At 33.8% G+C, this 63,780-nt stretch overlaps 2 protein-coding genes, 2 long non-coding RNA genes, 2 other non-coding genes and 1 pseudogene across 12 annotated transcripts; 1 reads left to right on the top strand and 6 right to left on the bottom strand.

The window, feature by feature from the left end:
- Positions 1 to 7,407: 7,407 nt before the first annotated feature.
- Positions 7,408 to 8,698, bottom strand: LOC145129632 (uncharacterized). The gene is made up of 3 exons (XR_013717572.1): positions 8,687 to 8,698; positions 8,359 to 8,427; positions 7,408 to 7,501 (listed from the first exon to the last, which is right to left on the bottom strand). It is a non-coding gene; the product is annotated as an uncharacterized LOC145129632 (long non-coding RNA).
- Positions 8,699 to 8,943: 245 nt separating this feature from the next.
- Positions 8,944 to 9,537, bottom strand: LOC145131387 (uncharacterized). Its single transcript, XM_079066077.1, has one exon. It carries the CDS (start codon positions 9,535 to 9,537, stop codon positions 8,944 to 8,946), a length of 594 nt encoding a protein of 197 aa, XP_078922203.1.
- An 8,354-nt stretch (positions 9,538 to 17,891) lies between these two features.
- Positions 17,892 to 20,136, bottom strand: LOC145134527 (uncharacterized). 6 transcript variants are annotated; one of them, XR_013719199.1, is made up of 6 exons: positions 19,635 to 20,136; positions 19,464 to 19,503; positions 19,006 to 19,379; positions 18,664 to 18,796; positions 18,341 to 18,490; positions 17,892 to 18,191 (listed from the first exon to the last, which is right to left on the bottom strand). It is a non-coding gene; the product is annotated as an uncharacterized LOC145134527 (long non-coding RNA). The 6 variants fall into 6 exon arrangements; XR_013719200.1 differs by having other exon boundaries at positions 18,713 to 18,796; XR_013719198.1 differs by having other exon boundaries at positions 18,341 to 18,796; positions 19,006 to 19,079; positions 19,176 to 19,379.
- Positions 20,137 to 21,317: 1,181 nt separating this feature from the next.
- Positions 21,318 to 21,418, bottom strand: LOC145135186 (U6 spliceosomal RNA). Its single transcript, XR_013719652.1, has one exon. It is a non-coding gene; the product is annotated as a U6 spliceosomal RNA (small nuclear RNA).
- Positions 21,419 to 28,254: 6,836 nt separating this feature from the next.
- On the bottom strand, positions 28,255 to 28,357 carry LOC145135184 (U6 spliceosomal RNA). Its single transcript, XR_013719650.1, has one exon. It is a non-coding gene; the product is annotated as a U6 spliceosomal RNA (small nuclear RNA).
- Positions 28,358 to 30,650: 2,293 nt separating this feature from the next.
- On the bottom strand, positions 30,651 to 34,464 carry LOC145129722 (putative 26S proteasome non-ATPase regulatory subunit 3; annotated as a pseudogene). The gene is made up of 9 exons (XR_013717631.1): positions 34,327 to 34,464; positions 33,172 to 33,264; positions 32,769 to 32,962; positions 32,361 to 32,495; positions 32,152 to 32,288; positions 31,987 to 32,041; positions 31,739 to 31,849; positions 31,348 to 31,590; positions 30,651 to 31,105 (listed from the first exon to the last, which is right to left on the bottom strand). The product of XR_013717631.1 is annotated as a putative 26S proteasome non-ATPase regulatory subunit 3 (transcript).
- LOC145129723 (uncharacterized) lies at positions 34,443 to 36,242 on the top strand. Its single transcript, XM_079064500.1, has 2 exons — positions 34,443 to 35,682; positions 35,928 to 36,242. The coding sequence occupies exons 1-2, from the start codon at positions 34,443 to 34,445 to the stop codon at positions 35,960 to 35,962; spliced, it is 1,275 nt and encodes a 424-aa protein (XP_078920626.1). The 3' UTR covers positions 35,963 to 36,242.
- Positions 36,243 to 63,780: the final 27,538 nt, after the last annotated feature.

The following is a 63,780-nucleotide window of genomic DNA, read 5'->3' as shown; positions in this document are numbered from 1 at the left end:
GTTTATACAATGCATGAAAGGAAATAACATTTCTTGCCATTTCTGGCGAATAATAACATTTATTCAAATCTAATGTAAACCAACTATTTAGCACTAAGGAATAAACTCCTATCTTGGTGACAGGTGAAGCTTTCCTGTTTCCCATGATCAAGTTTATCTTTCCCTGCTCCACATTCTCACTTATTTTTAGTCCCTGCAAATCACAACATATGTGAATACCACAACCTGTATCAAGGACCCAAGACTTAGAATGAGGTGAGTTATTAGACAATATAGTGTATATACCTGCATGGTTGGGTTTTATTTTCCCATCCTTCAAATCTTGCTGGTACTTTGGGCAGTTTCACTTCCAGTGCGACTTTTCATGGTAATAGAAGCATTCAGCCTCATTAGGGTTAGCAGAAGGAGTGACAAAACCTTTCTTGGTTTTGCTTGAAGAGGAGCCTTCAAGGGTCTTACCCTTGGTACCCTTAGAAGGGTTCTTTCTCTTCTTCCCTTTGCCATGCCCGATTGCCAAGACATTGGCCGCAGTTGGAGTAGGAGTAGGAGTAGTAACAACCGACTTACCCTTTAGACCACTTTCGGCGGTCTTCAAGAGTCCTTGAAGTTTGCTGAGGGTGACTTCTTCCTTGTTCATGTGATATGTCATGCGGAATTGATCATAACACGATGGCAAGGAGTGCAAAATGATGTCTATTGCTAACTCCTCAGGGAAGTTCACATTCAGCTTCAGTAAACGGTCCACATACCTTTGCATTTTCTGCATGTGGCCCGTGATGGGTTCACCATCCTTCATTCGGGTTGTTATCATGGAGGAGATTATTTCATATCGCTCTTGACGAGCACTTTGATGGTAGCGGTCCATCAAGTCCTGGTGCATCTCAAAAGGATAATAGTCCTCATAGGACTTTTGGAGTTCGGCTGTCATGGTGGCCATCATGATGCATGCCACTTTTGTAGCATCTCTTTCATGTACCTCATATTCAGCAAGCTCTTCAGGAGTAGCAGTTGGCTCTGGTACCTTCAGCTCCTTGTCGAGAACATATTCTTTGTTCTCATACCGAGTGACCATCCTGATGTTTCTGATCCAATCTGTAAGGTTGGACCCATCAAAGATGACTCTCCCACAAAGATTCATGAGAGAGAAGGAGCTAGTAGGGTTTGAGCCAGAAGCATTGTTATTGGAAGACATCTGAAAAGAAGAGGGAATAGATTAGATTAGATATAGAGATAGTCCTTAACAAAACACCCAAATGTAATATTAAGGCTAGGACCCAACACAATATTTTATAACTTAGAAGAGGGATGCCGTAATCTAAGCTATAAGATATTTGAAGGTAGGTGAATGACGATTCACCAATTTCCACCATGAAAAATGAAATATTTAATTAGGTTTTAATTGGTTTAGAAACTCCTAGATTCTTTGAGATTCATTGAACTTTCTTCAATGGCATGTTTCAATCTCGAGTGTGCCCTTCAAGTTTTGTGACTGGGATGCCGAGGATCACAAAACAAGGTGTGAAGTAACCATGCAAATTATTTGGTACCCTTAATGTATTACCCCTCAATCGATGTGCCGGCTAACCACACACGCTCCATTGATACTATGATAAACATTAAGTCACCCTTTACCTACCTTGTTAAGTTCAAGTTAGTGTGCCGGTTAACCACACACGCTCCACTAACGACTTAAACAAAGTGTAAAGTGTAATTTCATGGATTAGCACCTTATTCACATTTTCCTAAAATAACTAAGATTGGGAATTCAATAAAGTTTAGTTACTTTAGTATTATCATTATACTTTTAATGAGAATTTATAAGTCCTTGTCCTACCCGTTTGGCTAATGACCCTCCACCGATCAAGGAAGCGGTGGGTGAGAGTGGACACCCATTAAGTTGCCATTTTATAGGCAAAAACCTTATACCCCCCTTATAGACCGGCTTCGTGAATGAGGCGTACTAGCGGTAAGACGACTTGATCTTATACATATATAAATATTATTAAACTTATAATATTATAAAGTATAAGGGTTGAATTTTAACTTTTAAAATTCTAGGGGTTGGAACTAAAGTTTTTAATATGACTTTACATGTTCAAAAACTTGAGGGCAAGTTTTGTAAACTTTCAAAACTTTTCATTTCTAATAACTTATGAGTTAATGGTTATTAAAAATGAAGACTCTTCATTTTTTGTAACCTATGTGTTCTTTTAATGGTTATTTATAAATGTGACTTTTGGTTATCCATAACTTAAGAACTAGTTATGGACTCCATTAAAACACATAAAGATCAAGATATAATCTAATCAATTATTAGCACATAATTTCTATGATCTTCTAAACTCATATGTTTATGAACGTTCATATCAAAAATTTCAAGAATCGTAAGTACATATACAAAACTTGAAATTTTGATACGAGCTTTTGAACAAAACTTCGATTTTCAAGTTTTTTTTTTTTTTTTTTTTTTGCATCAAGTATCAAATAAACAAACCAGGCTCTGATACCACTGATGGGTTTTTGAGCATTCTAACACTCCTATGGTGTACATGCAACCCTAGAAACCTTGGATCTATGTTTGACTAAGATACATGCAAATAATTATTTTTCCAATGTTCTTATCCTAACTAGCATGGCATGGAGTACTTGAATCAAATAAAACTAGTAGAATTACTTACCTTGTAGTAGTAGTTGATTGCTTGGAGTTTGAGAGCCTAGCACCAATAATGTGGATGCCTCAAATGGAAGTCACAAATCACCACAAACTTGGAAACTTGAGAGAATAGTCACAAACTTCTTGAAATCGGCCCTCTTAGTTTACACACATCAACTAGTGCAATTTCAAGAACCAAAGCCTCCTTTATATAGTGTGGTGGATTAGGGTTACATCCATGTAAACCCTAATACCCATGTCTTTTCATTTCCATGAGATCCATGGGTTAAAGCTCCATGGAGTATCCATGGACTTTCCATGCAAGCCTAGCCCATTCCAAATAAGCATTAGCCCACACTATATAAATACAAGAGCCCATATTTAATTAGTCATACTTTTGATCTCTAAATTAATTCTAAATTAATTATAGATCAATACTAATTAAATAATATGATTTTATATTAATATATTAGGACTTATAATATATTAATAAATCATAACTTATACTATTCTCAAACGATTATCCATAAATTGTTCGGGTGAAGTGCAACCCAAATGGACTATGCCGGGTCGGGTCAAGTACATACCAAATATAGTTATGGACTTAGACACTATATCCAACAAATACAAGAGTGGAAGTTGTGATAATTCGCAACTGGGTACCCATTGCCTTCTAAAAAATTCACTCAAAATTGAGGCGTAAATCGTATGTCTTTATTAGAGACCATAGAAATGAGCATCTTGTGCCTTGCTACGACTCTCAAGCGTAGATGTCTTCTTGCTACCCCCAGTGTATAAACACGGACCTAACCAACATGTCAAATAACCCCAACTATCCGGATTAATAATAGGAATATTACCTTAAACTCTCTTTCATTTGGCATTCTCATCCAAAAACTTCACTTCATGTATCTTTTCATCACCTCCGAAAGAGTAGTAAACACTATCATTCGTAGACAGCACTCCCGGAGTGGCTCGTTAGCCGAATTTTGAGTAAGAGCATCAACAACTACATTTACTTTACCGGGATAGTAAGGTATCTCGCCATCAAAATCCCAACCCCTGCCAAGCAATATTGTCCAGCTCCTTGCAAAGCTCCCATAAGTTTAAAACTTAAGATCTAAAATTCCTGATACCAACCCTCCAAGGCTGGCGATGATTCCTACTTCTTCAGATATGAAACCGAGTAATATATTAACAAGGAACTCTAACACTCCTAAATGAAGCAATATTTTGATCAACACCTCCTCAACATCCCGTCAGAGTAATGGTTTTGACACACATCCATACAATTCTAGCACTCTAGCTGTCTTCCGGACAAATCAATACTTTCAACTACATGAACGCGTCATATCATATACACTTCCTAGCGATCTTCCATCGGTGCACCCAACTCACACTCTTACATTGTTTCTTTTCGTACCCAAGGTCTCGTACCTTGCATCGAACGGTATACAATGTTACACTCATCAATCAGTTACCAAACAACTAGGGTAACTAGTCTAACATGCATACAATACCAACCAATTATATGCCGATAACTAACCATTACGGTTTATAGACATGTAACCATCATTCCACAAGCTTGTAGGTTTCCAATTACCATTCCTTCAGTTCACAACAACTCACCGACCTTAATGTCATCTCCATTGGCCTATAGGTATAATACCATCATCCCACAACCCATAATAGTAGTAGCTAAGAACAAAATAAAGTATCGAACCCTAGGAAACTACACAATACTATCCTATTTTAGGACCATGCCTCCAACCTCCAAGACTTTATCAAACAAGAACAGGGAAGGGGACTCTCACCCGTAATCCTAAAATAGGGCCTAACCAAACACCTAAAATGTGAGTGGATGTATATGACTCAAAACACATGATGAATACTTACACGAAACAAGTTGCACCTGCTATAACGATCGAACTCGCGATATTCTTGAATACATAATAGGCTGCTACGATACCCCATTCCTGAACCGAATCATTTATCTTGGATGATTGTCTACTTTTTTTTCCGCCTGCGTGTCAACTATAAGGGATAGAGATTTCAAAATTTACAGCAGACGACTCAAGTCTTCCCTACCATATTGAGGTTTATGCAGTCCTCGAACTCTTATCACGCTAAGTAATACTCCCCCACTTGGAATCCAATGAACCTCTGCTGATGTCCTTGGATGGATCCAGTCCCAACCTATCCTAAATGAGTCATACGATTCAGATTCTAAGTGATCAATCATTTTACGAAACTAAGTAGACCTTCCTCCACACGAAACTACACTATGCGACACCCCAAAAACAAACTAATACACAAACCCATCTGATGCACGGATGGTACCCCCCAACAAATATTCAAAGGAAACACCCACGAAACTCTCAAACGGTTTGCTCCTTTCTTAACCACCCTTTATTCTTTGTCACCATATGTATTCTTCCTAACAGCAAAATACTCTACAATGTAACACAACGGGTAACTAGCCCTATGGTCACACATATTGTCATACTCTGACTAAGGTATCACTTTTAATCGATGGTTCTCCCGTACTTGGGTCCGAACCCGTACTTGTTTGTGAAGATAAACAATCCCAGCACCAACCTGCCCATCCAACTATTTACGTTATTACGCGTAACTCCTGCATCACTAATAAAACAACCGGTAACCTCCTTCCAAGGACCTCTAAAGTACACACTCAGTAACCATAGGTAACCGTCACCGTCCTATCATCGACAATCTCAACAACAAGGGAATGGATTAGATTTCAAAAAATCACGAACCAACTAATCGTCAAAGCACAAGATATAAACGAGTTGAATAACTACTATTCGTAATCAGTAAGGCGGTCGAGTAACGAATCTCCGAGGCTACGTAGACCTCCTCATGAAACTTCCCGAACATAGTCACTCTATAACTAGTACATAGCATGTCATATATACCCAAACTTATGTAACAACGATATGATGACGACAACATAAAGCACGGAGAATACATACATACTATGTCTTGAGGCCTTGCCTTGACTTCTTGCAAACCACAGATACCAGGACCTATGTTACCCCTATCTCTAAACATGTGCATTTGTACCTAGTGTAACCAAGTAATAAATCCACCTCCACTGAGCAGTCCTGGCGAGCATGTCCCTTCCGTTCATACCTACCGCATTTGAACTTGCACCACACGAACACGAGGGTTCTTCCACACTTACCCCAGATGTTGTGGTTCTTCTAACATCCCCTTCTTGGCAGAACATCGACAAACTTCTTGATACTTGTCAGCAGAGTCGGGCCCCACGCCCGTTTTCTCTTTCCCAGCTGTATCTCTAATCCAAGGTCTCTCTTTCATAATCGCCTGAACACTCTTATTACTAGTATGCATACCTGCAATCTACTTTTCAAACCTGCCAACCAACCTATCAGATTAACTTGTCGGCTTATCAGTAATTTGCTTAATGATACCATGCAACTCTTCTAGTAAGATCTGCAAGATCTCAGTATAAATTCAGTCATTCAGTGATATGGTGTCTAAGCAAATCCTTAAACTCTCCGCTCCAAGACACGTAGTCGACATTCTGTTTAATATAAACATAACTCATCACCATGTATTCAAAGTGTTATCATTACAATACTCTCTACGTACTCGCTCACTGTTATCCTCTTCTGTCATTTCCAATTTCATACAACATCACTATCACAATTATCTCAAGTATCTCATCGACACTTTGTTCAGTAACATATCCCATCGTATGGATCTCATAGTCACCATCCTCTATCGAATAGGAAGACTTAAGATTGCTACAATTTATTAATACACCAATAATCATAACAATATTACCACTCTCAGCTCCTTGGACCTTCCGTGACTTCTCCCGACCCGAACATGGATCTTGTGCTTCAGATAGTAGGAGCTCTACTACTATCTTTCACACCTATGCATGTTCGTTTCGAGATCCATTCTAGATTGTCCAATTCGCTCCTTGCCGTCAATTTCTATCAAATATAATCTTTACACTAGCAATTTATATCCTTTCCTAGTGTAATGACTTCATTTTCATTCATCAACTCTAATCCACAAGAAGCTCCTCCGGCACTGACATGTCGCCAAATGAATGCACAATCGTACACAACGTGAATCCAGATAGTCATTTGAATATCGAATTCCGCGCCAGAACGGCTGGACTCAAACAAGAGCTGGGCACTAGGCTAAATCAGGCATTCTAAGTCTATTTGGCTCCTATTTCATACAACCTAAAGCATTCACTAAACAAGCTATCAGTGCTAGAATAAATTCCAAGTGACATATAGTAGGCGTTCAACATGGCATGAAAGTAATAAGCTATTTAGTACACATACATCTTATGTTCTAGAAAGCAATAATTTACATCAAACAATTAAATCCTTTTCCTTTGGCTTCAGCTGACTATACACGGTGCGTCCCCGATCCTTGTCACCAAAATTTTCCTTTTTCTTTTACAAATTTTTTAAAGAAAATATTTCCAAGCCGCAAACTTGATTTCAAACACAGTGAGATGTGTTTGATTCACTCAAGTTGTGCTCTGATACCAACTTGTAACGTCCCGAAAATTACAATAAATTTAAACTTTTGAAAACATTTATAACTATAATAAAAACCATTAAATCCATTAATTAACCAAAACCGTTATGTTTCAAGTATTCAAGTAACATGTCAAAATCAAAACATTCTTTCAACAATAGTAATCCTTTTATATTTCACAACAACAGCGGAAAATTAATGGTGTTAAAATCCCAATTCAAGAGTCTGTGACAAGGACCCAATCTTCAACCGCACCGGTGTACAATCAAGCTAAACCCTCTTTCATACATGATGTACCTGTAATAATCATTTTATAAAGGAAAGGGTAAGCACGAAGCTTAGTGAATACCAACACAACATAACAATAGATGTATTACACCATACTCCTACATTCCATGCCATTATTAAACATACAAGCATTCATATAGCATAAACATCAAGATCATACGACTCGTGTATATTTGGGAACACATCCCAAACAACACCCATATAAGGACTTGGTATTCAGCCTTCAAGTCCACGGACTCAGCGTTTCCGCCTTCAGTCCCCCTGACTCAGCACTATGGCCTTCAGTCAGTCTGACTCAGCACAAGGCCTTCAGTCATCGACTCGGTATTCAGCCGTCGAGCCCAAACATATCGACTCGGTATTCAGCCGTCAAGCCCAAACATATCATGCATATACATTCCACATAACAAATAAGTACATTGAATATAACTAATGCAACAAGTATTACTTTCCTATCAACCATATAGTTCTTAGTCTCACCCGACCTAATAGTAGGCATATAATACTCTAAGGCCTCGTTCCCGAGTTTACCAAAAGAAAAGAAAAGAAGAGAAAAGAAAGTCACGAGATAAAAGAAGAGAAAGAAAAGGAAAACAAAATTTTCTTTCGTGTTCCCGAGTTGAAGAGAAGTGGAAAGAAAATGAATCATTTTGTTCTTTCTTTCCAAATCCTCCCAAATCGGAAGGAAAGTTAGGATGGAAAGTGATCCTCCCATTTCCCTCTACTTCCTTCCACTTCCATCCTTTAATGAAACTCGGGAACACCAATCTCTTTTATTTTCTTCTCATTTCCACTCATTTCCTTTCCTTTCTATCGTTAAGTTGAACTCGGGAACGGGGTGTAAGGTTATGAAGTGAAGAACTCACCTCCAATAGCAAAACACTCTCCAAAGTAGCCCGAGACACCCATTTACACCAGGTCAACCTTCAAGCTTCCTAATAATAGAAAATAGAGTTAAGTTATGGTCCTTTGATATCTCAAAAGTATAATGACTCATTGGTTACTTTTTTTTCCCAGATTTATACATAAACTAGATTATAACCCGCATTAAACGCTGGGGAACGTATTAAAAAAATTACCAAAACATTTATATATATTGCATAAGAATATAAAAGAAAGTTTATGGCTATTGTTATTATTGAAAGGTGAAGAAGAAACACTGAAATCGATAAATAACTATAAACGTTGCAGGACCTCTTTGTAGACAACGTTTTTTGTTTTATTAGTTGAACGACCTTCCTCGTCATATATGAGTACCTTCAAACCTTTTTTGCTTGTTACACGAGAAACAGCTACATATAACTGGCCATGTGTGAAGATAGGTCTACGCAATCCAACATTTGATAATGACTGTCCTTGACTTTTGTTAATGGTCATAGCGAAACAAACGGCTATTGGGAATTACCTACGTTAAAAACATAATGGAATTTTTTTATCGGATGGGGTCAACTTCATGCGAGGTATATAAGTAGTCTCGTTGAAAAATCTACCAGATATGATTCGTGGACGTGTCTTCCAAGCCTTACGATTTTTAATCTAGTACCATTGCATAGTCCTCTGGTTTGGTCGATATTACGAAGCAACATGACCGGAACACCTTTTTTTAGTGTAAGTTTATGGTTGGGAATTCCAGAGGCCTTAAAAGCGTTCAACACATCGGGAGAGTATACTGATTCCTCAAAAGAATCTTCTATCTCGGTCTTACATAAGGAATCTGAACTCAGATGTGTTTTCTCTTCATCTTTCATCAATTCTAACATGTAGTCGTTGATAGCATCAACTTCTTCATTAGTACGGACCAAAATAGCTTTATCTTGAAAATATGATGGATCATCAAGATTGTTCTGAAAAGATGAATAAATGCAGGATACAATTGAATGAATATGGTCACCCGTAGAGGGAACGATCACATCTTTTGGAAATTCAACTTCAACTTCACCATCATTAGGACCACTGATAGTACCTTCACAAATTTTAAGAATACAATCAACAAGTGATTTTGTCTCTTCGAAATCATTGTTTGGACAACTGAACTGAAGCCTCATGTTTACAGTCAAACATAAAACTGTACATTCATGCCATAATCTTGATGAATGCAATCATGCCTGCACAATATCTGAACGATTTCCTCTTTGTATTACTGGAAGAATTTGTCAAAAGTCACCTCCAAATACAATGGTCTTGCCTCCAAATGGTTTATCATTGCTCTTAGGAAGGATAATATCTCTAAGTGTCCTATCAACTGCTTCGAAACAATGACGATGCATCATTGGAGCTTCGTCCCAAATTATAAGGCTCGCTTTGTTCAACAGGGCAGCTACATCGTTACCTGGCGTAATAGAACAAAACGGTTTCTCATTCAAGTTAATTGGTATATGAAATCTTGAATGCGCTATCCTACCACCAGAAAGAAAAATCGTCAATGATAAATGTCAAATAATCATAACTGCTAAATTTATTCTAGTTTTTCCATTTTTGGAATCTTAAGGGTATGAGGAGCAACACCATCTTTTGAGGAAGACCATTCAAACGATTCAGTGGTGGTAATAATCTCAATAGGGCGTTTCAGTGAAGTAGTTGTCGGTGTCACCGCATCAAGATCAACAACATTAATATTGTCACCTTCAACAGAAACACTCTTTTCCTGTATCAAATTAATAAAACAATGTTAATTAACAACATTAATGTTGTCACCGCATCAAGAATAAATGTTTATTAACAATGTTAAAATTCTAAATTATATGAATTTAATTTTACCTTAATAGACTTGTTGATAGGAGTACCATCAGAATGAATATTGTTTTCTTCGTATGCAGGTGAATGTTGAAAACTGCACCAACTACAAGTTCATCATCAGCCATCTTATGAACGGTGTAGGCGTGATAATTGTTCTCGAGATTAAACTTTGAAATCTGAACTTTAAAAACAAACTTCCTATTAAGCATCGTATTAAACTCATCGGGGATCTTTTGGCGTCCTTGATCCTAAAGAATATTATTATAAAACATGTGAGTAGTTAATAAATCCCGATTAAAATAAAATGCAATAACAATATACAGTTAACTTGTCGTGTGTACAAATTAATAGAATACTATAATATAACGCGACCTTTGATATATTTTCCATCAACCAATGATTACCGCGGTGAATAAGATCTTTAACATGACGGTCAAACAATACAAAAGAAGCAGACCCAGTTTCATCTTGAACATGTATTACAACCCTTACCCTAAATATTATTGTATGATACCTTAATGGACAATGAAATAAAAATTGAAACATTGTAATAAAGATTCATGAGACAAGAAGTTTACAAATGTAAAATTATGAACTTACTTGCCGAATACATCAAAAACTCCTCCGCAACCATTATAATTAAATGGTTCACCATCACTATCATCACCATTTGTAGTTACCCTTTTTGAACAGTCACGGCAATAAAAAGAATATCATCCTTCCTCCAAATCGAAACCGATTATTGTAGCAATGATAGACAAACCAATTTCCTGATTGGTAAAAATACACACACATATATATATATATATATATATATATATATATATATATACACACACACACAAACACACATTAAAAAAATTGTTATATATAATGGAAAAATATGAATAATATTAAGTATACCTCATTGTAATCTAGAATATCATCAATGTTTTTGATTTGAAAACGGAGGTAGTAGTCTTCTGGCTTGGCCACAACAGTTTCTGTGTTAAGTTGTGTAGTATTAATGGAAGACTCAACATTCAAATCGATATCAGCAATGCTACATATAAGAAGGAAAAATGAAGAAGATCAACAATAATAATAATTATTGATTAAGAATAAGGAAAAATAAAACAATAAATAATTATATCATAGTCATCAAATACATACGCCTTTTTAAATTCTGAAAATATGATGCATATCATCATTAATATGCAATCTCGACCCAAATAAACAGTTACCGACTTGTGGCTGACTTATAAATAGCAATTGAAGTAATAGATTATTTCATATTATAAATAAAATATTAATGTAATGAGCATAGAAATCTAAAAATAATTATTCTTACCACCCCAAGTCTTGAGCTTTACCATACGTAGGAGGATGATCACAAGAGAATTTTCATTTTGATGTTCAGATATGTAGTTGTTCAACTTCAATGCAAAACCATCCCACAAAGCAACTTGCATTTTCCTACGACTATAATTGATTGTTTGGGTTATATGAATAAAATATTAAACATGATAAATTAATGAAAAATAAAGAAAAGTACCTCAGATCTTGTGCAACAATACTCATTAGCCTTGTTTCCCTTGCATTCTCCTTAATCACTCTCATGGGTTCAGTAGATACAACTTGACCAATAAAATCTACAAAAAGTAAATTTGAATCAATTATTATAATATAAATTGGTTAAAAAAATATATAATATAATAAATGCAAAACAGTTAAGGGAAAAAAGCTCACCAAATGCAACACGAGTGTCAAAATTTCTAGCTGTCAGATCATGAAATTGTGGTTGTTTTGTAGAAATTTATCTTATGCTTGTGAGCAACCAACATGTAATCTCCTTCGTTTCTGGCCATGCCAAAGTTAGTGATTTGCCTTATAGCTCCTTCCAGGAGGGCTTGAAATGCATTTATGAGATTTTTTTTGGTTGTTGCATGTATTCTAGTGACCTGTAGGTGATAAAGAATATTATTATATGAAACAAAAATAAAACATAAGTTTTTTTCATATTATTTTGATCTTACCTCCTGGTCCATCAAAATGATGTCAAACCTGCTGACCATGTTTGGGTTGTTTTTGTATGTGTGTTTCCAAATCATGACAACTTGAACACGAATATTACATGATTCTTTAGAGGCATCTATGTCAGCCAGCTTATCAATGACGATTTCACTGTCACTGTTATGTGCAATTTCGCTTGTGCTCTGAGAAATAGAAAAGTATTAGAGATAATTATGAGATATAGTGAAAAAAGTAATTCAAAGATTCATAAGGTTTTTGTTTAATGTAAATATGATGTTGTTCAATTAACATAGACATTTTTGCTTGGCATACTTAACCATGAAAAAAACAAAAATAAACATTAATTGTATTTTGCAAAATAATAGTTGGTTGCAATTATAAATTAACAGAAATATGATGGTATCAAATCAAAACATACATAGTATGTTTACATATTTCACAGAAAACAACAAAGCAAAAAAAATGAGTATGAACACTTATCATATAGAAGGCTGTAGAAAGGAAGACGTATTGATAAACAATGAAATGCGTACCTTTTTGCCTTTGATTAACCAAGCTAACAATTGTTTACTGCTATAGAAGGATGTAGAAAGGAAGAAGTATTGATTTAGTATCGTGAATATCAATATAAACGAAGATGTAAAAACATAGATAAAACACAATAAAAACCCACCTTTTGCAGGAGCGTGGAAGGAAAAATAAAAATGGGTTTTGGCAGAATACGCCATATATATGTATTGAATCCAAGTTGGTTTTGGAGGGATAAGATAAAAGTCATTTTTATCTTATCCCTTAAATGTTGAATTTCAAAATGTAGTTAGGATAGATAATGTAGAACATTTTAGGATTACTTTTTAAAATTTAAAATTTGGATAATGTTGATGGTTAGTTAAGTTCCCGTCTTTGGTGGCTGATTTTTCGATTTGAATATGGGAAGTAGTTATGCTAGATGGGAATAAATAGTGAATTGTTTTGTTAGGATGACATCACCTGAAATATTAAGAACGATCTAAGGGTTGAAATCAATCAAAGAAATCCAAGAGCTTGAAATGCATTTATGAGATTTTTTTGATTGTTGCATGTATTCTAGTGCCCTGTAGGTGATAAAAAATATTATTATATGAAACAAAAATAAAACATAAGTTTTTTTCATATTATTTTAATCTTACCTCCTGGTCTATTAAAATCATGTCCAAGTTGCTGACCATGTTTGGGTTGTTTTTGTATGTCTGTTTCCAAATCATGACAACTTGAACACGAATATTCCATGATTCTTTGGAGGCATCTATGTCAGCCAGCTTATTAATGACGATTTCACTGTCACTGTTATGTGTCATTTTGCTTGTGCTCTGAGAAATAGAAAAGTATTAGAGATAATTATGAGATATAGTGAAAAAGGTAATTCAAAGATTCACAAGGTTTTTGTTTAATGTAAATATGATGTTGTTCAATTAACACAGACATTCGTGGTTGGCATACTTAACCATGAAAAAAACAAAAAGAAACATTAATTGTATTTTGCAAAATAATAGTTGGCTGCAATTATGGATTAATGGAAGTAGGATGGTATCAAATCAAAACATGCATAGTATGTTGATATATTTCACAGAAAACAACAAAGCAAAAAATAATGAGTATGAACACTTATCATATAGAAGGCTGTAGAAAGGAAGACGTATTGATAAACGATGAAATGCGTACCTTTTTGCCTTTGATTAACCAAGCTAACAATTGTTTACTGTTATAGAAGGGTGTAGAAAGGAAGAAATATTTATTTAGTATCGTGAATATCAATATAAACGAAGATGTAAAAACATAGATAAAACACAATAAAAACCTACCTTTGCACGAGCGTGGAAGGAAAAATTAAAATGGGTTTTGGCGGAATATGTCATATATGTATTGAATCCAAGTTGGTTTTGGAGGGATAAGATAAAAGTCATTTTTATCTTATCCCTTAAATGTTGAATTTCAAAATGTAGTTAGGATAGATAATGTAGAACATTTTAGGATTATTTTCTAAAATTTAAAATTTGGATAATGTTGATGGTTAGTTAAGTTCCCGTCTTTGGTGGTTGATTTTTCGATTTGAATATGGGAAGTAGTTATGATAGACGGAAATAAATAGTGAATTGTTTTGTTAGGATGACATCACCAGAAATATTAAGAACGATCTAAGGGTTGAAATCAATCAAAGAAAGCCAAGGGCTTGAAATGTATTTATGAGATTTTTTTATTGTTGCATGTATTCTAGTGCCATGTAGGTGATAAAGAATATTATTATATGAAACAAAAATAAAACATAAGTTTTTTCATATTATTTTAATCTTATCTTCTGGTCTATTAAAATCATGTCCAAGCTGCTGACCATGTACGGTTTGTTTTTGTATGTCTGTTTCCAAATCATGACAACTTGAACACGAATATTCCATGATTCTTCAGAGGCATCTATGTCAGCCAGCTTATCAATGACGATTTTACTGTCACTGTTATGTGTCATTTCGCTTGTGCTATGAGAAATAGAAAAGTATTAGAGATAATTATGAGATATAGTGAAAAAAGTAATTCAAAGATTCACAAGGTTTTTGTTTAATGTAAATATAATGTTGTTCAATTAACATAGACATTCTTGGTTGGCATACTTAACCATGAAAAAAAAAACAAAAAAAAACATTAATTGTATTTTGCAAAATAATAGTTGGCTGCAATTATGGATTAATGGAAGTAGGATGGTATCAAATCAAAACATACATAGTATATTGATATATTTCACAGAAAACAACAAAGCAAAAAAAAATAAGTATGAACACTTATCATATAGAAGGCTGTAGAAAGGAAGAAGTATTGATAAACAATGAAATGCGTACCTTTTTGCCTTTGATTAACCAATCTAACAATTCTTTACTGCTATAGAAGGCTATAGAAAGGAAGAAGTATTGATTTATTATCGTGAATATCAATATAAATGAAGATGTAAAAACGTAGATAAAACACAATAAAATCCCACCTTTTGCAGGAGCGTGGAAGGAAAAACAAAAATGAGTTTTGGCGGAATATGTCATATATATGTATTGAATCCAAGTTGGTTTTGGAGGGATAAGATAAAAGTCATTTTTATCTTATCCCTTAAATGTTGAATTTCAAAATGTAGTTAGGTTAGATAATGTAGAACATTTTAGGATTATTTTTTAAAATTTAAAATTTGGATAATGTTGATGGTTAGGTTAGTTCCCGTCTTTTGGTGGCTGATTTTTCGATTTGAACATGGGAAATAGTTATGATAGATGAAAATAAATAGTGAATTGTTTTGTTAGGATGACATCACCAGAAATATTAAGAACGATCTAAGGGTTGAAATCAATCAAAGAAATCAAATGGCTTGAAATGCATTTATGAGATTTTTTTTGATTGTTGCATGTATTTTAGTGCCCTGTAGGTGATAAAGAATATTATTTTATGAAACAAAAATAAAAGATAAGTTTTTTCATATTATTTTAATCTTACCTCCTAGTCTATTAAAATCATGTCTAAGCTGCTGACCATGTTTGGGTTGTTTTTTTATGTCTGTTTCCAAATCATGACAACTTGAACACGAATATTCCATGATTCTTTGGAGGCATCTATGTCAGCCAATGCCACCCCCAAGGTGGTGGTGGTGGTTTCGAATGAAGAGAAGGAAAAGAAAGGTTTTTTTTAATCCAACACTTACTTGAGTAGAAATCGACACCACCAAGCGCCCTTCTCTTCCTCGTCGATCTCAACTTCCTTCCTCCTTTTTCCCTTCCTTTCCGATCAAACTCCTTTCTCCCTCGCGTTTTCTCTATGTTTGGCCGCCAAAAACCCCAAACACGTACACACAAAACTAATATTTAGTTTTTGGACTTTTAGAGTTGAATTAATACAAGGGCACATGTATTCAAGGAGTGGACATAAAAATTTCACAGCCCAAAACAGATTTCGTGGGTCTCATGGCTGTGATTTTCGAGTTTTCATATTTTACCCTTAAGTTTGCCATAATGGCGCTATTAGTCCCTCAATGTAATTTTTCTTGCAATAGAAGGTTTTAACTTTGACCCCCTTTTAGTCCCTTATTTGAAATATGATTCTAATTCTCTCAAATAATCATTTCTTATTTATTTATTTATTTATTTTCATTATTATTAATTATCATTAAACTTATTTAATTATTTGTGTTTATAATTATATCTTTATATTAAATAATTAAACGGAAAACGGGGCGTTACAACTCTCCCTCATTTAAATCAGACTTCGTCCTCGAAGTCACCGCTAGTAAACAACCCTGAAGTCACCGCCCGCAAACAACCCTGGATAATGTATTCACGTATCCATATTCTGCTCCCAGGTTCATTCGGAACCTTACAAGGTTATCACTAAACTTCTATTAACCTACCTTCTTTGTTATGCAAAATCTTTTCCTTCCTCTCCAGAATAACCACCGCCCTTCCAACGTAATTAAGCCGCACGAAATTCTGAAATCCTTCAAATGAAACCACTGCTTTTTTACTCACCATACATTTTCGAAACTGAGACACATAACAAAGTGTTGTGAATCCACCTCAATTCATCTGACAGTTCTAATAGATATGATACCTTTTTCACTCGAACAAAACCTTGGAGGTTTTTCATCTTCTTAAACTTAATGATTTAATCATTTCTTTAATATCTTCTAATTTATCATCTTTATTTTCGGTAGATGTTGTAGGTTGATTTTCCGAGATAGAGGATTTACCTATTATGGTTGAAATTGGAGGTTCTATTATTGAATTTCTTTTTATTAAAGGCGTAATTATTATTGGTTGAAAATTAGCTTCATTAAATATTCTATTATTAGTCATATTTGGTGATTCAAGGGATAATAAAGGGGTAAATAATTTATCAATACAAATTCTATCTTCTGTTTTAAATGTAATACTATGATGAGAATTTGTTAACGCATAATTTATTTGATATGTAATAGTAAACGGATGATTACCTTTTAACATTAAATTTTGTGTTAATAATTTATATCGTACGGTAATACTATTACTTAAATTTTCATCTTTAAGCCTAGTTGAATATTGATATTAAATTTTATTTTTCCTTCAATTAGATTACATTTTCCTTTTGGAATAATACTTTCTTGATCATTAATTATACGATTATCTCTAATTTCTAATTCTAATGGAGTATCTAAATCATTAAAAGTACTTTTTAAAATTACTTGAATTGTTGATATATGAATATAAGCAATTTTTATTCTATATACTTCTTTAATATTAGATAATCGATTTCTTATTTGTTGTTTATTTATAATGGGTATAATAATATTTCTTTGAGTTGATTCTATACGAATATGTTCTTCTCTTATAATTTTTCCATAATATATTATATTTTTTCTAGAAAATAAATTTTATAACGTGTGATACTTAAAATTATGTTTTTCTGATAATGTAAAATTTGTTTTTCGTATAGCATCTTTATTAATATTGTTTTTATTTATTAGAGCATCAAATGTGTATCCAAATTCATTTTCTTCGTTATTAATAATTATTGGTGAATTTTCTATTTCTTGAGACATAATTAACAAACTAGAAGGAATTTGGTTGTGCCGTTGGCGCTGGTTTGAATAATGTTTGGAAACAAAAAGCTAGAAATAATTTATTGGAAATGGCATTAAAAGTTATATAAATAGAATTTGTTTACGTTGTAATTATCCATTACGTTCCATGATAGAATGAAAAAGAAAAAGAAAAAAAAAACATTTACTTAGTAAACAACGAAAAATTAACAAAACACGGAGAACGGAATGGTCTATTCCATTCCATTTGGCAACGAAATGAACAATTCCATTCCTACCTTCATTCCGTCATAACAAAAAAGATGTACTTATGCATATATCATGGTCTCTTATATGTAAAAGGCCACCACTGCACGTGCCCTCATACCTTCCCTGCAAGGGGAAAAGCATAGAAATAGAGGCCAAGATCATTATTTCACTTTAAAGTAGCACAAAGGGATGGCTTCCGCATGGGGTAATTTAACCATTTAACATAATTACAGATCCAATTCCTTCGACCAGGAAAATCAAGACATATTTACCTTAGAGTCCGATATGTAACAACATTCGGTTGAAGTTCATCTGTCTTCATCCTTCTAAAGCACTTCTCAGCTCGTTCCATGTCAGATGTATTCACATATGTCCACAACATACTTGTGTATCTCAAAGTGCTTCCATTGCTTTCCATGTACCTGTTGTCGAATCACATCAACCAATTTCAAAATAAATTTAACTTCCAATTAATTAGTCTCAATTAAATAAATCAGGTGAAATTTTGTTGTTCTACAAGTCAGTGTATTTCATCAAGTAAAGAAGTTTTGATCAAAAATTACGGAGAAGATACTGATTTGTATGTGATATTTACGATTAGAAAATGAAGGAAGAATAAAGGTACTGTCGGCACAACAATCTACCGTCGTGGAGAAAACCAAACATGAAACAAAATCAATAGGTGGACAAAAATCAGAGAAAGAGGAAATCAACAATCCATTCAGGACCTGAAAATATACATATACTATTAGACATTTACACAAACACACACAGATAGAGATATAAAAAAGATTAGTTGTGATGAAAAAGAAAAATTAAAGAAGCATACAGTTCAAACAAACCTTTGATTATATGTTAAAAAATGTCACCATTCTTTTTGCAAATATAACTTTCGGTTCAAACTAACGTTTGACTATATGTTAAACAAAAAGATTACCTGACATCCTCTAATTTCTTCAACCCTCTTTTCTTGAGATATTACTGCCTCACAACTTTTATGAAAAAGAAAAACTAAAGAAGCATACAGTTGAGTATGAAAAAAAACAAAATAAAAAGATCCATAATAGATGAATATTACAATAATTATAGAAAAAGCTGGATTGAAACCTTAAAGCTCCAACGTCAGCATCTTACAACACACTGGCTCTCCTAATCCGCGCCTCTATTAAAAAAAAAAGTTGAGTCGGGCATTTTATCGAACACCTGGTGCGCAAAACGAAATACAATTACAAGTAATAACAAATTCTTTGAACAATGTATCAGTTCCTGTTTGGACATTCCAATTTTCGTTTCTCTACAACATAGATGGACCTATAATTCAAAAATGTATTTCTTTATATCAAGATAGGTTAAAAATAAAAATACAGAAGAGGGGGAAGGCATGAGGAGGCTTACGTGATCTGCTTTCTCTCTCAGACCTTCTTTTTTTCAAATCCTGCCAAAACAAAATCCAAATTATAACATGTTCAATATCTTCAAATTTACTGGAAAAAGTGGAAATAGAGTGTAATTAGGTTTTAAGAAAAGAAAATTAGTGAATTTATAAAAGTTATGAGAGAAAGGTACCTGACAAGGTATACGATAGGGGTTATGGTAGCCTCGCCACCGGTGTTACAGACACGTCGGACACAAGCTCCATGGTCGGGTCCGTCAGGTCTATTGTAGCAAGGTTTGGAGACGACACTTTTTCGGCCGCAGTCGAAAAATTTTCGAAAATTTTCTAAAATTTTTATTTTTTCTATTATCGTGCGACCCTAACTTTCCCGTGCAACCCCTACTGTGAAATCCTGCATCTGCCCTGCGTTCCATCAGCAGCTAATCGAAGCTCAGAACGATATGGTCAGATTTCAGACAACGGATTTTGTTATTGGGTAAAAGAGAGGTAGTGAAGCAGCAATCCGTATGGCGGTCGTCCAGATTTTGTAGAGCGATGAAAAACGAAATTAGAAGGACGGAAGTAAGAAGGGATCAAGAAGGAATAGAGTTAAAAGGAAAGCAGGAGAAGGCATCCCATCCCATTGGAAGGCGATGACGGTGAGTCCAAGAAGAGGCGGTGGGATATGCTGAATTATTAAAATGAGGGCACAAATAAAACTTTCGTGGTCAAATTGTGAATCCAAGAAGTCGTGTGGCCAACCTCTGAACTCCCAAACTTTCCTGTTCACCAACCCTTTTAATAATTGATATATATATATATATATATATATATATATATATATATATATATATATATATATATATATATATATATATATATATATATATATATATATATATATATATATATGGAACAGTTCAAATAAAAACAGTAAATAGTGTGAGAACGTAAAAACACTTTTTTATGTTATTATTCTGCAATGAATTTTGTATCGACAACTTTATGTCATTATTCAGCAAAGAATAAACGAATAGTTAAAGGTTAAAATTAAAATTAGAATTTATTACAAAAATACACATATATAAGTTTATAATAGAATAATAACATTGTAATGAATATATGACTAATCGAAAGTTAATATTTATATTAGAATTACTTCAACAATACACATATACAAAATTCATTACAGAATAATAACATAAACATAGTGTTTTTACGTTCTCACACTATTTACTGTTTTTATTTGAACTTACTTCTATATATATATATATATATATATATATATATATATATATATATATATATATATATATATATATATATATATATATATATATATATATATATATATATATATATATATATAAATTAGTTTTGTTATCTTATCTTCAATATTTTTTATTTGTTCTTGTTGCCAATTTATACTATTATCTACTATATGTATTGCTTCAATATTAGATATAGTATTAATTAGTGATATGTTAGAATTTGCTTTTAAATTAAAAAAAAAATAATTGTTTTATTGTTTTACGAAAAAAAAATAATTCTAGTTTATTAAAATTAAGACTTGGAAAACTCATGATTTTAATTTTAAGAAAACGATAGTTTTAGTTTTAGTTTTGTTTTCTATCAAAGTTATGATTAAAAATCATAGATTTGAATAAGACGTTGATAGGTGTGATTGCTTTTAATATTAAACTTATGATGACGATGCATGACAAATAATGATGAGAATTCATAATAAGAACTATACCTTGCTCTAAAATTAATAGATTTAGGATGGATTTGATGGTTATACCTGAATGATGCGTAGAATTGATCATGATATAATTCATAACCGACACTACTACCGACACTTTTTAAATAATTACAAATAATAATTACAATTCGATTTGTGCGTGTCATCCTTGCGCAGGGGCCATGTTAATCTTATCTGTATCGTTCCAATTTTATCAGATGTCCGCGAAGGGACGAACTATACTCGAAGGCGAAGCAATATAAACTCAAAAGGATAGTGTACAAACCACCGATGTGGGAGGCCACGACATTGATTCAATTAGACGATAGTTAAAGTATTTGGTTGTAAGCCCTAATTTTGATTGTCTACTTTTAGTTATGAAGATGGTGAAATCCTATTAGGCACCAAACCTACCAGATGACTCCTATTCATTTTAAGATATATTTGTTGAACAAAAATTATAATTTATAATTATTTAAAGATTTTTTTTTTAAAACTAATTTAGCTTATTTGATCTGTTTTTGCTTTCTATTAATTTGTCAATATGGTCCCTAATCAAAATTGTAATATGGATACATTTGTTTATAAATAAATTAAGGCTTTCTCATGTTTATTGTTCACCTTTTCTCATTAAAATAAAGGGAAAATGACACATATAACCCACCAACTTTTTAGGGTTGACTCATTCAGTCTCTAATGTTATTTATGTGTCTTTTAAGAGAACAAAGTTGGTTGTGTCGGGTCTAAAATGTCTTTTTTAAGAAAACGAATGGGTAACCCGGTTACCCTTATGACAGCTCACATATTTTTACATTTTAATAATTAAAAATAATAAGAGGGGCCCACAAATCTCTCTCTCTCTCTCTCTCTCTTTAATTTGGATCTGAAAGTCAAACCTCTCCAACAAGCCTGTGCAGTAAGTTGCTTTTGTCACTTGACCAGAAGTGTTATACACAAATGGATGAAACTTGTTCAAATCCTTGTTTGCATCTTCCTTGGACTAACCACGCCCACCACCATTTTCATGTGATATTGTATTGACTTACATAAGATGACACATCCCTCTAAATCCTCACAACCTTAGTCCTGAAATACCACCATTAGCACCACCTCTCCACCACTATGAACCACCAGCAATAATCATCAAATCACACCATAAACCCACAATACAATCTCCCACTATTACAGTTAAGAACCACCACCAGGTCCCTCCTTCCCTTTCCTGTTTCAACAATCGATCACCAACCTCCACCCTTCCCCTTGGACCGTGACTAGCAGCCACCAAGGACTACCCACAGCCACCATCGAGCTGCTGCTAAGGAATTCCGACAACCAACCATCGCCTCCGTTCCTTCCCTCTTTTCTATTGACCGAAGCAAGAAGACCCATCAGTGGGGGATGCCACCCACTGCCGACGCAAAACACCACTCCAACCACCCTCGTCCATCTGTTTTGTCAAACAAACATCAACCAAACACCCCGCTGCTGCTACAGTGAGATCAGATGCACCGTAGGCGTCACAAGGTTCCATGGAAGTTGTTGAAAAGGGATTCACCGGAGGTGAAGAAAAGGGTTTTCGTGTGCCTTGAACCCAGCTGTTTACACCATGACCCTTGTCACGCGCTTGGAGATCTCGTCGGGATGAAAAATCACTTTCGGAGGAAACACAACAATAATAAGCTGTGGGTTTGTGAGAAATGCTCAAAGGGTTACGCTGTACAATCTGATTACATACTTCTGGAGAAAATGCACATGAATCGAACTGAAAATTGAGTTATGTCAAAGTAACCGATGATCATAGCTCAAAAGTTGAGAGAGAGAGAGATGGGTGGTGCCCAAGTTTGATTTATCTATTAGACAAAATTGCAAAAATGGTCCCTGTGGTATGCATTTTTTTGGGGTTTCAGTCCAAACCTCGACTCTTTTGGATTCATAGTCCTTTTGGTCTAGTTTGTACGTAGAAATGGTCCCTCGACTTAACTTCCGTTAAGTTATTGTTGTTAACCCCCTCATGTGCATCTCACATGAGGGTATATTTGTCTTTTCACATATAAATGACCATTTTTGCACCTAAAAATATATATCTTTTTTTTTAAATAAAAATTAATACCTATTTATTTATTTTAATAATTAAAAAAAAAGTCTCTCTCTCTCTCTCTCTCTCTCTCTCTCTCTCTCTCTCTCCCTCTCTCTCTCTCTCTCATCTTCCTCACTCTATCTTCCCGTTTCTTCTTCCCAAACACAATTGTTGAAGAAGCATCACCCAAAATCCCCTGTCGAGCATCAAACAAACAAACACACCCTTGGATGGCTGTTTCCGGTGAGATCAAGAGGAGCTATAACCCTTTCGATGAATACAATCGATGTTCAACACCTACGCAACCCTCCTACAGTCGAAAAAGCACAACCCCAAACACCCCACCTCAATCGTTGTTGTTGCAGCTGCTCTGATTCCCTTCCGAATCGTTGCTATCGATGACGAGAAAGAAACCACGATGAGACTCACCGGGGAGCAGCCTCGCCCCCTCCTTCAGTTATTCATTGCATCTTCCCCCTTTCGCATCTTTCCTTACTGAAGTTGCTGTTGAGGCAATGGGTCGACATCCACGGAGACTAACGACACAATTACCCCACCCATCTTCTCTCAACACACACCCAATTACCCCACCCATCTTCTTTCTTCTTGTTTCTCACCTGCACACACGATCACAAAAAAACCCCTTTTTTTGAGTTCCAGTTCCAGTTGTCAAATTTCAACTCATGTTAATTGGGTATTATGTAAGCTTTAAAGAAGACAAACTTTCCAGGCGAATAGGTGATGACGAAGACGAAGATTTTCAAAACAAAATCAGAGCTGATAACCCTCCCCTTTCTTCTCTGTTTACCTAGGTTCCAAATCGAAGCTTGATTTGTCTCTATTTGCAAATCGAACCATGGACCCACTCGAACCCAGATTTTTAATATTTGCTTCCTGGTTGATTTTTAATTTCAGAACTTGATTTTTGGTTTTTGAACTTGATTTTCTGGTTGAAGCTGAATGTTCAATTCTCTAATTGAAGTTGATTTTCGATTTCATAAGTTCAAATACAACCCACCATCGCAGGTTTGGTTTTCTGTATTTTGGGTGGAGAGAGAGAGAGAGAGAGAGAGAGAGAGAAACTTTTTTTATTTTTTAATTATTAAAATAAATAATTAGGTATTAATTTTTATTTTAAAAAAAAAGATATATTTTTTAGGTGCAAAAATGGTCATTTATATGTGAAAAGACAAATATACCCTCATGTGAGATGCACATGAGGGGGTTAACAGCAATAACTTAACGGAAGTTAAGTCGAGGGACCATTTCTACGTACAAAGTAGGCCAAAAGGACCATGAATCCAAAAAAGTCGAGGTTTGGACTAAAACCCCAAAAAAATGCATACCACAGGGACCATTTTTGCAATTTTGTCTATCTATTATCCAAACCGGCTAAAACAAGTAAATAGTCTAAAAGAACAGGTTACCCACAACTTAGTTTCTTTATAAAGTCATAAAAAAATTTTAGTGACTAAAAGGGTAAACCCTAAAAAGTTCGTAGGCTATATGTATCATTTTCCCTAAAATAAATCATGCTTGTTGTACATGAAAAACAATATAGAAAAATTAAATATGTTTTATCTATTGACCTCAAATCCTTCAATTCTTGTAAACTATAATCCTTTTGATGTTTTCACAGCACTTAATAATATGTAATAAAAAGCCATCTTAAAAACAAGGTAAAATTAAAAAAACCAAAAGCAGCCACACACTTTGTAGTAAGAAGTATGCACTGTTTGTCATGGTTAAACAAACAATAACCAAAAAATTAGGTCACATACCAAACTTAAAATCTTAAATGGTTCATTTTATGCTTTTAGTGTGAAAACAATCGTTTCGACAATATCGAATTGTATATATAAAGCTATATTAAATTTCTAATACAACAACAAAACCAAAAAAAATCTCATAAATTTTTGTAAGAGATGGGAGATTACAAGGACGACCTACATCCAAGGGTGAAAATGCTTCTTTCATATGCTCCCTTTAAAATTAAAACACGAGCCAACAAAGGAACAAAGGAAGATAAGAAAATAACATGCAATAAGCAACCATGCCTCCACTGCTAGGTAGCTAGGGTGTTCGCTACACCGAGGTTGCACACAAGGGGGGTGACTAAGGAAATGGGGGCACAATAGCATAAACCGGAAAAAAGGATGATCCCATTCGTAAATATAAGGGAACAGACTATAATGACTTATTAAGAAAAAAAAAGTGAAAAAAAAACCACATTGTAATCGAAAGAAATGAAAATATGATGCAATAATCAACAAATAAATAACCGTAGGTTACTATTTCTTGCATTTAGCCTACAAGATAATAGCCCAAACATAAGACCTTAAAAAGTACAGTTTTTACATGTTCCAAAACAACAATATCATCCAAATAAAATAAAAAATAAACAACAATTAAGTCTCCTTTTCAAAATAAAGATCCTAATAAGAAAAAAAAATTGATAATACAATGCCACAAGGGGAATGCACCTCTAGAATTAGTAGTGATTTGAGGTTTATTTGTTGAATAAATTACCGCTATCAGAATATAAGAATTTCAATAAGATGTGAAATGGGCTAAAAAGGCGAGAATTAAATTTAAGAAATAGCAATAGACTTTATTATATTTGTTGACATAATAACATCCTAAATTTCATTTACACTTTGAGAAATGTATCCGACTATATATATAGCAATGTCGTTACCAAATACAAGTAGATTTTTCTTGTTATTACTTGTTTAACCATGCTTTGATAAGAAAAACAAATTGAAAATATGATGCAATATAAAGAAACAAAAGTAGAAGACGTTGATGTTGTGGAGTCACACAATTAAGTTGTTGGTTCAATTGGTTGAGAATTTACTCAGCTAAATTATGCGAGTATTTTGATAGTCTTGTTTGGGTAGCACCTATCGACTGTTGCAGCAGCATCCCTCTCTTGTAAATTTGAAAAGAGACATTAAGCGGATGGTGAATGGGGTAAAGGACTCCAACAACATAACATCAAAATCAAATCCACTTTTAACTATCGTTGTTATAATATAACTACTTTGGATGGTGATTTATTTCTTACATTCATGTGTTGCATCAATTGTTAGTGCATTGTATCTAGATTCTGTCTTGTTTGCATGATGTGTATGACATTGTGGTGATTAGAGAACATTCTATTAAAATAATTCTTTTTTAACTTTCACATTATATAATTTCATAAACTTCCAGATTCAATCCCTCAATAGTCCTTCAAGATCCGACCATTAGCACTTTCAACTTCCTCTTTTTATCTTCTGCGACAATCAACTTCCTCTTTGCAAATTAACCTTTATTGTCGTTGCTTGTTACAATACACACAAAAACACTAAATATGTTATTGAGTAGGCGATTTTAGGCATTTCTCAAATGATACAAAATGGTTATAAAGCTTACAATACCTCAAATTAGCATGTATTAATATTTGTTTTGCGTAGTACAATGATTAATTGGCAATGAAACCTTGAGTAAGATTGTTATAGATTTCATTCACTCCATAGTACAATGAAACCTTGAACACACTCCCTGAAATGACGAATTATATCCTATACTTCTCAAGTCCGCATAATATGTTTCAGTTGCAAGTTTTGGCTTACTAACTTAAGTTCTAAAATAAGAAAACTGCTAGAAATAGCAATGTGCTATTCCTTTTTTTTAACAATATGGGCAATGTACTTTAATTAATAGCAACATACCTATGAATTTCTACCCATTATTGCAAAAAAATAATAATAAAAAAATAAAAACTTGGTAATGCTTAAATTCCAATTTGCTATTTGTAATGCCACATAAGCAAAAAAAAAGTCAAAAGGCAATTAGTTACCATTTCTCCAGGTTGAAAATCGCTACAATCAATGTTGTAAAAATCCCAACTAAAAGATTAATCTCATCAGTCATCATGGTAATTATTGCAAAGACTGTAGATTATGCACTTGATTTTACCCATGTCAATCCATATCAAGTCAACAGGACCATCCAAAAAGTAGGTAGAATAAGATAGGACAATGTAGTGACTCACTCTCAATCTATTGTTTGTGTAAAAGACATGAATGCCCTTTCAGAGTCATCCTCTTTATTAACTTATATAGACAAAGCTTGTCTGGTCCAGACCTTTCCCATGTAACAGAGGAACCCTTGCTGCACTACAACTACAACTTAACCTTATGTCATCTTAATTAGTTGACTCACTTAAGTTTTAAAGTTCATGAAAGATGGTAGATTATTAAATTGATGTACATAACCCTCCTAAAAGTTATCATGTGTGTTTACTGCACTAATAAACTAACAACTCATACTTTTGTCCCCTTTTCATACAAAATTAACCTACCTTCACTAACTAACAGCTTAACACAGAGACTTGTCAGTAAACATCATGCATACCTTCATCATTGATTGATGCTGCTATCATGTTGCTGTTGTTGCTATGAAGACGAAAAAAAAAACTCTTATAAACTTCCAACCTCTATCGTTAAGGAGTGAATGATGTGTCTAACCTATCATATCACATTTGTAGCTTTATTCCAAACTAACCATAATACTTATTGAAATACCAAAGAAAACCATTAAAGTATATTAAAGCATGCAACTTTAGACAGTTTGTGATTGTTAATTGCTATTAAACACACATGATACATCCAGAACTTGCACCAGTTCCAATTAAGAAGAAAGGAAACCAACAGAAGCTATTGAAGACACTACATCCAACAGAAAAAGAAAAACCCTCATCTCGACCTCTAAAGACCAAAGTTGTATAATAAATTTGATGCCTGATTATTAATTGATTCTACCCAGACTATTCAGACAGGGAGCTTAAGACAATTCATCTACATTCATTAGCAATGTATCATAGCGTTTGTCATTTTAATCCATATAGGCTTCATGAATTGCAGCAAATAACGAGAAATCAATAAGTTCTTTAGCGAGATAAGCAAAAAATTAGCATTAAATCTAACAGGAATTCCGTTAGCGGTAAAAAAATTTGGACCATTTCCCGATTTGTGCGTGTCATCCTTGCGCAGGGGCCATGATAATCTTCTCTATATCTTTCCAATTTTATCGGATGTCCCCGAAGGGACGAAAAATTATCGAAGGCGTAGCAATATAAACCCAATAGCTTTCGTTGGAGCCACCGATGTGGGAAGCCATGGCATTGCATTGCTTCAATCAAACAATACTTCTGTATTTGTTTATAAACCCTCATTTTTAGTGTTGTCTTGGTTCTACATCAAAAGTTGAACACATCGAAGCGATATAAGTCCTCCAATACATTCTGGATAGAACGGACCTAGTAAGAAACAATGACTATTTCGATTTCCAAATAAAAATAGGTAAATTGTTGTTTTAGATTTTAATAAAAATCACCATATTAAAAATCATTATAAATCTACCCTAATAAATAATAATAATTTTGTCACATGCTCTTTTCTCCTTCATTTTGACATTTGTCATTTTCTAGATTTTTTTTGAATTATTTAATATCCACTTGTCATTTTTATAGTTTTTTTATTTTTTATTCAAATCTCACCTATTAAATGCCACCTCATATTAATTAATTTTATAAATATATTCATTAATGTACATAATAATTTTCTATTTTTGAATTCCTCTTTCTATTAATATATTGATTAATATATATGTATATTAATGTAGATACCATTTGTGAATTCATATTAATTAATTTTATTAGTATAGATTAATTAAGACCAAATTACATAAATAGTTCATGCGGTTTACAAAAAGGTCACACTCAATCGTTACTTATTTTTTTATGAACATGGTCTTTGTGGTTACCAAAACTTTCTTTTAATAAACCCGCGTAATACATGGGTTTCACACCTAGTTTATTTATTAAAACAACACAGAATGCTATTTTTTTAACATATGATGTTTATTCAAAGTTATTTTAGACAATATTTGACATATTTTATAGCTTACTTGACGAATCATTCTTTTTATTTTATACATGCGATTCATTAATGAAAAATATAATTTGAATATATTAACCTTTAAATAAATTGATCAAAATTACCAACATACTAAAATAAATGATTACTCGTTATGACTCACTATCTTTATTTTTCCTATTCAAAATAAAACATTCTTGTTATAAAATCACAATACTAGATAATTTAATGAGTTCGCATCATTCAAGTTTTCTTTATTTATCTAAAATCCTTCCATTCTTCCAAACTATAATCCTTCCATTATTCCTTGTGGGAGTTAGGCTAGACCCGAGGACCTTGTTATGCATATTAACGCAGATACCGATATGAGAATCGAAGGTGACTTGTGGTTCGAACGCTCATAGTGGGCTAATTCATTATAGCCCCTCAACTTAAAAGGAACCTTAAAGCGTCCCTTCAAAATGGTGAGTGTTTTTTTTTTAAGTTTTGGAATGTTTATTATGATAAGTCGTTGATTGTGAGAACGGGTATGTCATGTTTTTCGAAAATTATCACTTCCAAAATAAAAGAGTTCCAATGAAATGTGATAAAATGCGAGAAATAGCAACATAAATTCATTTATTTGTTTATTCTGACATCCGACTTTCATTTCATCATGTACAACGTCGTAGTTTAGAAAGTCAGCAATGTCAATCAAATACAAGGCAATTCTCATTACTATAATTGGGTAAAAAAATTTAAATATGTCCCAATATGGAAAAAAGTTGAAAGAACAATGCTATAATTGGATACATTTTTTGAGGTAATATGTCTTTAAGAAAGAAAAAAAATGAAAGTACAACAAAAGAAATGAAATTAGAAAACTATAATAACCAAATAAATGAAAATGTGTTGCTGCTTTTTGCATTTAGCTTACGAGATAAATCTCACAACACTCGATCATGAGATCATATCCTAAAAATTCAACATTTAAGAATATAATTTTAACATCTTCGAAAACAACAAATTACAATCGAAATGAAACTTACTTTGATTTATTTGTTTATTATAACACCCTACTCTCATTTATTCCTATGCATCAATGTACTTTAAAGAATCTATCAAGTATAAGAATTTCAATCAAATGCAAAACAATGTTCATTTCTAAAATCATGTAGATTTTTTTTTAAAATACAAAATACAACGTCTAAATAAGATAAAAAGTTGCAAGTTCAGTATTGTAGTAAGAAGTAATGAAACTAGGACACTAAAAAAGCCAATAAATGAAACTACTTTGTTGTTTCTTACGTTTAGCCCAAAAGGTAATCTAAAATAAGAGATGAGGCCAATAACACAAGATCATAGAGAAAACATAAGACCTCTAGAAATACAATTTTAACATGTTTGAAAACAACAACCTACTTTCATTTATTTATTTATTATAGCATTGTACTTTGAAATTTTTTCTAATTATAACAATGTTATCTAAATATAAAACAATTTTTTATTTATGTTTCAAAACATAATATTCTAATAAGAAAACATGTTACTCTTCTAAGAAGAGTCTTGGGCACGTACAGCCTGATTATGTATATTCAAGCAGAAGGCAATTCTAGAATTAAAAGCAATTTGTGGTTCGTTTGTTGAATAGATGTCTCCTGTTTCCTTAGAAACCATCCATCCGTTTGAATGATCCAACATGGCATCGATGGCACCATCACGGATGGCTTTTGACACGATGCTCTCCACATCAGCAATTAATGGATTCAGTCGGAGCTTGGTTGCCACGTCAGCAAGAGAGATGCTGATGTGGCGGAGTCTGTTTCTTATGACGTTGTGGCGGAGTCTTACGATTAAGTTGTTGGTTCGGTCGGAGGTGAAAGTGGTGGAGAATTTCTCGGCGACAGTTTTCAATAGGTCCAGAGCTCCAATTCTAACCGCCTGAGAAAGAAAGGAAGGAATTAGAGATTCCATGGAATGCAATGGCATGTTTGGTTCGCGGGATTTGGAATTCGAGATTCCGTTCCATGACATGTTCGGTTCCCAAATGAACAAATCTAGCTTTGTCAATTTCCATGCTTTATGGATTTTACCATTCAAAGTCAAAGTCAAAAGTCAGAATTGGGATAGTTAGTTAGTTAGTTACAACTGAACTGGGGTTTGTTAAAGTGAAGTGAACTTACATTTGTGAGGTCAAAGTAAGGCCTCAATGCATTCTTCATGCCTTTTTGCGTAAAAACATTTCGTTCAGGAATCTCTCCAAGAAGTAGACGAACAATGATGGCCCACTTGTTGCATTGAACTCGGAAACCAAGGGATCTCTCCACAGGGGCTTTTCGGGCAGCTTGGAGAAGAGATTCCTTTGCATCTGTGTATTCTAGTTGAATCGTTCTAATTTTACCCAGGTAAAACAGGTAACGACAAAACTGTAAAAAAATACAAATATCGAATATAAAATAATGAAATGCTCCTGTATATCAAATATCGAACCCTCCATATGAAGCAAACATCAAACCTTTTAGCAAATGGAACCTTTGAAAGGATGAATTGATGATTTATCAAATGAAGAATTACCTGGCGATTTGAATGACCTTAAAAAGGTGGTGCCTTTGATCTAAACTTCTCTGCTTGATCATACAAATTGTAATGAAGGTAATTGTGAAGTATCAAGTTTAGGAGTCTTTCCTGCACATCACACAACACAAAATGATTCACCAGAAACATTGATTATAATAATATTACTAATAATACAAATAACAATAACAGATAAATAAACTAATAATAATGATAGCTAGTCACAGTAACAAAATTGAGAAACAAACCTGCCCCAATTCATCATGATGCAACCTAGCAACCCGGTGCAAAACAAGGAGATTACTGCATGTAAACATCATCATCATCATCTTAATCAAGTCGGATAAATTGATAAAGAAAAAGTGATCACAATCTAGTTGATAATTGAAAAACATAACCCTTTTGTCACTCACCCACGAATTTCAGAGAGACTGTTGCTAAGTTCATGACAAAGAGAGTAATAGAAGTAGAGTCTGGATGCCAGAACATCAACTGTTCTTCTGTTCATGTTTTTCAAACTGGCAATGCCTGCTGAAGAACAAGCCTTAGCCTGCATAATATGAAGGTGAGTTGACCAATTGACCAATTGCCAAGATGAAGTAATCTAAACATATATGCTCACCTCAGTGTACTTTTTCTGATCAATTAGGAATATCAGCACAAAGAAGTAGCAGTAGATCTCCATCTCATGGGAGTGATTAACAGTACCTTGAGTTGCAGATGATGCAGTATCAACTTCCATCTCATGAGCGTCATCCTATAATATATCAAACCAAATGAAAATGTTTATGTCATTTAGATCATTTTGTTTTCAATTTCACCAACAAGTATTTGAAATCAAGTTCCACATTACTATGGGCTGTACATTGCAAATATATAACATAGTGTCAAGGAAATTCACGAAAGAGATGCTTAATTATGTGCCTCCTAGCTTTTTCCACGTTTGCTACATCATTAACGCTAGAATAGATGACTAATTGAATGGAAGTTTATTAAACATCGAGATTCACAAAGCCAAAAAGTAACCTACCTTTGGAAGAGATGAAATTAAACGAGAGTGTGCTTCCGATCCAGGTGTAAGGGCAAAATTAAGGAACGGATAGATCACAGAAACTTTTAACCGCCATCTTAACGCGATTGTAATGCTAACGGCTCTCAAAATCCAACGAACTTTACCAGTGTAAGCTCCGCTCTCAATCAGTTCAACAACTCTTTTTTTAAAATCTGAAAGCCAATTTTCACATGATTTCCATGAAGAATTCGAAATTTCAACTCTAATCAGTAAATAAAAACAAACGATGTTGGTAGAGTAAACGCACACATTTTATAACATCAATTGTTCCGCAACAAAGAAATTAAATCAAGTTCATCTAGAAACGAACTGTATAATCAAACAAAACAATCATCGGAATCAAAATTACAGAGATTCTTACGCTGTAAAATGCCATGAGACATAGATGAAAGAGAGCTAGAAGGCGACGCCGGAACCTGTTGCTCTTTCATTCCAGCATCTTGCGTCATTTTTCCTGTAAATTGCAACAGAATCACACCATACAGAATCGACAATCACAAATACAAAACAATAAAATTCTGTTCAGTCATGAATCTAAATTTCTAAGTGAAAACAATCGATGACAATGCTTAATTTGAAAACTTTGGATGGATCAATCGACTGAATAGTACTTTGGCGGGCCAAATGTTTTAAGTATTTAGTTCCATTTTGAAATAGTGCACTTAGATACTATCCAATACAGAAAACGTCAGTTTCAACCCTCTTAGTATAACAAGCTATCAGGTTCAGTCCATACAACTTTGGTGTATATAAATGGAGTGGATTTTTTTTTGGGATATTCACCAAAATAAACACTTTCTCTCATTGCAGATAACAATCCGACCATCCTTTTGAGAAGTTTTTAAAATAAACATTATCTTCAAAACTTAGTTTTGAAATAGTTTTTTTTGACAAAATTGCAAAAATGGTCCCTATGGTATGCATTTTTTTGGGGTTTTAGTCCAAATCACGACTTTTTTGGCTTCGTGGTCCTTTTGGACTAGTTTGTATGTGAAAATAGTGCCTCCGAAAATTGAAATGACTATAATACCCTTGGGATATTTAATTTTCATTTTTCTTTCATTTTTTTAAAAAATTTAATATTTACTCTCTCTCTCTCTCTCTCTCTCTCTCTCTCTCAATTTTTAATCTTCCCAACTATGGATTTGGCATCAAGATCCCGTTCACACAACCCTGGAGAACCTCCAGGTCAATCGCTGCCTAGAGTTGAGCTACCCAAACCCATCGCCGTTATGTGCTTGTTCACCGAAACAACCTTGGGGAAACATACAAGGAGAACGGTGGCTCTGTATCAAATGAAATCGCAAACGAAACATCAACGTCCTTTTGCCCTTTTGCTTCTGAATATTGTTAACGTAGCCTTATTAGTTTATTTATGTTTCATTATTATGGCCAGCCCATGTGTGCTGTGGCCCATTTTCTATACCTATGTACACTTTGTATATATATATTGTTTCATTGAATGAGAGAGGGTTACGGGAAATTCTATCAATAACATGGTATCAGAGCGTATTACCTTATTACCCTTCAACCCTAAGTCGACATCTCATTCCTTGTTGACTGTTTGATCTCTCATCTTCATTCTTTCTCTATCTGTCTTCGTTTCTTCTTCTCCTCATCTTGTCTCTACCCATGAATGACAAGCCTTCATCAACAATCAATATCAAGCACGCAGTTCCCTTTGTTCTGGACTTGGATCAGATGAACTATGACATTTGGAGAGGATTATTTGAACATCACTGTATTGGGTATGGTGTAGATGACCATCTTCAGCCTCCTGTCACTGCATCAGGCGATAAAGATAAAGAGAAAACTGCTGAAGCATCTTCTGCTGCGAAAACTTCTTGGCTTCGTGTGGACTCCATCGTGAGATCATGGTTATATGGTACACTCTCCGTACCTCTTCTCAACATGATTTTCAAGAAGCAGGCAACAACCTATGAAGTTTGGGAAAATCTTGAAAGGGTTTTTCGTGATAACAAAGCATCCAAGATCATTCAGTTAGATCGAGAACTCAAAAACATCTCTCTTGGTAATTCTTCCATCACAGATTACTGTAACAGAATCAAATCTATTGTTGATCAATTAGAACACATGGATGCTAAAGTTTCTGAAACTAACCTTGTCGCATACATGGTTAATGGCATGTCTTCCAAGTTCCGGTATATCGCAATTAACCTCCGACACCGTGAACCACCTCCATCGTTCTGGGATGCTAGATCCATCCTATTATGTGAAGAACAACAAATGATTCAAGATGAAAAACGTGATTCTGTAATCACTCATGCCGACAATTCGTCATCCCCCCATGCCCTAACTGTGCAGACCTCCTCAAACAACCCTTCTTCATGGCAGCAGAACAACACCGGTGGCAGGGGTGGCTACCGTGGGGGTCGCAATGGCCGCCGTGGTGGCCGAGGTGGAGGACGCTTCGGCGGGAGAAGCAATGGCGGTGGGCAGTCTCATGGCGGTGGCCGGAATCACACTCTCTCTAGTGCGAATCAAGCTCTCGGCGGCAGTACCTTTCCCTTCGATAATCAGCGTCCTCGTCAAGGAACTTGGGTCTGGACCTACACTCCCCACTTTACTAATGGACCCAACTCCCATGGAATATTGCCAAGCCCAAATGATCATTTCCCTCACACAAGTGGGCCACGATCTCAGCCAGCCCATTCGAATACAAATCAACAGCATCAATTTTTTTCGCCGGCCCAACAGTTATCTTCTCAACCACATGCCTATTCCACTCAAACCCAATATTCGGAGCCCACTCCTCTTCCGCAAATGTTTAATACCATGACGTTGAACGACCCGGGGCAAGCCGATTGGTACATGGACACTGGGGCTACCTCACATCTTCACTCGAATGCAGGTATACTTAAGTCTGTTTCAGATAAATCCAGTAATTTTTCATTTGTCTTAGTTGGTGATGGATCCTTCATACCTGTAACAAAAATGGGACACACTACCCTTCCGCTTCCCAATCCCTATCGCACTTTAACTCTTCGAAACGTTTTAATTACTCCTTCTATTATTAAAAATCTGATTTATGTTCGTCGTTTTGTACGTGAAAATAATTGTTCTATTGAATTTGACTCTTTTGGGTTTGTTGTGAAGGATTTTCGCACCAAACAAATTCTCATCCGATGTGATAGCACTGGGGCTCTTTATCCTGTCACTTCTTCAAATTCTCAAGCTTTCGTCTCCCTTGCTCCGTCTGTTTGGCATCAACGTCTTGGTCATCCTGGTCAACATGTCATGAAGCACCTGGTTCAGAATCGTTTTATTTCATGTTCTCCTAATAAAGACTCGACTTTGTGTCATGCATGTCAATTGGGTAAACAAGTCAAATTACCATTTAGCGCTTCTAGTTCTGTTTCTCAGTTTCCGTTTGAATTAATTCATTCTGATGTATGGACATCTCCCATTGACAGTTTGAGTGGTATTAAATATTATGTTATTTTTTTAGATGATTTTTCTCATTATGTTTGGGTTTATCCTATCCGTTCCAAATCTGATGTGTTTCACAAATTCGTGCAATTTAAAAATTTTGTTCATAACCATTTTCAAACAACCATAAAGTCTTTTCAATGTGACAATGGTAGTGAGTACGACAATCATAAAATTTACACCCTTTTTTCTCAAAACGGCATTCGTTTTCGTTTTTCATGTCCTTACACCTCTCAACAAAACGGAAAAGCCGAACGCATGCTACGCACCTTAAATAATACCAGTCGTACTCTTTTGTTCCATGCTCGGCTTCTTCCCACATTCTGGACTGAAGCCCTCCATATGGCTGCTCATCTCCTTAATATCCTTCCTTCTACTACTCTCCACAATGTCACTCCGTTCTATAAACTATATAATAAGCACCCCTCCTATGATCACCTTTGTGTATTTGGATGTCTTTGTTATCCTCATATCAATGCCTCTCATAAAATTGACTCGCGCTCAACTCCATGCATCTTTCTTGGGTATCCTATCCATCATAGAGGATACCGTTGTCTTAACCTTGACACCAATAAGATCATCATCTCCCGTCATGTTGTCTTTGATGAAACCATCCTTCCTTTTGGTTCGATGACACCTAACCAAGCTCCTTCTTACACTTTTTTGGAGGATCCTTCATCTTCCCATCCTCTATCTACTACCTTAACTCCATACCTTTCTCATCCTCAGAATACATCAACTGAGAATGTTAGTACTACTCCCGGTCCTATACCGACTCCTCTGCCCACTCCTCACACTCCTCTCTCGCCCTCAACTGTTCCTCATGCCACCCCCACACCTGGTCCTTCTTCACCACCTACCTCTCCTCCTTCGGAACCCACCTCACAGTCATATACCATCTCCAATAACAGTCCCTCTCCTATACCTCCTCCTTCACACCCAATGCTCATTCGTAGCAACAGGGTATTTTTAAACCCATCCGTAAATTAAATTTACATGTTGATACCTCCTCTCCTGTCCCCAAAAATTATTTACAGGCTTTTAAGGATCCAAATTGGCTTAATGCCATGACAGATGAATATACTGCACTTATCTCTAATCAGACTTGGGTACTTATTCCAAGACCACCTGATGCTAACATTGTTAATTGTATTTGGTTATTCAAGAAGAAACTCAATGCAGATGGCTCCTTATCACGCTATAAAGCGCGTCTTGTAGCTAATGGTCGTAGTCAGCGACCTGGTATTGATTGTGACGAGACTTTTAGTCCGGTGGTCAAGCCTGCTACCATCCGTACAGTTCTTAGTATTGCTGTTACGCATCAGTGGCCTATTCGACAACTTGATGTTAAATATGCGTTCCTACATGGTAATCTTTAAGAAACAGTCTATATGCATCAGCCTCCGGGTTTTCGTGATCCCTCTCGTCCTGACTATGTTTGTCTACTTCAGCGGTCCTTATATGGTCTCAAGCAAGCACCGCGTGCGTGGTTTCAACGGTTTGCCACCTTTATTTATAGCATTGGTTTTGTTCACAACAGATGTGACTCCTCTTTATTTATTTATCGACATGGTACTCACGTGGCATATATGTTACTATATGTGGATGATATTGTCCTTACAGGCTCATCGACTTAGCTTCTGTCTCACATTACTTCTCTATTGAGCACTGAGTTTTCTATTCGGATCTTGGGGATCTCCACTATTTTTTGGGCATCTCGGCCACTCGCTCGGCTGATGGGTTGTTTTTATCTCAGCAACAATATGCTATTGAGATTCTTGACAGGGCTTCCATGATCAACTGTAAATTTGCATTTACTCCGGCTGACTTATCATCTAAGCTTGATGGCACTGGTACTCCTGTTGCTGATCCTACCTTATATCGCAGTTTGGCAGGCGCGTTACAATATTTGACATTCACTCGACCTGATATCACTTATGCGGTTCATCAGATTTGTTTATACATGTATGACCCGCGGGAACCTCATTTTACTACTCTTAAGCGCATCCTGCGCTATATTAAAGGTACCACATCTCATGGTCTTTAGTTATTTACCTTTCCCAGTCGCTCGCTTACTGCCTATTCTGATGCTGACTGGGGTGGGTGCCCTGTCATGCGTCGATCTACATCGGGTTACTGTGTCTTTTTAGGACACAATCTTTTCTCTTGGTCATCCAAACGTCAGAACACGACTTCGCGGTCCAGTGCCGAAGCTGAATATCGGGGTGTTGCTAATGCTGTGGCGGAAACTTGTTGGCTTCGTAATCTTCTTATTGAACTTCACTATGTGCCGGACAAAGCTATCATTATCTACTGTGATAATGTTAGCGCTGTTTATATGTCATCTAATCCGGTTCAACATCAACGTACGAAACATATTGAAATTGATTTGCACTTTGTTCGAGACAAAGTTGCCAGCGGACATGTTCGTGTTCTACATGTTCCATCTTCCTCTCAGTATGCGGATATTTTTACAAAGAGTCTTCCCTCATCATTGTTTCTTGATTTCCGGTCCAGTTTGAACGTCCGTGATTTTTCTCCCTGTTCAAACTGTGGGGTTTTGTTAACGTAGCCTTATTAGTTTATTTATGTTTCATTATTATGGCCAGCCCATGTGTGCCGTGGCCCATTTTCTATACCTATGTACACTTTGTGTATATATATATATATATATATATATATATATATATATATATATATATATATATAGTTTCATTGAATGAGAGAGGGTTACGGAAAATTCTATCAATAACAATACTCAGACCCGGTGCAAGTGCACACCTCTGTTTTTCTTCTCAAATCACCTGCCAGAGTAGTCACAGAAACACCCTAAAATTCTCCATCGCTGCACTAATGGAGTTCAGATCAGGATTTAATGCGCAACTGAAGCAAAATCAAGTCCAAACCAATCTTCAATAGCGATGTGATAAGAACAGGGCTTCAACTAAACGACGTGTTCAGGCCCAGATTATGGATTCCACTCTAAAACCTGCAACTACTTCCAGTGAGTTTTTTGCTCTTTCTTTGAAGATCTTTTCTCTGGAGCAAAATGAATCTCATGAACTCCCCTCCCCCTGAAGATTGTTGCGATCGCTGCTGCCTTTCCCCCTTTCATCCTCCATTTTTTCTTCGTTCCCTGTCCTGAACCCACCACCGAAGTGGGTGTTTCCCCAGAGCAAACATCAGAGGCGGAAACCCCCTTTTGATTCCCCACCTTTGCACCTTCCTTCCGAGACAGAAGAAGCGCAGGAGCTGCTTAAGCAGCCCTTATTGCTTTCCTTACTCCCCAGCTACAAACCAATAAGGCACCGGAGGTGCTCTTCTTCTCAAAGGGTCTTTCACCACCGAGCCTTCCCTGTCACTGCCTCGTTCGTGATTATCCTTCTCGATCAGATGAAAACCAAAGACCGGAGTTCCCTTTTCCCATCGTCGGCAGCATAAGCTTCCCTCGTTCTCCTATTTCCTTTCTCAACAGATGAATCATTGGAGGCGATTGATTAAAATAAATTGCTTTAGGGTTTCTGATTCGGACTGAAAAAACACGAGAGAGACTTTTATTTTTTAATTAGTTAAATAAATAAATAAGTGTTTAGATTTTTATAAAAATGAAAGAAATGAAAAATAAATAACTCATTTCACTATTCAGAGGGACCAAAAAAGCAATCAAACTAGCTAAGCCAAAAAAGTTGGGATTTGGACTAAAACCCCAAAAAAATGCATACCACAAGGACTATTTTTGCAATTGTCTAGTTTTTTTTTTATGAAAAGTATATATCAAAACTCTACAAACAATAATATTCAGATACAATATTAATATATAAACCGTGATGTCAAAATTTGAAAATACTTAACTAAAACTAGTACACTAGGGAAGTCAACTCATCGTATAATAACATAGATTTCGTAAATTCAGATATCAACGCACTAAGGACAATGTAACACCCTTATTTAGTCCTAGAAATGTTTTTTTTTCTTTGGCTATTGTAGTAAAAAAAAGTTAATTAACTTAATGAAATAAAATTTAGTTAATTAAATAATAATGATAGTATTGGTTATAAGATTATTAGAGTCAAATTTGAAAAATTATTAAATTATTATAGTTGTCAATTTGTGAAAGTTAGGATTTGACCTATGTGACCATTTAGGACATAAATGTTACGAAATGGATAAAAAAGGGTTAGATACGAAAATTCATACTTGCTAGTCAATAACAAGTCAATATGGTGTAAAAAAGTGAGAGAGATGATCAATGTGGCTATAACATGCAACGGGCATGGAAGAGATTCGCTTATAAGTGTCGGCTCTTAAAGGCGTGACTTCTTTAACGCCTCTTTCCCGATTTTAACAAAAGAAAAGAAGAGAAAAGAAAAGAAAGTCATGAGAGAAAAGAAGAGAAAGGAAAGGAAAACAAAATTTTCTTTTGTGTTACCGAGTTGGAGAATAGTAGAAGGAAAATGAATCATTTTGTTATTTCTTTCCAAATCTTCCCAAATCGGAAGGAAAGTTAGGAGGGAAAGTGATCCGCTCATTTCCCTCCACTTCCTTCCATTTCCCTCCTTTAATGAAACTCGGGAACAACAATTTCTTTTATTTTCTTCTCATTTCCATCTATTTCCTTTCCTTTCTCTCGTTAAGTTGAACTCAGGAACGGGGTGTAAGAGTCAAGGAGTGGCCTTTGAATTGAATTAATTTCTATCTTATGGACCGGTTAATATTTTTAAAAGGGATTGATTAAATGTTAGACTAGTTAAACGGGTTAAAGCTACATTAATGTTAGACTAGTTAAATGGGTCAAACGGGTTAAGCGGGTTAGTTGTCTTGTGTCGGATTACAAAGATTTAAGTGTATCGTATTCAGGTTGAAATTTTTTGACCCATTTATTTTTCTTTGAATGGCGGAAGATTTTATAAAAAAACTATCAAGAAGCTAGAAAAAGTTCATCACAACATGTTACAAGCTAAGGCATGATTATGTAACCAAGAACTCCAACCTATCTTAGCTTTGTTACACCTACTGGAAATCCAAAAGAAAGCCTTTTCTACCACATCATCAAAAAGAATAGATTTCCTAGGCAAAACCATTCTAAATATAGTGGAATTTCGAAAATTTTATAAGCACCAAAAAATGGTCAAAACCACAGTGCCAAAAGCTTTATGTTGACCACCTCTCAAAGCAATAGAATCTGACCAAGAAAGAATAGAATCAATGGAGAGGTGTTGGGGAGTCTAAACTCCCCACCAAATAGCAACACATGTCCATAAACCAATCAACTCGCTACAACATGTAAAAAGATGCACAATAGATTGAACTGTAATAGAGCAGACATGACACAAGATCGAGTTAACCGTAATACCACGATAAGAAAGTCTCTCTCTTGTGAGAATACTGTGTAAACGTAATCTCCAAATGAAGATGTTTAACTTGATTGGAACCCAATTATTCCATCGAGTTTCACATCCACCCGTAACCAACATCCCTTTGTCAAGAAAAGCACATGCTGAGGAGACAAATGAATGATCATACATGTCAATTAGCCACTCCAAGAGATCAGGTCTCAAATCAAGCTAAAGACCCTGCATCAACGAAGTAAAATCATCCCACTGTGTCTGCTCAATACCACCCTTAGGAATACGTCTAAGAAACCTGGTATCCCATTTAAGCAACACCCTATCCCGAACCAAGGCAAATCTATGAGAATCTAGAGCGAAGACCCTATGAAAAGTGACTGCAAGAGGTTGATCCCCCTTCCAGACGTCGTGACGAAAAGAAGTCTTGCTCCCATCTCAGATCATGATTGGACAACAAGATTGAAGATCTAAACCATGATCTCTGAGTTGAGACATCATCCGGATAATCCTATTCCATGGACCCGTCCAACATCTTCTAGCAGTTAAAGAGCCACAACGCCCATCAGAATCGTATAAAGCTCTAACAATCCAAAAGAAATGCAAATGCCAATGAAACAACATGGCCCTGTTAAAAGAGAAAAGACTCCCAACCCCAAGACCACCCTCTATTCTGTCAGCTAGAACTCTATCCCACCGGACCCAATGCATGTGTCTATCGTCCAACTCCACACCCCAAAAAAAACCTAGATCGTAATGCCTCTAACGAATTGAGAACAGAGATCAGAGCCATAAAAATGGAGTAGGGTTGGAGAAGAATGGGGAAAAAAGGAGTTTGGGGTGGATTGGAGATGCTCTAAGGTCATAGGTACCTTTCAAGTTTTTGAACATCTCCGTAACATCACCGCAGAAGCTCTTAACAAAATTTATGGATGTGAAACTCAACCAGAACTTCATTACTTCAGTAGAAACACCACCGGATCCACCTCCATAAAAGCATTTCTCTAGATCTACTTCTCACTCTCTTTACACTCTCAATCAGATCTGTTTCTGCAAATGCTAGTTCGCCGATATCACAACAAACTAATTAGCTACTTCATATTGAAATTTTGATATATACGTCATCAAATATCCACCAATGGTCGGTTCACTAACCTGATCATCATCATCATCTTCAACTGGCCACCACCATCGTCGGAGAGTCATTGTTGGAATGCCATCATCGGATTACCATCACAAAGTTGAAGGAAGAAACAAAGAGTAGATCTCATCTCGATTTATGTGGATGTAAATGGTTAGAAAGATAGAGGTGACAAAATCCAATGGCCTTCTACTTCCGATTCGATGAAGAGAGATGTTATGGTTGTTAAAACGAGATTCGGTGGTGGTAGCTGGCGTAACAAGATCTAGTGGCAGTTCGGGTAGATTAGCGGATGAAGGTGGTTTTCGATTGTGGGAGGTGGTGAACAATCAGATATGGAGAGAATGAATATGCGGTCGTCTGCTGAATCCGATGGTGATAAGTGAAAAGGCGTAGGAGATGGTTTCTAACGGTGGAAGGCGGAGCGAGATGGCAAACAAACATATCTGGAAAGAATGAAGTCGCGTCGATCTGGTGGTTCCGGAGGCGGTCCGGTGATGGTGATGGTGGTTCATGGTGGTTTTGGATTACCTTTCAGCTAAGAGAGATATGTACAGAGATAGAAAAAGAATAGAGATGTAGAGGGAGAGAGATGTACAGAGAGAAAGATGATATATATATATATATATATATATATATATATATATATATATATATATATATATATATGGGAAAAGTTAATATACATTACAGCCCCACCTAATCTTAGGTACTAAACCACATGAAAATACGTTTTTTACTATATAAAGATTGTGATTAGGAGATTCACGATTAACACTTGAAGACGTAGATCCATGATGTACCCAATAGTTTTGATAAGGAAGCACGAACATTGATTATCTTCGACCTTCGTGATAGTGGAAAACAATATTGTTCAGTAGGGTAAAGTAATAAACGATAATGGAGGAAAGAAAAGAATGATGGTAAACGATAATGGAGGGAAGAAATGTTATTGGATACGATATAGTTATCAAGTGAAAACCAAATCGAGTAGAATTACTAAGTTAAAATGACATATTTTAGAGTTTTGGTATCTAAGGTTAGATAGGACTGCAATGTATATATCTTCTCCCTTATATATATATATATATATATATATATATATATATATATATATATATATATATATATATATAGAGAGAGAGAGAGAGAGAGAGAGAGACGATCTATAAAAATAAATATTAAGGTTATAATACTTTTTTAATAAAAGTAAAAATAATTTAATTCAACAAAACTTTAAATTTTAGCATTTAAACATTATTTGTCTAAATTTGTTCTCAAATGTTCTCGCAATAAAAAATGTTCTCGATTGAACATATATATATATATATATATATATATATATATATATATATATATATAGGTTGGTTCCGTTGAGATTAAAAATAAAATAGAGATCTTGAGATTCAACCTCAGCCATGTATTTCACATCTGCCGCTTTAACCCTCCGGCGTACCGGTGCGGCACACCTGGTATAATCATAAATGATTATACAACGCCGCTCATTCCTTTCTCCTCCGCCACCATCCCCACCACCATAACCGCCGCCACCACCACCACTACTATCACCTTTGACACCAGCCGACCCCACCACTGTCACCTCCATTACTTATACCACCGCCACCTCTGTCACCACCACCTTTCTACCACCAAATGTCATAATCTATGATTACTCAAGATGTGAACAGACATATATGTATAATCATTTATGATTAGGCATATACGTATAAACATGTATAATCCTATATGATTATACTTCTCTGCCATATAATCATTTATGATTAGGCATACCCCATTGTTGCCGGTACGCTGGACCATTAGAGCGGCAAATGAGAAATATGTGGCTGAGGTTGACTCTCACGATCTCTACTTTTTTTTTTAATCTCAAGTGAATCGTCCCCTATATATATATATATATATATATATATATATATATATATATATATATATATATATATATATATATATATATATATATATATATATATATATATATATATATATATATAGGTTCAGGTGTTTTAAGATAGTATTGCGTTATTGTATGCATAAATGTGTAACAATCATTCTTAAAGGGTATTAATGTAATCTCACAATATCATTTATATTTTCCGAGTTAATTAAAGTATGATTGATATCAATCAAATTCCTAAATATTAGGCTATTAAATATGGATTACATCAACGAAAATAGCCTATATATATATATATATATATATATATATATATATATATATATATATATATATATATATATATATATATATATATATATATCCATCGTATACGTTTTATTCCATTGCAGATTCATCGTTCATCATCTTCATATCATTTTTCTTATTCTGATATTTCGTTAATGGAGGTATGTTGGTCATGAACGTTTTTACTTTGATAGTGTTGTATTATCGTTTATCATATGAATATAAATTTTGTTATATTCATAGTTCAGTATAACCATTTATAATATTCATTTCATATTTGTTATTTATAATATTTCAGTGATGAATTTCATATTTTGAATTTTATTCTTGTGTTTTTCAGAACAAAGATAATATTGATAACAATAAGAATGACTTTTCTGATAACAATGATCGGAATGTCAATCAATGCCAAGTGCATCAAGATCGGAAGAAATTAAGAAGATTTGAGATTTGTTTTGGTGTTGGTCATGATAGGAGGAACTGTCCTCAAGCAAGGGTCAAGAGAGAGTAGATGTTTAGTTCGTCAACATATTTTAGTAATTGAATAATGTTTTCAATTTAGTCTTATCGGATTTTATGGAGTTTTATTTCAGTATAATAATGATATGGATTCATGGATTATAGGGGTTTCTCCTTTTAAGTTTATGTTTTCATTCAACTAATATTAATAAATTTCATTTTGAGTTTGATTAAAATTCCATACATTTTCTTATTTATCATATGACTACAGATATGTTGTTGTAAATGTTCTTTTGTTCTCATAATTTTGTATAAAACAAATCTTCGTAAATTGTGTTATACTTAATGTTATATGTACACATTCTGTTAGAATGATCGATATAAAATACAATGCTTATTATTCGTATAGAACAAACAAAAACACAGTTCTTATTATCAAAAATACTAGAATGTAACTGTTGATTACACGATTTGTGGTGACTTGGTAAGGCATGTGGAAGATATGGTGGATAACCTATTGACCCATGTTCAAATCCTGACACCAGTCAGCCCTTGTGGCCATGGAGGTTCGCCTGCAGTGACTCCAGGGCATGAGGCAAAACCTCATGTTTGCAGCGGGGGATTAGTCGGTGCGCGAAAGCTGGCCCGGAAACCCTCGTTAGGGAAGTTCCCTTTCAAAAAAAAAACACAATTCTTATTATTCGTAAAGAATAAGTGTTTCCAAATTCGTTTTACTTATTGATTAATCAAAGATTCTGTTAGAATTTTTATTATCAAATTCTACCATAATGGCAATTTGTATTACAATATACAGATTAAACATGATCAAAATAAATTTAATGTTATTATTATTACATATATATTCTAACAGAATAAGATTGTGGTATCATGATACCGTGGTATGAGTATGTCTATGATAAGTTGTACGAGAATGTACATAACAAATGTGTGAAAAATAAATTTTATTGTTAATCTTGTTTCAAATATTCTCACAGAATAACACTCTTGTGATATTAATTGATTTTTTTTTAAAAGTTTGTTGAATTAATTTATTAAAAGTCTAATTTAAAACGCATGATGTGTCGAAGTCTTATCTATGGAATTTATTATATTTGGAATATGAATATGTCAAATATTTACAATATCATGATGAATAATACGATTTTGTGTTGATTCTTATCTTTACAATTTTTCTAAAAATTTAAAAAACTAAATAATTGATAACAATGAATGCAGATATCACGCCTTTTTAGTTACATATCAATTACACGGTTTCTGCTTTTTTAATATATACTGAATTGGCTCAAAGTGTGTAATATTGAATTTATTTTGCTTTCTCCAATCAATTGGTGTTCAATCGTGCTGTTACTTATCTTATGGATGATACAGTATCAACTAATACTGGTGACGATCATATTCATGATCAACTTGAATATCCTAAGGATTATGAAGATTTCGGGTTACGGGATTATGATTCTCTACATAACGTCGAGTTTCAAATATCCGACAACAGCAATCTAAATATAGGTGAATTTACTTTATAAGTTTTTATATTGTTAATTTTTATAATACTAATGTTGAAATTTTATATTTCGTAAATTGCACTTGCAAAGATGAGGATCTATTAGAACACATTAAAGATCACATATATGACAATTCCAAATATCATTTCGGTGATTCTAGTAATCATAACCCAGGTGATGTATTTTAAGTATTTTTTTCTTTTTTATATATATTTACGTACCCATTACACATACTCTAAATAAAAGATGCAGAAAACGTGTTCGAGTTCAATGATAATGAGGCAGATTATAGTATAGACGATGATAACATTGATTTTCAAAAAGGTTAGTATATGAATAAGAAATTTTTTTAATAAACTAGATTAATTCTTTGCCAATTTTTTTTTGTATGCAGAACAATCTCATGTTACACATGATTATGTTTCTCCTGGTGGATCATCTTATTGGATTCCTGTTGTTTCAGACAACATCAAACCTAAAATCAATTCAATTTTTGATTCATATACAGCAGCATTATCAATGTATTACAATTACGCATCATTAGCAGGCTTTGATGTCAGGCTTGGACCATTTAGAACAACCGAATCCGACATTACCACACAACGACGTTTGTTATGCAATCGGGAAGGTAAACCAACAACCGCTAAAGTGGATACTTTGGACCCTCAACATAATAAGATTCAGAGAAGGAAAGACTCATTTAGGTGCGAATGCAAAGCGAAAATTGTTTTTATTCTAGTACATGGTACTAATAAATATATTGTTGCTGAATTTGTCGAACAACATAATCATAAGTTGTTTGGTAAGGACAATATGTTTTTGTCTCATACAAAGAGGAAACTTGATTATTCACAGGTGATTTTTATTCATAACTTGTCAAAGCAAAATATTGGTGCCTCAAGAGCACATAGATTATATTCCGGACTTTAGGGTGGTTTTGGTTCTGACATTCGAGGTGGGTTGGTTTCTGATTTCAAGAACAGTACGAGAAATCTCAAATCTTACATAGGTTCCAGGGATGCAAAATTCCTTGTAGTGAAGATGCTGGAAAGGAAAAAAAATATCCCAAGTTTTTCTTTCGATTTTAAAGTTGTTGAGAAAAAATTGAATTCGATTTTTTGGGCTGAAAAAACTGCGAAGTACAACTACAATGCTTTTGGAGACGTTGTTTTTCTGGATGCCACATTCAGCATGAATAAGTATTTTTTAATTTTCCAATGTTTTCACATAATTTTTCTTGCTTCCAATAACGCTTACCAAGTTTTATTTTTTTAAACAGATATGATATGGTTTTCGTACCTTTCACTGGATAGATAATTATAAGAAATGTGTGACTTTTGGTGCTGGATTTTGAGTAGAGAAGATGGTAGTTCTTACTCTTTGCTGCTTAGAGCATTTTTGAAAGCATTCAAAAAACAACCTACGTGATACGTTCATGCACTAAGCTAATTCCCATGTTTTCTTTTTTCCATAATTCATGCATTAGAGTTGAAATAGTCTTCTCTTGTTAGTTAGTTCAAATTTCCCACACACCCACGTTGCATTATGATTAGTAGCAGTAGTCACGTTTTCATGTTTCATTAATTTTAGGAGTTACTTCATTATAAGTATTGTAATTTGGTTGCAAAAGAAATCAAGCAGAAAATTGTTCCAAGAGTTTGTTTCTTTTCTTGTTTATTAGGAGATTAGCCATCTCGAATTTGGCTTCTATCACTACGCTTGTTCTTACAGATCAAGATCCAGCTTTAAACAAGGCTGTTAATGAAGTATTTCCAATGTCAGCACACAGGTTTTGTATGTGGCATATTACAAAAAAACTTCTAAACAAGGTGAATATTTTTTTTTATATTCAAAACAAAGTCACTATGTTTACCTTGTTAGTACATATTGTTCAATCAGAAATTAATTATTTCAGAACAAAATATATGACAGAACTGCAATTCAGAATGGTATTCTGATAGAATTTTAACCAAGATTCTGTTAGAATTTATGTTTCACACCATTCATACCCTTCATTCGTTGTACAACACGATTATATTTTTTATACTGATATATATATATATATATATATATATATATATATATATATATATATATATATATATATATATATATGTTATTCAGATAACATCGCAACTAGCCACAAACTCAGCTTTTCGAAAGCGTTTTCACTCTCTAATTTGGAATTCTAAGCTGGAACCACATGATTTTGAAAAGAATGGAAATCTTGTTTAAATGAGTTTAACATTTCAAATAACAAGTGGTTGCAAGAGATGTATGGGTTGCGTAGACGTTGGGTACCTGCATTTTTCAAGGACATACCGATGTCTGGTCTTATGAGAACTACATCATTGTTGGAAGGCCAAAATTGGTCGTTTCATAACAATACCCTTACTGGTTCTTATCTTTTAATGTTTATGATGACATTTGAGGGTGTTATGGAATGTCAAAGGCATAATCAAGTTGTCAACAACTTTAACACTGCTACAACACTTCCTAGATTCATCACATCTAGTCCAATTGAACCACATGCTTCAAAGGTCTACACTCGTAAAAAATTTTATCAGGTGCAGAAAGAGATTTCAGATTCTGATAACACTTGTTTCCAAATGAGTGTTACTTCTAATAATGGTGTGGACACTATTATTGTTTTGGAGAAGCAAAAGAACATAACAACAAGGCAACCATCAAGTCCTATTGTTGATGACAAACTTGAGGAATACCATTACGATCGTCTTACAGAGGATACCCAATACATTGTACGTTATTACTTTAACACTGCATAATTTTTTTTAATCACACAACAAGACTTTATTACTGAAACTCATATTTTATCATACATATTCCAGGTTACACACTCAACAATAGACGGTTCATATAAATGTATCTGCATGCATTTTGAACATGTTGGTATTTTGTGTAGGCACATATTTTGTGTCTTTAAGTACTATAGTATTGAACAGATTCCTGAAGAATACATTATGAGACGGTGGCTTCGGGATGTTGTTCCAACAGAATTGCTTAAAAGGCGTTTTTCTAATTCTTTACTAGACTTTAACACTGACATGACGACTATTGAAATTTTCTCAAATGTAGATCGTTGTGTTTCATTTTTAAGCCATGATGCATCGAAGTTAAAGTCATACCTTGAAGAGTTGAATAAGCTAAAGAAAAAATTTGTAGATGATTGTCCAACCCCTGAGATGCCATCAAGAGAATCATTCTACAACCATATTATAGGCGTAGAATTAACTGATGATGCTCCCGATATTGACAATCCATCAGATATTCGTAATAAGGGAACTGGCAGTCGTGGTAAGAGATTAAAATCAAAAAAAGAAATGCTGGAAAAAGTATGTTCGAAGCCTAAGCGAAAGTGTGCTTTATGTAAACAGATGGCTAACCATGATAAACGAAATTGTCCTCTTAAAAACGTGTCTAATTAGTATGCTTTATTTGTAGTTTTTGTCTTATTTTTATATTACAGTAAAACTTTTTTGTTTCATCTTTAGTTCTTTTATTGCTTACAAATTTCATAGTCTTTAATAAAATTGTCATATATTGTTATACACGTCTGCATACTTTGTTTTAGTTATTTATCCAACCTTGTTTCCCCAACTTTATAACTATGTACTATTTTCCATTAGTTTTTTTAATTCCACAAAAACACAATTTTTCCTAATCACATTAAACACACTTAACATTAAGCCATATAGGTCAATCCTCACTGAACAATTTAATACCGGAAATAAAAAATCATAACATATTTGTATAGGTATTCCAATTTACATACTTTCTTTCATAAGAATGACAACAATTTCGATATTTTATAAATTTAAGACCCTTAAAAAAAACTACTATGTAACAATCAAAATAATGCATATCTTCATCCAAACATGGAATAACATAATTTTCATACACTCTACCATTTGTAACATAAGTTACTATATTCTTTCAGAACATTATGTACAGACAATTCTAACAATTCTTTTCCATGATTAATGTGTATCCTAACTTGTTATAACATTATCCTCATACATTCTAGCACATGTAATCAACTCATTGTATTCTTTTAGAACATGATGTTCTTAAATTTATAACAATTCTTATATACGATTAACGACTATCCTAACTTGTAAGAACATAATCTTCATACACTCTACCACGATTAATGTGTATCCTGTTTGAAATACAACATTGAAACAAACATGGAAAATCTTAATGTTCATACATTCTACCACTTATAATCAAGCACATATATTCTATCAGAATACCATGTGCATATAATTGTAACAATTTCTATCCACTATTAATGTCTCCACTAACTTATATCAAACTTCCACAACAAATGCATACCATAATTAGATTGTTGAAAAACAAACCTTACATGTGCATTTCAAACCATCTTTCAACAAATGCATATCATATTTAGATTGTTGAAAAAAAATATACTAGAACAAACACCATTCACATTCAATTGTTTCCCAAAAACCAACAATTCTAGAACATAATAAAACACATTAACATTGTTCCCCAAGCAAAATACCTAGACCAAAACAAACCATGTTACCAAAAGTCTTTCAACATAAACCATCCTACCATAATAAACTGTTTCCCCAAAACAAGCAACACTAGAACAAAATAAAACAACATAACATAGTTCCCTAAATAAAAAAACATAGACTTAAACTAAACGTACTACCAAAAGTCTTTCAACACAAACCATCCTAACATCATAAAATGCCCATCTTAATATTGACGCCTTCCACGTTTCTGCTTCTCCCTGCTTTCCTTCACTTCGTTCATCATAGCCAATATCTGCAATGGATCGAGCCTCTCATACGCTTCTACATCTTTCTCCAACATACTTGTATGTTTGTTGTACTCCGATTTCATAAGCTTTGCCATGTATTTGATTCGTAGATTATTTAATGCAACTACATCACTCTATTTTTTTCCTGTAAAACCGCATTCCCAACGACCTTCATTTTCCCCCATATATGACTCCATATGCCTCATAAGATATACTCCACAGTCTGATCCTTCTTTCTCTACTTTCCATGTCATTTTCATTACACGAGCTTTAATCTTGTTGAAAGCTGTTGACTTCTGGTAATTCTCTGTTTTTAAATAGTTCCCAAGCAATTTTTTCTGGGATACAATACAATCATTTTACAATACACTACTAAACTCATGTTTTTTAAATCTTACAAAAAATAAATCTTGATCATACCACATGAACGGGTTTTATTCCATAGATGTCCTCAACAGCACCATTTCGGTTCACATGGTCTATAATGTAGTACGTTGGAACCCTTAGATCAAAGCATATCAGATAATATTTACTCTTCTCAACTATTGGGAAGAAAACCTGTAATAAAACATATAGTAGTCAAATAAGCTACTTTTGTATGTTAGGGTTGTAATTGATAAAAACCAATATTTAATTAAATTACCAGTCCAATATCCTTAAGCTTTTCTTGTTTTGGTAGACTTTTAAGGTGGAGTTTCAACATCGAATCAAATAATTTTTGAGTTCTTTCAGATGACAGTGATCCACCCATTATCTCTTCTGCCTGTACATATTAATAAATCAATCAACACAACACATATTATTGGACTGGAACTAAATTTAATTTAAATACTTACCAAAAAATTTGTGTCAAAGAAAAGTCTAGAAACTGATCCTACATCCCTTAGTTCCTCCATTCTGTTGAGTAATGATGACCAACAGTCAATGATTATCGCATGAATGTACGTGTTGTTTTTAAAATGATATGCGAATCCTTGATGCAACACATGCCCGCTCCCAATGTTCCATATCTATTCCCTGCTCGACAATTATAAAATGATCAATTTTATAACACCACATTTTAAAAGCAAATCCAGTAAATTATATTATTTAACTTACCCATAATCTCTTTTTGATGCAAAGACTGAATTGTATAACGACATTTCATCCTTCTTCACCTTGTCACTAATTCTAACAATCCTTTCAACAAAAGGCGATTTTCCATATACAAGTAACTTTTACTCTCTTTCCCCCCTTTTTCCATTGTCATCATCTTCCTCACATACCTCAACTGTTTCCAAGATTTTCTTTCCTCTTTTTTTTTTCTTTTTTATAACTTTCCAACACAGCATCTTCTGTCATTTTAATTGTTGTTGCCAACACTTCAGGATGCTCCAAGAATTGTGAACAACTTAGATTGTCTGTATTATCTACCTTATCCATATTAGGTGTACTGAAACCTCCACCATCATCCTTCTTTTCCCCATGAACTACCAATCCTCTAACTGGAGACAATCCTTCTTCTTAACCACCATCTGCCTCTCCTTTGTTACTATCACCATCAAAACTAGCATCATTATATTTCATTCCTCCAGCCTCTGCATTATTCGCTTCTTTGAACAATTCTTTATTTTTTTCACACCACTCCTTCAACATCAAACTGTCTGGGAATTTCTTAATTCCATGTTTTAGAGTTTTTTCAATATTCTTCTTTTCGGACAATATTACTCCATAGCTATGCTCGATAACAGCCACGTATGCCTGTAAGTTTTATATTAACATATCATTATTAAAATTATAATAGCATTAATGTTCCACATTCCAAATAATTCAATAACTATAAATCACATCATACAATTTAAATCAGCCTCGTATGCATGTAGGTTTTATATTAACTTATCATTTTTTACAATTCTGAAAGAAATAATGTTCCATATTCTTATCGAATTCATAGCTTACCTCCTCGGCACCATAATCCCTCATCATCCCGTCCAACATCTCATCTTCATCAACCATTCCATCATCATCAACAATATCTTCAAAGTTTTCCGGTAGCTGCCTACCAAACCCCCCAACACTAATCTCCAACTTCTCTATTTTTTCAAGTAGAGCACCCATAACATTTCTAACAAACGGTATCCTTTTCACTATCTTCAAACTTGTGAACTTCATCCTATATACATACACCAACTACATCAAAAATATTAAAATTCATTAATTACTTCATTATACATATTCCATTGTAAAGTAAAGTAAATATCTAATATAGACAACAATATTACCGTCAGAACGACTATAGGTCCACTGTAATAGCATGTCTTATCATCTCTTCTCCACAGTTGTTTTCTGCTGACCAAACAATCTAGAATATATTTGCAACAATCAATTTTAGCGAAGTCTTTTACCAACACCAACTTATTTACCACATTTATTTGATTGGTACCACTCAAAGTTGATTCGACAAATGTGTTAATGAAAAGGGTCAGGAAATTCAGCCTAAACATAAGACTGTCTTGCTTTGTGTTTTTTATCGTTTTCAGGTATTCTTCACCATTAAACCCTTTTTTTTATCATATTGACTTTTCCATTCTTGCAGAACTTCATTATTTTTATCACAACTACTCATGATCAGAAAGTCTTCCCCCTCATTTGGTAAACCCAATATGTCATGCACTGTGTCTTTCGTAATTTGTATGACCATATTCTCCAAAACTAGACGGCTACTATCTGGATCATAGTGATCTAACAGATAGTAGTTAAGTAAACCCGGAGTAGTGTCTATGTTAATATGAAGAAGTGAACCAAATCCCATTGACACAATCCCATTTTTATGTGCGGGTGACATTACTTTCACAGCTGAACTAATCCTTCCAGGAGTCATTCTAGTTGCAAGTCTTCTATAACCTTCTGGATGGTCTTTGCTTAGTTTTCTGACCTTCCCCTCCATTCTTTTGCTTTTATCATTTTCATGTTCTACTTTTCCTTTCTTTCTCTTTGGAGATTTCTTTGAATTTGCATCATGCACTACCTTTTTTCTTTTTACAACTTTTTCCTTATCTTCCATATCCATACCAATTTTTGCCTTTTCATTATCTTTCTTTGACCCACTCATACTCTCCATAAATAAATCATTTAAACCTCTTGGTTTTTTCCTTTCCCCACTTGCCTCCGACGATTTCTTATTATCATTAACAGATGTATTTCTAGCAGAACCTTTCCTTTTCAGCCTTCCTACACTTGTGCTGTCACTTAGTATTGTGTCTTCTTTATCTTTGTTAACATCTATTGAAGCACACAAACATAATTACTAATCGTCTAATACAACTTCAATAGAATAATAAACTCTATATTATCCATCTCATAATCAAATAGTAAAATTCATTAATTACAATCACTTATGATCTAACCTGATTTCCCAGAATCTACATTGTTCTTTCCATGTTCTGATCTTGAAGTTGTTTTCCTTTGTTTCTTTGTTTTGCTTGATCCAACAATATTCATATCATTTGTTTCACTTCCGACACCTTCTGCTTCATTAATTAACAAAAAATACATATTGGCTATCAACATGATCTAAAATTTTTGTTATTTTTCTTCATCAACCGAAACAATTAAATCTACCTGTAGGTTGAGTATTGATTCTCTCTTTCACGGGTGTTGATCTTGTACGGTAGGTCCTTCTCACATTTGTTTGGCTTGTAGTATCAACATTAATTGGGACTGGATCAGCTTCTGCAACAACTAATGAAATGAATGATTAAAGTCGATTAATAATAGTTTTCAAAGTAACCAGCCATACTTCATTACCTATACAACATATAAATATTTTTTAGGTTTTCATTCTGTAAGAATGCAACACAAATCCAATAACTGTTTCTAACAGAATTAAAGCCAAATAGTAAATACAAATATATTAAATCAGCAAACATCACAGTAATAAAAACACATACAGTTACTTAATAGCAATCTCCAGATTAAGCAGTCACACTCCAATCTATATGACCACTATATACACTTATTCTGTTACAATTCTTTAAGCATGTAAACACATTCTTTTAAAATGATTCTATTAGAATTTTTATGCTTTTCAAATTAACAACCGATACTTCAATGTTTTATACACAATATCAATACCTTTTTATATTTCCATTCTGTAAGAATGGAAACATACATACGCAAAATTTTCTATTAGAAAATTAAAGCCAAAGATTTACTACAATACAATTAAAGCATCAAAAATCACAGTAACAAACACCGAGAAACAAACACATATACACATACTTAATAGTAATCCCCATAGGAACATTACTTTACACTTATTCTGTGAGAATTAGTATTAGTTAACCACTACAGCCCCTAACCACTACAGCCCCTTCTAATGTTCCACATTCTTTACGAATTTAACACATTTAATTACACGGATTCTGTTAGAATTACATACACACAGTAAATAGAAATAAAGTAAACCATCAAAAAAATAGGAATAAAACTACTAATTAAAAATATTTCATATTTCAAGAAAATCAAATAAAAATAAACAATACACCAATATCTTACAAAATTAAAAATATTTCATATTTCTAAAAAATCAAATAAAATTAAACAATACAACAATATCTTACAAAATTCTATCATAACATAAAGACTTTGAAATATTTATGCATGTTATTAAAAACATATTTCAAAATACTAAAAAAAATTTCAATAACAAACACAACCTTCACACCCTAAATGACCACAACAACAAGTAAATTGAGTCATTTTACATGTTTTAGGTATTCTGGAAGAATGAATTTCACATAAAATCCAAAAACAAACTTCGATTTCTTATAAAAAAAAACTTATATCACAAAAAACGACAACATATTGCAAAGAAAACAATGGACAGAAACAACATCGTTTTTGGATTTTAAAAAACACAACAAAATACACAATCACAAACCCTGTTCTTGCAAAATGACACTACCATACCTGTAAAAAATAAAAAATTTTGATTACTTTGTAAATCCCCAATTTCAGAGGACCCTAATAAAAAAAACTCCCTTTTTACAGAATTTTGTTCTATGTTACTTAAACGAACTAAACAACCACATGCATCTACTTCATTGTTCAAACATTCCAAAAGAATGCTGTGTATTCAACCGATTAAGTTAAAAAAAAACTAAAAAAAAATTACCTATAGGCGGAGAAACGAAATCATCATCGTCTTCATCTAGATTCAAAACCGATTCTTGTGTGTTCGTAAACTTCGATTTGAAAGAAGTCGTCCTTGTATTCCTCATTGTACTGTAATTTTTTTTCTTCGAACGATCACAATGCAATTTCCTTGAACAATCTTCAAGAATAATTGACTTTATAATAAAAAAACAACAGAATCTACCGCCATCTTTGGTTGATTATAGAGGATATACATTGATTTTGTGTTCCGATACAGAGGGTAGTGGAATCCGGATTTATGCGAAGTGTAGGGATTATGCGGGAAGTTATGAAAATAGAGGCAGTTTCCTATTTTAATGGAGAGGACAAATGTACACATATACCCTTCCTGATCCGTTTTCTTTAAATGTGAAGCCTTTTTCATTTATTGAATATCAAATTAATGATAATCATTTTCCTTTAAAAATTAGATATTTGATTTGCCCACATTTACTAATACAATAACACAATAATTAGTTTAAACAAAATAACCTAAGCCTATATATATATATATATATATATATATATATATATATATATATATATATATATATATATATATATATATATATATATATATATATATATATAGAGAGAGAGAGAGAGAGAGAGAGAGAGAGAGAAAGGATCATTTGAGAACCTATAGTTTTCTGAGAACCCGAGAACCAAACAAGGGTCGTTAGATCAAAATAATAGAGGGTCAAGATGATTTGTGACATTTTTGTAAAAACTTGGAAAAAAGAAACACGGGGGTATCTGATTTAAATTAATCTGAGGGCATTTTAGGGCTACTGACCCTTTCCTTATATGCTATTTCCCCTTTATCTCGTCTCTCACCCGTTCTTCCAACTTTTAACGATCTCTCCTCCAGCCATCCGCATTTCTTAATCTCCAGATCGTCGATCGACGAGGAATCAAAGAATCAACAGGTCGACGTTGTGCTATGGATCAACAGATCGATGACATTCCAGTCATTCCATCTCGATCGTCTACACCTACCCTTCAACAGTGGATCTGTAATTTCACGTAATGAACCAGATCGGCGGGGCCTTGTTTTTGGCTGCGGTTATCAACGATGCACCAAATCATAACACGAATTTCTTGAGGAAGCTATTATAGAGGATTGAGAGTCTGTTGAAGAACAATAATTTTACTGGCGAAGGCGTTATTGTCGAATGAAATCAGGTCTGATGAATTATTGTTCTTGATCGATTTTACCTATAATTTGTGTTTCTCTTCCATGATCGTTACTTTATTCACGATTAAAAACCGATTTCGAGATTTTATCACTTTTTTTAGTCAATATTCAATTCGTATTCGTCATTAAACAGAATCGACTCCTTCCTTGTTCTATTTTTGTTACAATCGATTGGTTTCTCAATTTCACTTTCTCATCATTCACAATTCATTTGAAAATCTTTACTGATTGAATGAACTTGGTATGAAAACAAAATTATGTCTTGTTCCATCTCAAGAACAGATGAAGATGAAATATTATTGTTGAAATCGGTGTTTGATTTGAAAATTGATTTGAAAATCGGTTGATTGAATGAACTTGCTTAAAGTAGGGTTGATTTAAGCAAAATATTTATCACTTACTGAAACTTCTGTTAGTTTTGCATCTCCCCCTGAAGAAATAAATCATCAGCAAAATATTTTAATAAATTATACACCAAAATATGTTTTACATTTAAAAGAATAGAAACATACGAGGGCGTTTTGGTCTTTTGGCTTCGTGACTCCTTGAAGTAGCTTGAGGCCCCATAGCGTTCCTGCATCTGCACATTTGTGGAAGGGATAATAGAAGTAAGTTTTTAAAATATTCCAAACTTGAATTATATTATTTCTTTGTTATTTTTCAGAACTAAAAAAAATATTTTTTTTATCATAGATTCCTAGTATTAAATATTTTGTTTGTGTATATAGTTTTTTGAAATGATAAATAAACTTTTTGACTGTTTAAATTTCAATATACATATATAGTATATATTTTAAACGAAATGTACTGTGCAGGTACTGATAGTATGCTCACATACATTATATTGTTAGAATGTGTACACATATCTTACGATAAAACAGTCGTGATGCTGAATTTAATGTGAAAAGGTTTTTTTTTTTTTTTTTTTTTTTTGCTTCATATATAGGAAATGATTAACAACATAGGATGAAACTGATATGCAACAAGATAGAGCTTTTATGCAGCATTTGTGGTGTTCCATATGGAGATTCTATCCAGGTAACCCCTTGTTATCATTACTTGGATTGCATTGCATTTAACTGTGTATTTTTCTATTTATGAATTATGTTGCAGTGTTCAAACAATGCATGTTATGTGGCATATCATTTGCTTTGTGCTTGTGCTACTGGATTTTATGCTCCTAAACAACGAGCTCACTTTCCACATAACTTCCTTGTTTTTTATTTTACTCTATTATTTGAGGTGAATTGGCATGATAGGTCTTATCTATTATAATCTTTGTAAAGGATTACTAGTGTTAGTTTTAATATGTCATTTCATTTTGCAGCTTAAGTGGCATTAAAACAAAAGCCTGGAATGAGTCCACCTCATGGTGCAGACTAGATGATCCAAACCAACAGATTGTTGTGGAGGATATATTTGATGAATATGGTGACATGGTTAGATTAGAAAATATAGAACAAGCTGGTCAAACTAGATTCAAAGCCAAAATGCAGGTAATTTTCAAGTTGACTAAAACTTTTCATTTGTTCAAAAAGAATTATAAAAAGTTACTAAAAATTGTTCCTTTTTGATTGATTACTTATTATTCTTGAATCACATGTAATTCCTCTATAGTAACCTAAAGGGTTAGTGAAATTAAGATGTCTGATTGATAAAAATCACATGTAATTCATATATGAATCACATGTTATTCACATATGAATTACATGTGATTCACATGTAATTCACATGTAAATCACAAGTGAATCACATATGAATTACATGCGATTCACGTGTAAATCATATGTAATTTACATATGAATCACATGCAATTCACATGTAAATCACAAGTGAATCACACATCAATTACATGTGATTCACATGTAAATCATATATGAATCACATGTAAATCACAAGTGAATCACATAAATTAATGTGATTCACATGTAAATCACATGTCATTCACATATGAATCACATGTAAATCACATATGGATTACATGTGATTCACATGTAAATCACATGTAATTCACATATGAATCACATGTAATTTACATGTAAATCACAAGTGAATCACATATCAATTACATGTGATTCACATGTAAATCACAAGTGAATAACATATGAATTACATGTGATTCACATGTAAATCACATGTGAATTACGTCTATATGCACACATGCATTTTGTGTGTGTGTTCTTCATTAATTATTTTTTATAATTTTCTTGTCAATTTCACATTTGAATCTTAAAATATACAATCACATGTGAATCTCACATTATATAATCACATGTGAATATCACATTATATAATCGAATGTAAATCTTAAATAATATATACATATGCATTTTTGTGAGTGTTCTTGCATTAATCAATTTTTTTTTAATTTTCTTGTAGATTTGAAAGAATTTGTGGAAAATTTTGAATATGCAAAAAGTGATAAATTGAAGAAAATATGGAAATCTTGATATGAAGAAATGATAACATTATGAATCTTTGTAGCTTTTTATTATATATATTATTTTGTATCGAACAAAATACTTGTACCATTATGTTTATAGATTGATTAATAAAAATAAGATATTTTATTATTACATATGAATATTGAAAAACTACGCATATATGCACCAAAAACGTTGAGTTTTTTTTGTTAAAAAAATTAGGTTTTTTTTTAATATTCTATGTTTTTTTTAAATTTACCGATTTTTAAAATTTTACTTTTCCAAAAAATGCAGTTTTTTTTTAAAAAAAATTGGAGTTTTTTTTTTGAAAAAATTGCAGTCTTTTTTATAAAAAAAAATTGCAGGTTTTTTTTGAAAAAATTACAGTATTTTTAAAAAAATTGGAGTTTTTTTTTGAAAAAACTGGAGTTTTTTTTGAAAAAATTGCAGTTTCTTTTTGAAAAAAAAATGCAATTTTTTTTAATAAAAAAATAGCAGTTTTTTTTTGAAAATTTTTGCAATTTTTTAAAAAAAATTACTTTTTTCCAATTTTTTTTTAAATTCATGTTTTCTAAAAAAAAGTAAAGAAACTCTATTTAAAAAAAATTATTAAAAAAAAATCTGAAATTTGATTTATTATGTTAATTTTGTCCAATAACACAAAAAAATAAACATTAATAAAGATCAGTAAGATTACGATCATGCCCTTAATGAGTTAATTTTGATCTAACGCTCCACTTTTAGTTCTCAAGTTCTCGGAAAACTATGAGTAAAATGGAAACTATGAGTAAAATGGAGTAGGTTTGGAGATGAAACACTATTTATCCTATGAGTAAAAAGGAGTAGGTTTCGATTGTGGGAGGTGGTGAACAATCAGATATGGAGAGAATGAATATGCGGTCGTCTACTGAATTCGATGGTGATAAGTGAAAAGGCGTAGGAGATGGTTTCTAACGGTGGAAGGAGGAGCGAGATGGCGAACAAACATATCTGGAAAGAATGAAGTCGCGCCGATCTCGTGGTTCCGGCGGCGGTCCGGTGATGGTGATGGTGGTTCATGGTGGTTTAGATTACCTTTCAGCTCAGAGAGATATGTACAGAGATAGAAAAAGAATAGAGATGTAGAGGGAGAGAGATGTACAGAGAGAAAGATGATATATATATATATATATACATATATATATATATATATATATATATATATATATATATATATATATATATATATATATATATATATATTTATGAGAGATGATTTTTCGTAAGTTTTAGGCCTGCTGTAGGACCACAGTCACTCCCAAACACATGTTGGTCATGTCTTGACTGAATATAGTTGATCAGACTATATTCACCCTAGACATGATTACATAACTGCCCAGGTTTAACCGCAACGTTCCAGCATCCGAAATACTTTTGTTCAGTTCTACTAGCGACACGAATCCTGTTATGTATGCATGCTCGTATACTTTTATAAAAATACTTTATATTTTGAAAGTATACTTGTAGAGTAGAGCACTTAGGCCCCTTAGTGTTTATAGTTGTATACCACGTAAGGTTCGGTATACTAGTTCGCTATAAACATGGGCTCTGATACCAATCTGTCACACCCCGAAACCGTTGGCGGAAACATTCCGGGGCGGAGGACGTCATGTATAGCATCACAACCAATGAATAACAACAATCATAGCAACACAACCATTACAGTGAATATTTGTATAAAAACGTTTACATCGGTTTGAAACTCAGTTTGAATTACATCCAATTGTTTTGCATAATAAAAACTTAAGACTCTAAATGCTTTGATTCCTCGAAAATCCCGCAAGTACCTGTCTACTGATTTCCTGAGAATACAAGCAGTTTGAAAAATATCAGCATAAAGCTGGTGAGTTCATAAGCAGTAATTTGTAATGAAAATCTTGTTGATGAGCGAGCCGCAATGTTTGTATAATCTCAAGAAAATCCGATATTTTCTTTAGTGAAAAACGTAGTGTTATCGATTTCGTATACAACCATGAATGTTCGTTTCTGAAAAATCGTAGTGATATGCAAAATACTACTTCATGTGACTAGCTAAAACTAATCATGAAGTATATGTATTTAAATGTAAAACCGTAGCATAAATGATTCGGTTTTGAAAACCCTGGCTCGGCCAGTATGCATAGTGTGTTTAGTTCTATTTGGTATAAATAAAACTATTGAAGAAAACCAGGTTGGTAAACTATATGTGATTTATACATAATGTGAGTCGTATAACCATGCTTGATATGACTAGTGACCTTTCCAACGTTCTTCAGGCGTTGATGTTAAATGACATTTGTACATCTTAGGCGTGCCCGCCAAACTGTAGCTAACAGTCCAGATGTGGGATTGTCAGTCCCGAATAGATCTATTCACAAACCTCATGCTCTCCCTCTAGGAGACTCTGGTTATACAGTGGTAGGATTTATCCCTGTACACCTAAGGGTACAGTAGTGAAGTAGCGCCTCACAGTATCGTACAATCTAGTTTACAAGTAATGCAGTAGCGTTCTACCGTAGTGAAAATCCGAATGTATACCACGTATAGTGATAAATTACAGTTATGAAAATCATGATAAAACAGTGATATAAATTGTAAACAGTTTCTGTTCCAGTGCATATGTTCAGTAGAGAAAGTTTCTATGCTTGATAAGTTTTTAGAGAAGTCCCAAACTATACCGATTATAGTTTGCATGTATAACGTAGCGAATAGCGTATCCGTAAAAACTATGCAATTTTTGCGAAAACGTCCCTTATGCTCGACATGGTACAAAAGGGAATTTAAGTATGAAATTTGCATAAGTTTTATGTGTATTCCGGAAAACATTTATGTTTAATTTGTAAGAAAACATTTATGTTTAGCTTGTATTCCCCCCTGAAAACATTAAAAATGCGGAAAAATGTAGGGGTATGAACTCACAGTTGTAGCGTGGAGTTGCTGACTGAAAAGAAGGTTCCCGAGTTGTTGCACGCGACACTTAACGGAATCCTATTATCAATTAAATACGTATATGTACCTAAATTAGCGATTTCGATAAATAAAGTGTCGGAAAAACACTTGAATTTGGTTAAGGAATGTTACCGAGACTTGCTTGAATCGAAGGAATGAGTTTACTGCCTTAGAACACGAGTTTACGGTTTCAGAACACGAGTTTACGGTTTCTGAGGATGGGTTTACGGTTTCTGTAGTTGAGTTTACGGTTTCAGCAGATGGCTGAGTTTACGG

This window comes from Lactuca virosa, chromosome 8 (genome assembly GCF_052849685.1).
Source record: "Lactuca virosa cultivar CGN04683 chromosome 8, Lactuca_virosa_CGN04683_v6, whole genome shotgun sequence".
Taxonomy (NCBI): domain Eukaryota; kingdom Viridiplantae; phylum Streptophyta; class Magnoliopsida; order Asterales; family Asteraceae; genus Lactuca; species Lactuca virosa.
The sequence above is the reverse complement of the archived record's forward strand: the minus strand, read 5'-3'. Positions and strand labels throughout refer to the sequence as shown.

Bases quoted from the DNA above. Each gene is read 5' to 3' on its own strand.
- LOC145131387 (XM_079066077.1), bottom strand. From the start codon at position 9,537: ATGAGGCTTCAGTTCAGTTGTCCAAACAATGATTTCGAAGAGACAAAA.
- LOC145129723 (XM_079064500.1), top strand. From the start codon at position 34,443: ATGAATGACAAGCCTTCATCAACAATCAATATCAAGCACGCAGTTCCC. The intron at 35,683-35,927 runs GTATACTTAAGT...TTTGTTGTGAAG, and splicing joins ACATCTTCACTCGAATGCAG to GATTTTCGCACCAAACAAAT.